We start from the raw sequence: 53,069 nt of genomic DNA, 5'->3' as shown, positions 1-53,069 counted from the left end.
AGTCTTGACCCCAAAGTTGAGGACCAAGAGCCTGGTGCTGGAGGTGTCAGTCTGGATGAAAATCAGGTGGTCAAAATCTGTGGCTCATAGAGCTACGTGGCCTGGAATGCAGTTTCTGCCTCAAGGGTCCAGATGACCTTCTCTTGCTGGCTTCACTTGCTTTGTGAAGGTTGACAGTGGGGCTGTAAGAAGAGGACCAGAGGGGGTAAAACGGCAATAACACCCCATAAACCCTAGGAAGGCAAATAGTTGCGGTCTTGCTAATCAATCATGCATGCAGATCTGTGTCTAAATTGTGTGTATACACAGTTTTATGCATAGTATGGTATTTGTCAATTTTTACCTCCAGCAAAACTTCCACTTCATTCTTGGGTGAAGTTCCATTTCTTCCCTTAAGCACTTTTTTAAACAATTTCTTAATAGCAAAATATAGTTAAGTCACAATACAATCATATAATGCAAAAATATATTACAGGTAGCATTAAGGAGATAAGGGTGTACAGTATGACTGTTCATGTCTGCAACACATTCTCCTTGTTGCGACAGTAGGTGATGGAGGGACAACCCATATAACAGCTCTCAACAAATGGTTTTATTACCAAAAACAGAACACAAAGAGAGAACCAGAAATCAAAGGGACCATGAGAGGTCAAAAACAAAACAGGTAAACTACAATTACTAAGGCAGGGAACAACACAGGAACAACACAGGAACAACAATAGCATACACGGGGAAACGACCACACCTACAAACAACTACAATGACCGACTAAGGAACAGAACAAAGGAAGGCACTTAAATAGAATGATAACAAGAGTAGATGAGGAACAGGTGAGAACCATAACCAATTACTATGGGCTCGGGGCAACAATGAACCCGGTGGAAGCAATCGATCAATAGACAAAGAAAAGGTCCAAACACCAAGGCACGTAAAATGAGGAAAACTGAACAAACAGGGAACAAAAAAAGGAACTGTAACTGAAATACACAAACACATGACAAACCAGGAAAACACAAAATAACACGCTAAATAAAAACTAGGCTATTCTTCTCAAACGCACAACAAAGTGGAGAATCAGGATAATGGCCGACCGCATAGCCCATTAAGCCACGTAGCGGCCCGGGAAGCAGGGAAACTAGGGTAACACCAAATGAGATGGCCGTTGGAAACTGTCGACCAAATGGGGAGAAGACGCATGGGACAAGGTACTGATCCTGATGCCCCAATTGTGCAGTTTGATGTGTGTCATGCGGCCGTTATATGCCCATGGTTCATTGAGGGCATTTATTTAAATTAGTGTTGCCATGCACACACCCTCACATTTAGAATAGAGAGATTTAGCAACGCTAATTTACTTTATATAGCTGTGCATACACACAAGTGATAAATGCCAATTTACTTGTATGTACCAGTGATGCGTACGCGTATGATTTTCAGGAATTATTGTACGCACGCTTCGAAAAATGAGACCCCAAAAAGCTGTAATTTTTTCCCTGTGGTTTCAGGATGCTAGGAGTGCACCTCCTGTAGTCCTAGGTGACACTGTCTGGGATCAGTGTTAAGCCCCGCCTCCCTTACGTCATCCAGCACCCTCGTCAGCCACCAAAGGCGTTCTGCCCAGCACATCGAATGGGCATGGCAGTGATCCAATGTGGCCTCTGGTCTTCAAGCATGAGGTGGTAGAAGGTGGCTGGGGCTCCATGCAGCCCATAGGGGAGGACTGTATACTGTCTGTGCCCACTAGAGGCACTGAGGAGCAGGCTTCGCTTGGGCGACTGGAGTCAGTGGTACTTTCCAAGTGTCTTTGGAGAGATCCCATGTGGAGAGCTTGTTGTTCCTGGCCTTTGGATAGGGATTGATCTGAGATTAACCATGTTCAGTTTTAGAGATCATTACGAAACTGGAGGGTATTGTCAAGTTTGGGGGCCCTAATAACAGGGCTTGAAGGCAGGCTGCTTCCCTCGATTCCTCCCAGCTACAGCATCTGCTGGACCTCCTGCCCAATGGCTTGCTAATGTGCCTCTGGGAGTCTGTAAGGTAGAGTAAAGATGAGTATGATGACCGAAGTTAATCAGCAGAACTCAGGGCTAAAAATCAGAACAGAGTAAAAGTGTAACTGACAAGAATATTTTGAAAATTGTACCTGACAGGGCAGTGAACAGAAACCTGGAGGTGGCTCAGAAATGGGAGACAAAATAATGCATTTATTGGGGGGGGGGGGCATGGACTGGGCAGGAAAATTTATAGCAAAAGATGTAGGGGAAAATAAAAGACCTGTAAGGTTACTGAAATTGAATGTGGCTTTGGAATGTAAAATATTACATGAGAAATATTAGTAAAACATTGCATTGTTCTCTCCATTTTCCACAAAGCAGAGGGCAGAACCCCTGGATGGGTAAATGGTAAAATATTTATGAAATAATTATATTTTTGCTCTTTTCTTAGTTTTTGAAAAGCCCAGAAAGTTAGCATTGCGTAGTTCTGGAGGGTGTGTTTCCTCAAGAGTTATACAAGACTTTCTGAAGGACAACCAATACTTGCCATGCTCATTAAAACAGTAGACAAACGTGTACTGGTCCAGTTCCCTCGCTCTCTCCAATTTGCCTTATAATGGACGGCCGATGTAGAGGTAGCGCAGCTGTAGCCTTCCAGAGAATCACTGACATGCTGCACATTAAATAGTCACTTAAGAATTGTTCTGAAAAGCTGTAGATGAGACCAGATAAGCTCGTTATAGAAACACGACATTGGGCCGCAGGTCAGGATTTGTTAGTCTTTATTTATCGCTATTTTCAGGGGTGGAGTAAATTTATTACTTCTGTATAATGTCGCCGGATTGTAACAGCACAGTGGGCTTCACACTCTGAGGACTGTTGATTATTCTTGTTTCACGCTCTCGCACCCAAGAATTATTAAAGTTACTAATATCAGTATTTGAACAGGATATTGGCTTGTTTATTTAAAGTAGCTAGAAAATCTGTACATGCAGGCCGTAAGGAATCCGTCTCTCTAAGCCACTTGGATAAATTCCTTGCGCTGTGTTTTATGGTTGGGGTGCCACTGGAACGTTACATCATGCATCACGAAGCAGCTGCAGGGGTTCGAAGGGGCACGTTCACACGCCGTGTGAAGCTTGGTTTATGGCACCCATAAGCAATGATGAATGGCTTATTCAAATGTCAGATAGACCGCAAAGCATATCTTTGTAATTACACTCAATGTTTTTCACCGGGGTCATGGAGGGGTATTCATGGACCATGCCCCACCAAATAAGCCATTGTACCCTCCCCTCCCTAAATGTCACCCACCAAGGACACAATCTTTTATTTTAATTTTATTTTTGAATAACATATGCATCCCGAAACAAATAAATTCATACTCCCCCATGGGCATGGCTACAGGTTGTCTGCTTATCCAGCCCCACCCCCACTGACAGCTTAAACTACTGCCACTAACCACCCTCAACCCCCCTCCCCCCCCGACCCAATGTCATCTCCTGTCAGATTTGTTCTGGTGCCAGCACTAGTTTTCACTTGGGATTGTCATCCTGTCTGCAATACATGTAGTTTCCGAGACTATGGTAAAGACTGAACCTGGATCACAATAAAAGTCAGAATTGTCAGAATTTGCCTTGGTGGTGACCCATGATTTTTACTGTAGTTCAGCGTTTTTCACAGTCCAGTCCTTGGGACCTGAGGATTGTCCACATTTTACCTCCCTCCAGGGACCCCTGTTCCCCAAAGACCGGATTGCAAACTGCTGTATTAAAATGAAACAGGACATAGCACCGTCTCCATCCAAAATGTTGCATACTTCCACATAGATGGAATTATCTTGGTTGCTTTCATGAAATAGTTTATTATTTTATGAAAGCAGCCGAGTCTGTTGTCTAATAATGCGAATAATTGCTTTCAGAGATGTCTGAAGTGTGTCTGCAGGGTAAATTAAAAACAAAATACAGGATACATTATTTCATTAACATGTCACAAAATGATTAGTACTGCTTGGCTCAATAATATTCATAAGATGCTGGGTAAGTGCTGAACATGCCAATAAGAGTTCATATTTTATGCAAACGTATTTTATGCAGTATCAAAACTACATGGAAGAACAGAACTGAAGGTTTTTCTGTTTCAGGGATCAGTGCTTCTGTTGTAGTATAGATATTGATATTTTTGGCAAAAATGTGGTCAAACTCATTTATTTGATCGTGCTGCTTTTGCATTCCTGCACAATCTGAGAACATGTACTTGAATTCAGAGGCAATAATACAAATTATGATGTTTTTGTGACCTTACCTAAAGTTTGGCAATTTTATCTGATTATAAGGAAAGGAAAGTGCAGGACTACTGTAAAGACCTGAAAAGTAGACACTGTTCTCAAGGGAAAGGAATCTTATTCTAGATCAATATCCATTTTTGGGAGCCTTTGTTAAAAAGAAAAGAACCTGATTTTCCGTTACAGAACAGCGAAGCTGAATCTCGCATGTTGGCGTGTGTCAAGGTCGTCTCCTTACTGACCTTTTTCTTTTCAACACCAGCAGCTGGGATCGATGGCATCTTGTCTTGCTGCTTTATCTCTTGCCTGGATAGTTGGTTGGTTGTTTGGTTGGGTGGGGTGACTAGTCTTTTACGCTGCATGGGTTAGGATATTCCGGAAAGAAGCCCCACTGGAGAAAGAAAAGACTATAAGGGGAAGCGGTATGGAGGCTGGTCCTGTTCGTTTGCTGTCACTGAGACGCTGAATGCAAGACCCTCTGCCCTAATGCACTCCTGCCGGCACTGTGCTAACACTGAAGTCAGGGGAACTTTATTTTTCTCACATTCACTTTATAATAGTCTTGCTTAATTGGAATCCAAAGAAAGAGGAGTGGAGGAGGATTTCCATTTGAAAATGTGGCAACCCTATTACTGCGAGTAACAAAACACACAAATCCTTTGCAATACCACCTGAATCTTTATTCTACCTCAGCCTGCAGTTGCCTAATTGTAGTTAATGCTTGCATAGATAAATAGGCGTGACAGTTTGGATGCACGAATAGTAACTGCAATATTTAAGCTTACTGACACCATTTTTTGTGATGTAAGGGTTGATGATTTAAATCTAAGATGTCAATGTGAGATGCAACCTTTGTCCTCATTGTGGTTGCTTCGGATTTTATGATGTTATTACTTTAGGGAGAATGTGCAGTTTTACCCTAGTACCCTATCTTTCATTTTTTTGTGTGTTCAAGCTTTATTGATCGATATTGCAAAAAAACAAAAAAAAAACGGACTTTGAACAGCATACGTGATTAGATTAAATAGCAGTTCTTGTGGGTTCCTGCACTCCTTTGTTGAGAGATCTTATTAGGTGTTGGAAGGTGACTTTCCTTTCAGCCAGATGACACATGCAAACATGCGGAGAGCAGCTCTGTCAGGTTGTCGGGGCAACAGAGAAAAGGAGGTATTGATTATCTGAGCCAGCTGCATGCCCTCCCACCGTTGCTTCTGGACAGTGATCATCTCCAGGTCTCTCCTTGGACCCAGACTGATTATTTAATGTCCCTGGACCATCTGACAGCCAGCGGGGGGCCCACCTCGGCCCGAGGCACCTCCAGCTCCACCACTGTTCCCGTCTTTCCATACCTGTTCATCGATGTCGTCTCTCCTCACAACAATTTGCACTCTTTCTCACCAGCATTGTCCAGAATTACTGACAATACCTTGGCAAGACAAAGCGGGAAAACCTGGCAATGACCTTCCTTGAACGTCGCTTTTGTCAAGGTCATCACCTGATGGCAGCGGCTACAGGGAGGAAAAAAGTAGGACAAAACATTTAGAAGATAAATGATTCCTTTGAAGCACAATGTCTTTTTCCTTACCCTCTCCAGAAAATAGTGCTGCAAGTGGTCTATATAACAGGTCTTTTCAGCAATCTACTTTGCATAACATAATAGTATAGTTTAAATCACCTTGCCAATTATCTCATGCATGGAGATGATAATATTATTACAGATAATTATTTTTTAAATTAAACTTATTTTTAGTTACAGCTGTAATCTACCTAATAAATATCCCAATTACTCATTAATGTGGAGTGATGAGTGAGGAATCAAGATACCTGACACCTCCCCTTTAAAACAGTGTGTCAACCAGTGAGGGTCTCTCTGAAAGAACAGCCAGTTGAGTGAAAGCTGTCAGAAGATGTAAAAGGTCATTCTTGCAGTGTGTATTATGCATATTATCAGATCTAGTACCTGTAGATCTGAACTAGATATGAACCCCCTATCTATTGCTTACTGAGTGACAACAGCTCTTCTACGTTTAGGGCTGGATCTAGCTGCAGGCAGAACAGGCAGTTTCCCAGTTGTCCCCAAAATACCTGGGCTATGGAGGACGTGAAATGATCGTCACCTATGAAAAGGTAGAGCCTTTAACGCTACCTGAAGCATGTGAACTTTGAGCTGGTCAAACTACAGAAAAGAAGTGTTTTGCTCAATTGGTTTAATCCCAATTCACATATTTTTAGGCAGTAGTTACTATTCCACTGTGATATACCATCACGTCAACAAACTACTACGATAACTAATAAAGTCAACCCAGATACCAGGTATGATTAAGATATCAGGTAGGTGTGTTGGAATAAGCTTATTAGCAGGAATGAATAATATTATCAAATATTTCAAAATCTGCAGAAGCTGTTATACTAGCAAATACATATATTTTGTGCATGTTTATCTAGTGTGGATGGTTTGCATGTTTGCTTTATTCTGATCCATCATATTGGTTTAATTTGTCATATTATTAGGTAGGTTCCCTATGCACTTAGTAAGCAAATCCAGGGGCCTGTCCAGCATATGGATGTCACTGTAAATGGCACATTCCTGCCACAGTCCAAGAACATGCTTAGGTGAATTAGTGCTGCCAAAATGTCCATAGGTGTGAAAGTGTGCAAATGGGGTGTGTGTGTGTGTGTGTTTGTGCGCACGCCCTGTGATGGGTTGGTGCCACATCCCAGGTTGGCCAGGAATTAAAAATCAGCCCCGAGTTTAAGGGCCCTCTATGGTAAATTTTGCCAAGGGGGGAGATCGATTAATTTTGCGTGCCCACTGGGAAAATGCCCGGTACCCCAGATGACCAGCCCAGCCCTGTAGTCTCCTGGATTGGCGTCGGACCCCCATGACAAGCCGTTACAGAAAACTCATGGATTAAAAATATTAAACAAATCCAAGAACATATGGAAGAAGTGAAAGTCTGCATACACAAGGCCATCTGTAATTATAATGTGCTCTATTGAATAGCTGTAATAGCTTCTGATCAGCAAAAGTATTAGCTAATGCTAACTAGAAGTAATTCTATGGACGCTGGGGCCCTGAGCAAAAAACTGCACGGGGCCCTCCAACGCGCCCCACCCAACATGGTGAAGCTTATGACCATTATTTTAGCATTAAGTCTAAATAATTTATACCAACAAAGATAATTTAATAAACACAATCCCTTTATTTTCATTTTACTGTGTAAAACAGCATGCACAAATAAAGGAGATTTATTGTTGCATTGTACTATGCAACCAGCCCGGGGGAGGGCAGGTAATTGCCTGCCTTGCCTGTCCTGTCCCTGCGCCTCTTTACTCATCGCACCAAAAGAGATCTGTGATTTAGGGGAAAACATAACCTCTGTCCCCTGCCTCATGCCCCAAGCTTCCCTGGATATTCTCCAGGCCTCACCAAGACTTTGTAATGGATAAGCGGTTGATGGATGGAGAATATAAACCTAGAGGCTCTGAATCTCGTTCAGATCGAGCAGTGATCATCGCTCGATGTTCAGTTGCCATTGCTCTTTGAGCACAAGGTTCAGTGCCAGTTTGGTTTCTTTGTGTGTTTCTTCTGGGTTTTGTTCCGATGTGTTGCCATCGTCGCAGGTTTGTGGATCTGTGTGCCAGTCTGGTGTTTCTGGGTTTGTGGTTTTGTCTGAATTGGGTTAGCTGGCATCCTGTTCCTTTGCTGTCCGCTTGCCAGAGTTCTGCAGTCTTCGCTTCAGCTCTATTTCCTGGGTTCCCCTTGCTCGTTTCCCAGTCCGTCCGCAGTTAACTTTTTGTACACCTTGTTCTAGAGCCATCCATCCAATCAGGAGCCCCAAAATCCCGTTGGTCATCAGCTACGACTATGCGGTCCTCCGCTTCCCCGAACGCGTGCCTCCGGATTTTAGTGTCCGCCTGGACCTGTATGCATCGGTCGTGTGACTGCAGCAGGGACATAGAGGTTTCTCACAGTTGTTTTCTTTTCTTTCTTTACTAAAAGTCATGTAGAGAGATCTGTCGCTATCCACGTTTATTACATTGTTATATGGCTATACAATCCAACCATGAAAGAAAACCAGGGCACCCAAATTGGTGGTGCTTATTTACCCAAACATACAAGAAGAAACCATCTGTAAACAGAGGTGTAAGATCCCAAGGAGAACACAGAAAAATACACCGTCTGACCTACAAAGAAGTTGCCATTTCAATTTATATCAGCCAATACTTAAGAGCCAATGACTGGATCATTATTACAGCTCAGCAGAGTTATGCAGCAATGAAGTAAAATCTGCTGAGTACCTGAATCTACTGAATGTCCAGGTTACACCTCCATCCATCATCAATGGATTGTTTTCTTCCCTGTTGGCATGGACATATTCCAGGACAAGGATGCCAAGATTCATTGGGTTCGAATTGTCAAAGAGAGGTTCAGGGAGCATGAGGAATCATTTTCACGCATGACTTGGTCACCACAGAGTTGTGACCTTAACCTCACTGAAGGTCTTTGGGACGTCCTGAAGGAGGCTTTATGGAGGTTCAACTCACTTGTCAATGCAGGATCTCGGTGAGAAATGAATGCAAATCTGGATGAAAATAAAGGGTGAGATGTTGCATAAGCTTGTGGAAACAGTCACATGACAAATGTGCACCTTAATCAAAGCTAAAGGCCGTCCAACGAAAAATTCAAATGGAGACTTTTTTTTTTGGCTGGGTAGTATAATAACTCTCCCCTCAACCGAAAGTCACTTTGGATAAAAGCTTTGTACAAATAAATAAAATGTTAAATGTTAATGGAAGTATTAGCAGGTCTGATACTTCTGCACATGTGAGGCAGCCGTCCGCGTTTATTCAGCCCTGTTTGTAGTAGTAACAGGACTGGAAGCACGTCTGCTGTCCGTAGCTGTGTTTGCAGCTGTGTGTTCATTGCACTTCAAAGTATAAATGGACATTTAGACCGTGAAAGTCAATATTCATGCTTTAACTGAGCAAAATGAATCCTCTTCATGACTGTTAGCTGTAATTATGCATCTTTTCTATGTTCCATGAACATCTAAAAGACTAATAAGTATAATACCGTATCGTCTAAGTAATTACACTTTATTTTTACTTATGATAAAAGATAAATGATTCTTTAACATAATGTTTATAACATATTAGTACTTATAGAATGTAGTTATTCTATATATTAATTGTGACAAAATAAGATGCAGATTACGTGAATTATCATATACTATGTGAAGAAATCTCTAAATGCATTATATGGAGAGAAGTTTTGCGACATATCACATAATCATTCAATCCAAGTGCTTCATTCAGACCCATTGCCACTGGTGTTTAAAACCATGTACCCAGCCATGCAGTCAGGTTTACAAACGTTTGTGAAAGAATGGGCCGTTCTGAAGAGCTCAGTGAATTCAAGTACGGCACTGTCATAGGATGTCACCCTTGCCATAAGTCAGTTAGTGAAATTTATTCCTTGCTAGATATTCCGCAGTCAACTGTAAGTGGTATTATTGCAAAGTGGAAGCATCCAGGAACAACAGAAACTCAGCCAGAAAGTGTCAGACCATGTAAAGTAACAGAGCGGGGTCCCCGAGTGCAGAGGTGCACAGTGCGTAAACGTCACCAATGCTCTGTTGACTTAATAACTGCAGAGTTCTAAGCTTCTTCTGGCATTAACCCCAGCAGAAAAATGGGCACCAAGAGCTTCATAGAATGGGCTTCCATGGCCAAGCAGCTGCAAGCAAGCCTCACATCACCAATCGCAGTGCCAGGCATCGGATACAGTGATGCAAAGCACACTGTCACTGTGCTCTGGAGCAGTGGAAATGTGTTCTGTGCAGTGATGAATAACTTCACAATTGCTTCTCTGTCCGGCAGTCTGATGGATGAGTCTGAATTTGGCAGATGCCAGGAGAACATTACCTGCATGACTGCATTGTGCCAACTGTAAAGTTTGATGGAGGATGGATAATGGAATTGGGTTGTGTTTCAGGGGTTGGGATAGGCCCCTTAGTTCAAGAGAAGGGAAATCTAAATGCTGCAGCATTTTTGACCAATTCTATGCTATCAACTTGGTGGGAGGAGTTTGGGGATTGAAGGCCCTTTTCTGTTCCAGCATGACTGTGTCCCATAAAGACAAGGATGGGAGAGTTTTGTGTGGAAGAACTTGACTGGCCAACACAGAGCCCCTGACCTCAACTTCACTGAACACATTTAGGATGAACCAGAACAAAGATTGTGATCCAGGCCTTCACATCCAACATCTGTGCCCAAACTCACAAATGCTCTTCTGGATGAATGGGCAAGAATTCCCACAGACACACTCCAGAACCTTGTGGAAAGCCTCCTCAGAAGAGTGGCAGCTGTTATAGCTGCAAAGGAGGGATCAACTCTACAGCTATAAAAATTAAGAGACCACTGCACAATTTTTTATTTAACTCACTTCTCAATTTATGGTTGTGCGTCTATGAATAATGTATTTTCTCTTTTTGCCAACCGCAGCCTGGTTCTTCCCTGTTTCTCATTAATGAAGGGCTTCTTCCTTGCTTCATGGGGCTTCAGTCCATCTTCTAGGAACTTGATTTGAACTGTCCTAGCAGTGCACTTCACACCTGCACTTAATGTTTCCATTTCCTTTTGATAGTCAGTTGGTGCCTTCCTCCGATTCTTAGGAAACTGTTGGATAATTTAACGGTTATCTCTGGCATTAGAAAGTGACATCCTCCCTCTACCTGACTGGATTCTGGTCATTCCCAGTGTCTCCTGCTTCACCTTATTCATGTGTGCTGCTGTCTTAGAAATTGTGAGCCCAGAAGCAGCCTGCTGCTCAGCGTAGCTTTATGGCAACAGAACCAGGATTAAATCAGGATTGAAAAATGCTGTGGTCTCTTAACTTTTTCCATGACTATGATGCCTATAGATTTAAAATGGGATGTCATAAAAGATCCTGTTCGTGGAATGGCCAGGTGTCCCAATACTTTTGTCCATATTATGTATATGAAGTCGTGCTGCTGATGAAATAATGAATATTACACTAATGCCCATGGACAATATCGTATGTAATATAAGTAATGGGCACACATGGATTCCATTCAAATGACAAATGTTTTTATAAAGCTTTTAAACTCCAATTTCCAATGTGGGATGTAAATAGTAAAACAAGCGATTTAATTACCACAGCAATTAACGAGCCCTGTGCCCATTGATAAATCAGTAAATGAGCCTGAGAGAGCCCCAGTTGGATTAGTTTCTTTATTTGGTCTTTTACAAGGTGACATGGAGTGATGTCCGGAGAAAGCGCAGAGGAGTATGTCTGCAGAGGTTTGTTTTCCTTTTAATTCTAAGGCTCTGTTTAGCGGTGGCTCGGTGGTGCCGTGGTCAGCTTTGCTGCCTCAGGCCCGTGGGGTCAGGATTCATGTCTTTGCATGTTCTCCCCATGTCATCAGGGGGTTTCCTTCGAATACTCCAGTTTCCCCCGAACAGTCCAAAGACATGCTATGCTGAACTGGAGTTACCAAATCGCCCCTGTGCGTGTCTGTGAGCGTGAGCGTGTGTGTGAGCGTGTCTGTGAGCTGTCGCCTCATCCTGGGTTGTTCCCTGCCTTGTGCTTGTAGATCCCAGAATAGGCTCCAGACCTCCCACAACCTTGTATGGGTGAAGCAGGTACAGAAGATAGATGGATGGATATAGGTTTATTCTTTTTCTTTTCTGGCTTGAAGTGGCCATGACTCTGTCATACATATTTTTCATTTCTTTGCCTTCCAGAGTGTCTAACTAATCATATCTATTTTTACAACCACAAACAGCTCTAAGGAAAATGCCACTCACTGTGCTGGCCTCCTGTGCCAGGGAAATGATAGTTTATTATTTGAGCATTATCTGATCTTTTATACCTTGTGTTATGTACCAAGTGCTAGCACACCTTTTCTACTATTTTAATTTCTGTTGATGAACTGGCTAAAATGAAATTACCTCCAGCACGAAAATGCCACAATATTATTTTGCCTTCAGTGCCCATAGCTGCTTCTGTCCTTAATATCGTAGCTTTAAATTTCTCGGAGGGGGTGGGCAGTGCTCAAGCTACACTGTGATGTGAAATTCCGAGAAGCTCAGGTTAAAACGTCCGCTGAATCTACTGTTAAACCAAGACTTTTTTTTTTCCTTCAGTTTGTTTATTCATACCCTCCTTTCCCCCACGCTCGCTGTCAGCAGTCAAAGTGCTAACGAGATGCAATTATCTGCGAAATGTGCGTAATGTCACCCACTCCCACTGCTTCTCTTCGATCTTCTGCCATATTGTTTGCCGCGTCCCTTGGTAGGTGCAGCTGCAGTGAACGGAGCAAGCTGAGCTCCTCACTCTGGCCGGCTGCCTGCACCCTCCACCTGTGCAGCTCACCATTCCCAAAGAGATCTTGGTGTAAATAACATCAGCTGTGTCCTCTCAGACTTCCTCCATGCTAAACCCACCTCTACGTTGTCCAACTGTGCAATCGAAATTGACTCATAGTTTTGTGAGCAGAATAGTCGCAATGACAATGCTCTGTGCAGTGCTGGCATTTTTAAATCATCTGATAGGTGTTCTGTGTTTAGAGCTCACTGGATTCCTTTGGTGTGCTGTGTGTGTGTGTGTGTGTGTGTGTGTGTATTAAGGTTATACTATGTTGTGGGGACCAAATATTCCTCATGATGTAATAAAAACCTGATATTCTGACATTGGGGGACCATTTTTCTGTGAATGCAATCGAAAAACTAAAAATGTATTTTCTTTGGTTACTTATGATTAGGGTTAGGGGTGGGAATGGGGTTAAGGTCGTCAAATTGTGATTAGAGTTTTCCCCAGAGGAATGAATGGAGAGTCCCCAAAAATAAATAATTACAAACCTGTGTGTTTGTGTTTGCGTGCATGTGCGTGTGAAAGTGTTGGTTACCTGTTAAGAACTCAAACCTTACATTTAATCCTATACTAACACGTTGTCCTTCAGAAGAATCTTTATGTTGCCAAAAAAATATGATTATCTCACAATTTATCCAAATGACATATCCTCGTCTGTTCTTTCAGGAATCAGATTCCATACTTATAAACAGACATTGTGGTCTTTGTGTAATACAGTCACTAATAGCTAAGCCCAATCTGCATCCATCAGCACTTGACAACCTTGCGAAATAACGATCGTGAAAAAGGTATACTCTGTTAACAATTTTCTGCTCCTCTCGCCTTGATCTGCCCAGCAACGATTATAAATCATGCTCTACAGTAAGGATGCCATCCAGTCCCATTGATTAGTGTGGAAGTCAAATATTTTTAACACCATTTGTTTTTTCCTGTGGGGTTGCTGGAACAAATCATACTTGTCACAGATCGGGAGCCTGACAGACCTCCCTCGCTAGGCTCCTGCAGCCTCTATAATGCCATTTTGTGAGCTGCATCATCTTCCAACCCTTTCTTTTTCAGTATGACAGCAGGAACATCCTTTTCGTTAGGGGGTCCTATTGACAGGCTAAACTGTGAGTCATGAGCATCGATGTCTAACACCTGGGCTGTTGACGGAATGCTGATCCAGTGCTAATTTAGTCTGACGGCTTTTTACCAAGAGCTTGATGCCCCTCTAGCGCTCTCAAACACACCATTTTTTGCAGCAAAAGGAGTGTGAGTATGCGCTCAATTATCTGAGTTTGCTAGTGTTAAATATATTTAAATAACCTTGTGTGTTAAACTTGGAATATAATTGGAAAATAGTTGGCTGAGAATATCTTAGGTTCAGTATTAATACTAAGCTAATCAGGAGCAGGTATTGTGGCTGGTCAATGGGCTGAGTAAGACTTGGTCACCTCCGTCCTGAGAGCCTGCAGGTTTAGATAAGGGTCCCACATTTTGGAGGAGGGGCTGAGATGTCAAAACACTGGAAGTCAGATATTTTGGCCATTTCCTGGTGCGACTGACTTGCAGTGACTTTTAAAAGTCATCGGTTCCTTTTATGACATTTTTATTAAAATTCCACTGTGGAACAAGACGAGTGAAGGTCGTGGTACCTGAACTAAAAATGTAGCACATGATAAGATGACAGAGCTGTAGTGGGGGGGGGTATCAGCATGTCATGTCTCACTGACAAAAAATAAACACTAACGGTGTATTTAAGAAACAGTCTCACAGAGCAGTGCAATCTCATGTCAAACAAGGAGAGAAGGTGATTAATTGCTTTGATGTGACATAATCAAGGATTCCTCAGAGCTTAGTGGCTTTTTATATCTGACACTGAGTGTGTGATGTTGGCTGGACCCCATAAGTGGCCCCCAAACTTACCATTTGTTTGACCGACTGTCCCTACTTGTGTCCCGAAAGAGCTGCTTTAAAAGGATCTGTAATCCTCGTTTGTATATAAACAATGTAAACAGTCCATAGAGCTTGTCTAATACCTAAATCCCTTCAAACATGTTGTATTATTCCAGCGTCGTGTGCATTGCGTCGGCCTTGTAGGGACCCTGTCACTGTTTGGTCAAGGAGAATATAAACCAGAATTAAACACTAGACAACTTTAAAAGTATATGAGCAACTTGTTGTACTGACTTATTTTTGGTTTCAAACTGAACATGAGTGAAAATATATAACAAATTGACTTTCATTAATTTCCTACGGAGAAAATTTTACCCTATTAACCTCATGCCAGGCTGCATTGTATTTTACTAGACTGTTTAACTGTGACTCCAGTGTTACTATATACCCTCAGTGTTCAAAGGCCATTTTCTCTCTGGCTTTAGACATTTTTTCCACAGTTATTATAAGTATTGCTTACTGGCCCATAAACACATTTAATTTCTATGATACCAAGACAGGGAATCGTAAGGTCACATGACACTTTTTCCAAGCTCTTTCCATTAACTCGTTTAACTTTGTTTTTAATAGGGGTCAGCATTGCTAGTAAAATTTCCCCTGTAATTGATTGAATAATATTAGATTAACCCCGTCCCCGCCACACACACAGGCGAGAGCATGCATGGAGTAGGGATAGAAATATTTATTTCTTCCCAAACAACAGGTGTACTCATTGTGCAAACGGGTAATATAGAACATTAAACATAACGTGAATGAATTCAGCTGAATTAAATTAGACTGAAGTGGCAGCTTGATAGGATCAGTCCCTGCAATGTCTGTCATTTCCCCATTTGACCAGCAGGTGTCACTGGCCATCCCGTTCCTTTCTGTGGTTGGTTCATTTCCAAGTCCTTAGTGTGTTCCCCTGCTCTCTGGGCCGCCACATGGCTGAATGAGTGGAGCCAGCGGTTAAGAACCGTGCATCCACGCCATCATGAGTTGGACTAGGTTTGACATTTTGTTATCACTGCCCATGTCTAATTTTGTATTTATGTTCTATTTTAGATAGAGTACTGTGCAAAAGACTTAGGCAGTCAACGAAATTGTTTAACGCTATTTATCTGAGTAGTTTAGAAATGGCTAAGCCTTTGACAGATATATCTCCCCCCATCCAACGCCTTCGCCGCTTCATACCCCCAGCGTGAACAGGCGGGTCTGTGACCAGCGCCTCCATGGCTGCAGGACCGGATGGCTGTTTGTCTGTGCTGGACTACCTCCACCTCCCCATTCCCTCACCTGTTGCGAGTCGTGTCTTTTCATGTTGTACAGTGTAGTGATCATGTGCTTATGTTGCTGAGGTGTTTTCTCCTCCTCTCTCCTCATGTCATCCTGTTTCTCTTCTTCTCTCCTCCCCTGTCTCCCGGCCGGTCTACCCCCTACTGTGATGTTGTATATGTAAGGTCGGGCGATGGCCTGCTTTTCGCTGGTACTTGTGACTAGTGACATGGTATATTGCAACAGCAATAAAGGGTTTGAATCAAATCATATTTTTTCACCAACAGGAAGATCATTTGACCTTCATTTTCTTTGACTGCCTACGATTTTTGCACGCTTTGCAACTAGGGCAGAACAATGTTGAAAAAATTCACATTGTGATAAAAATTACAATATTTATAAAACAAAAAAAGATGTGATTGTGAGGTCATCAAACCAGACCCCCTCCGCCCCCTTGGTTACATCTGGACATTCTGTCCATATATGTTATGAACAGAATCAGTGACAAAGGGTAGCTCTAGTGGGGTCCAGCACCCACCAGGAACGAATCTGACTTACTACTAGCGGTGCAAACCAAACTCTCACTCCATTTGTAGAGGCACCTAATGTCCCGCAATAGCAGACCCCATACCCCACACTCCTGAAGCTTCTCCCACAGGACCCCCTAAGGGACACAATCGTATGCCTTTTCCAAGTCCATAAAACACATGTAGACTCCAGTACCTTCAGTATCCTTGTGAGGGTGAAGAGCTAGTCCAGCATTCCGTAATCAGAAATTCGCGAAATTCTTCCTGGATCCGAGGTTCGACCGACGGACGGACCCTCCTCTCCAGTACATAGACCGTCCCAGGGGGGCAGAGGAGTGTGAGCCCCCTATAGTCAGGTCTCATCCTCCGGTCCCCTTTCCTAATGATTAGGACCGCCACCCCAGTCTGCCGATCCAAAGGCACTGTCCCCGACAATGCTGAAGAGGCAGGTCGACGAAGACAGCCCAACAACATCAAGCGCTTTCAGGAACTCATGATGAATTTCATCAAACCCCCCTGGTTTGCCAGAATCATTTTGAGGCTGATCAAAAGTCCTTTTCCATGGTCTCACCAAACTCTTTCAGAACCCAACTTTTTGCGTCATTCTGTTTGGCCTGCTGGTATCTGTCAGCTGCTTCAGGAGTCCCACAAGCTAACCAAGCTCAGAATGCCTCCTTCTTCAGCCTGACAGGCTCCTTTACCACTGGTTTCCACCACCAGGGTCTCTAGTCTGAACTGGTGGTTGGTGCATACACACAGGCAACAGTCAGAACCCATTACCCAAATATGAAATTAAAGCTGAACACAGCTCAGAACATCTGTGCTGTGTTAACAGTTGGGGAAAAGTACATTAATAAAAACACATGCATTTTTGTTTTCTTTTATAAATGTAAACGCTGTGATTGCTATAATAATAACTTTTGTCATAATATGTGAACCTGTCTGGTTATGTTGCTTTAAGTGCTCATTTGAATTAGAATTTATGACACACCACAGCACACAACAATGAAATGCATTCTCCGCATTTAACCCCGACGTGACATAGCAGGAGGCAGCTACAGTAATTCAGCACCCGGGGAGCAGTGCTTGGGGGTGGTACCTTGCTGGTCAGGGATTCAAACCTGCACTTTTTCAATTTCAAGTACACGCCCCTAACCATTAAACCAGCACTGCCCACAATTAGAGCAGTTATATATTATTATTGTGTCTTACTTTATTTATTTGTATTAATATGGAATGAACATTATTAGATAAGGTCATCATTCTGAATATTTTAGGACAATGAAGAAACTGTTTGCTGGTCTCTGCGGATCCTAAGAATAGGATTGAATAAGATTCCAAGTCTCCAATTAACCAGACTTGGTCTTTACATTTACAGACATTGACGGTCTTGTCAATTTCCTAAGTACATAACAATTGTCTCCACTTGGTTCTCTTGGTTTTCTTGTGTTTAATATGACCTCTCATCATGTGAACAGGCATAAGGTCTGACTGCATGGCTTCAGTGGCGGACTTTGTATTCTCTATCACCTTCCTTATAGCGGAGTATTAAATTTTACGAGGCGACAGGGTGCATACTGTTCTGTGCGGTATCATGCACTCAAACAAGAATATTATTTCCCGCTCCATATTAATGATGTTGCTTAATTGAAATGCACTGGTGGTGAACGGCATAGAGGAAAGTAAAGTGAGAAAAGAAAGTTAGCAAAAGGAATGCGAGAAGGGCCACAAAAATGGTTAGCGTGATGTCCTACTACATTAGAGCAACCCCATCTTCTGCTCTGAACATGTACAGTACCGTGCATGTCTTAGGCAGTCCAAGAAAATTTATGTTTAAATGAACTTCTGGTACATGGAGAACTATAAAGATTATGTCTATCAAAGTGTGTTTTTTGACTTGACCACCAGAAAACGTGTTTGGCTAATCAATGTCAAGTCATTTAAATAATTAATTCATTTAATTGATTGGTGAAATTTAAGAAATACATGGAATGACTGGGGCCATGAGGCGGTACGGTGTGGCAGTGGTGCTCTGGGATCTGGGTTCAAGTCTCCATCAAGGTTTTCCATGTGCGGAGTTTGCATGGTACTCCCAGGGTTGTGGGGTTTTCTCCAGGTATTCTGGAAGTTTCCTCTGGCTGTCCAAGAACATGCTGAGGTAATTGCCCGTAGGTGTACATGTATGAATGAATGTTGTGTTTTATATAAAATATAAAAAGCATGCAAAGGAACCATATGCTCAAAAGGAAATGTGCTACATGTATATAAAAAAAGTATATATAAAATGTTTTCAAATCTCTTTCTTAATCTTTTAAAAAGAACTGTCAGTACCTTCACATGCAGAATTATAGCTGTGGTTTGCGTCGTTAAAATGTTTATCGGAGAAGGAATAAAAGTTTTCTTGTACATTGTGCATCTTTGAAGTTGCAGCCTGACTGTAACACCTTCGGGAGTGATTTGGACGATAGTTTGTCACAGTTTGAAAGTGTAGCAGCTGCTTTCAATAAACTGATTAGCAGTTGACATGTATTGTGAAGGTAATGTACCTGGCCTTGGAGTCACCCTGTTGTAAGTGGAAAAAGTGAACGATTTCAGTGTGCGTTCGGCAAATAAATTGCAGTTCCACTATAGTGGTGGATGCAGAGGAACGTGCGTGGTATATGTTCTCAACATACATATTGTGAGGCACAGAAATAAACGTGTCACTTACAGAGGTCTGCGTTATAAATTAGCATGGCTGACGGTGGGTAATTCAGTCAGAGTAAACAAGGTGTTGCAGTTCATGCTCAAATGGCCAGCGAGGCATTTTTAAAAGGCTAACATGCCTTAAGAAAATACCCTATACATCAAATACGAGGTTAGCTTGGGGAAAACAGCAACAGCCATTGTCATTGCCAGTAATGGAATTGACAAAGGGAGGTGAAGTAAAACTGTGACTCAGTGGCATGAGCCTGAATGGTAGGTAGAATAAAGCAATACAGCAGACAGTCTGTGAATCTCGGCCTGAATTATACACATTCTGTATCCATAAAGGAGAACCACAGGACATTAGCTAACAGAACTGGGTGTCTGGTTCCAACAGTGAAAGCTTAATGGTGTGGGATGAATTGTCCCGATTCCCGATGTACTCTCCATCAATTATTATGAGGACTAAATGAGATACTTAAAGTCGCGCCTAAAAGACTTCTGAGATCCAACACTGAGCCTTCTGTGAGATTTCCTTAAAAGAAATAAACTGGAAATGGAACTCATACTAACCTTGCCATGACTTTATAATTTATTTGGGTGGGGGGGGGCACAGTGTGTGGCTCAGCGGGCTCAGCCTCTGTGCCAGTGATTGGATGGTCACCAGTTCAAGCCCAGCCTTGGCACATCTGTGCGTCCTTCAGCAAGCCCTTTGGCCCTCAGGTGCCACAGGTAGCGGTCCTTCTCTTCCAGGCGTATCTTCACCTGAGAGGCAGGAGGCAAAGGGAGAATTTCCCCACAGGGATCAATAAAAGCGATAATCATTATTACATAGAACAGAAAACACAGAAGTTTCACTCTTTTCCTTTTCATTTTTTTGCTGAATTAATTTTTTGCATGTGAAACTCGATGGTATGAGGAGGACCAGGTCAATAATAGTCATTTGGCACAGGGTGACATGGAAGCCCAGAATGGACAAGAATTTGGGAATCCCTTCCCCCAAGAGCAGGGAGGAAATGCGGCAAAACCCCTTCTGAATAATCTAATTTAAAACTCCCTTTCCGTCGAGGTAGAAAAAAGGAACCACTCGACATATCCACACGTCTAAGCACAGCAGCCCGGGTCTTGCTTAAGGTTGGGCTCTGGTCCAAGGTTGCAGTCAAAACAAAAGCACAATGCACTAAAGCATAAGGACTCAAAGAAATGAGAAACAGATGGAAAGAAAGGGATGGAACTGTAATGAAAAAGTTCCATGATCCAAGTGCACAGCAAGCAAGTTTAACAACTCAGGAGGAGGAGCGACCGACACCAAAACGTAATTCAAGAATCAGGGTGAAAACACGGGGTGAGCCCAGAATCCGGACTGAGGTGATGACATGTACTGGGTCCGAATTGTATTCGACTGATAGGATCCAAAAAGAAAGCAAGACTTCAGAAGCCAATAGAAGTCAACAATAAGCACAGCATGTCAACAATTCAGCATGAGGGCCTTGTTTACCTTTGGTTTAATAAGGGGATGTGCTTGTGTCCTGCTGAGGTGGGATGTGGTCTGCTTGGGTGTGGCTGTAAGGCCTGCTGAGGAGCCCTTCACTAATCTTTTAATTACCTTCTGAAGTGCCTTTGTTGAAGCAGGAGGTCATAACCGGGGTGGTGTGTGGTTCAGTAGGGTTGCATTTTAGCGTCAGCGGAATACTGGAATTTCTGTTAGACCCTTGAGCAGTGGTTAGCACTGTTACCTCACACCTCTGGGACCCAGGTTTGAGTGTCCGCCTGGGTCACATGTGTGTGGAGAATTGCTAAATTGCCCGTAGGTGTGCATGTGTGAGTGACTGGTGTGTGAATGTGCCCTGCGATGGGCTGGCCCCCCATCCTGAGTTGTTCCCTGCCTCTTGCCCATAGCTTCCAGGATAGGCTACGGACCCCCCGTGACCCAGTAGGATAAGCGGTTTGGAAAATGGATGGATGGATATTATATGAGTGTGTGTGTGTGTCTGGACAAATGGAATATATGAAAAGAAACATTTAAATATACCTGTGAAAATGGAACATAAATTCCATTTTGAACCTTATAGATTGTCTACATTTGTTTTTCAGAAAGTTCTGGAGAACACAGATATGAGCCGCTGACTTATAGTGTGTGATCTGCAGCAGTAAGTTTAGGAGGCAGAAAAGGGAGAAAAAAATCTCATATCATCCTGGTGTAATTAGGAAACAGCTGGCTTCAGCGGTGATGTACTAAGAAAACAGAAAAAATGTCTTAATAAGCATTTTGATGAGGAAAAAAATTCGACATGAAAACATTCTGCGTGAACTTATGTCGCGTCACGAACGCGGCCGATTCAGACAGACGCAGAAAATCTCCGGAAGCAGAAGGGCAGCGTCTTTCATCTCGAGATGTGAATCGGCATGCATTAAACCTGAAAGTGCATAATGCATAACAATCCATGGGTCCGCACACCCCGGGCGCACGAGGCTGAAGTGTAAAGCCGCTATTGGTTACACAGCACAAGCCCCTGGATACAGGGGCGACCGATTCATTGGCTTCTCATTTTCCATGCAGGGAACTAGGGGGGATAGTTCCCTGCCGCCTCCCCACCCCCCAGCCTTCCCAGGGCCGTCAGTGAGCTCAGGCCTTTGCCAATCAATTAGACAGAGTAACACCCAGTAGCAGGCGAAGGGTGTCTCATGCATATTTATACGCTGATTATGGGTGTTGATTTATCTGTCTACGACAGTGAAGGATGATGGGCCGTTTGGAGCTAAATCTCACACACCGGACCCGACGTGTGCAGGGTCAGCGGCGACAGGACCAGCAAGGGAGGGGCTGTCAGACCGCTGTGGGTCCAAGGGGATTAAAAATAGAATGTCCTGTTGACCTTTAATAGACGTACCCAGTAGGATTCCGCTAGTCTTGTACCTCTAGGGATGTCCGTAGAAATAATTGCTCTGGGTATATAGATACCAGGGTCTTCAAGAGTATTCAGAGTCAAAGCGTCCACTGATTACACGCTAATCCAGAGCTATTGCTATTCTGTGTCACATCTAAACTACCTCAATCATTTGAGCATATTTATTCGGGTTTAATAGTTGCTGCACAAAAAAATGTTAAAGGGATGGTTTTGTTGATGTGAGCCGGCCTGCACTGACATTGATGAGAATAAAATGAGCCCCCAGTCTTAGGAGAAAAGGGAGGGGCCCACTCTTCTGAATAGCGTAAGACCTGTCTCTTCAACTCTGCCCGATCTGCAGCTTTTAATACCGGCTAATACTTCCCCCTTCACAGAACGGCAATAAGTTTTACAGCTCCTTTTGTTTAACGTACGGCTATATTGTAATGGGGAGCAGTCTAGTGCTGCTTAAGGCTGGGTGTCGTTTTTCAATTCTGTTTCGGTGACATTGATTTCATTCATGGGTGACCGCTTAGAAACTGCATCCCTGCGAACCCTGATTGGACTGACCACGATGTCAGGGTATAAGCAGGGTCAGCCGAGCGACTTTGGGGGGGGGGGGGGGGGGGGGTACTTTGTATACTAGATTAAAGGCTGCCTGGGTCATTTCTGCGAGTTTTAGGCATTTTTTTCTTACTTTTCAGAAGTGATCTGTGTTGTTCTTTAAAGGCACATTATCTCTTTTGTTATTTCTTTAATAACACTCCATTGATTTGACACGCCCTTCGGGTACTCCTGCTCTGCATTTACGGCAGGCCTCCACCCGTTTCCAATAACAAATATCTATATATGGTTGAAGATATCTTAAATAAACACTTTCAGTTGTTGGGTGAATGTTTTCATGGCCTAAATCATCATGCTTTTCCTTGAGAGATAGCAGTACAAAGGCACTGGTTTTTAAAATGGCAGTTTCTCAGTAGACATATTGTATGAGCTGTATTGCTGGCTGAAGTAATTTGAAACAGATTGCTTTTATTAAATGTGCCGTTAACGGCTTTGTTTAAAACCAAGAACGCTGAGGATTATTCATCGAATGACTTTCCTGGCAGACTGATAAAATATATAGTGCATCCCAGTATTACTGTAACTGCTTCAGTCCAAACCTTTAACTCAGCCTGAAACGTGGGGGTGGGATCCTGGGATCCATGAAGATAATATGTGCTGTGTAGGGGGCGTGCTAGGAGGGGTTATTTCATGTATTTGGCCCAGAGAATAAAAGGGAAAAAATGTGCTTCATATTGCTTCAAAATGGGAAATAGCATTTTATTTTTCAATATGGGATGATCCCGAAAAATACGGAAGAGTTGGCTACTTTAGTTTTGAAATTTTATTAAACAAGGTATGCGGCTCCCTGGGCCTCAGCTCGGCTATACTGTGTGTGAAAGCCTCCCTGCTTGTATGTCGCCTTGCCCAAAAGCGTCTGCTAAGTAAAATAAATGTAAATAACGCTAAAGTGACTGTTGGCATTTTCCCAGCATCTCACACCCAGAGCCCTCATTGCAGTCCTATAATTCTCAACCTTTACCTTTACTACGGATAGCGCAGTTAGCCCTTGTTTGCACTGCCAGCCCTGAATACTAATAGATATTTCAAACTACTGTGGTCGTCCCTGTTCAGAGTATAAATATTTATTGAAGCCGAGGCCTATGGCCACAGGGATACAGACATATGGGTAAGTGTTACCTTGCTGTTGTCTTTGAGTATCTCAGCACTCTGTCGTGTTTGACTCCCCTTTCCACACTCTGCCCACACCTGTGCCCACACCGGCTGGTATTCCACAGAAGCTTGGAAAACGCAGATCAAGCGTGGTGAGTCGCCCCAGCCGACGCACAGGAATCAACGTCTTTGTGATGATGGCCTTTTCGGCGCTCGCGGACTCCCAGAACCACAAAGCTTTGTTTTGTTTTGTTTTCTTTTATTTTTGCCCTAAAGTCGAGCATTTTCAGTAAAGCAGCACAGGAACAGCACTTCGGAATTCTAAGTCTGTGGTTTGCTGGTTTTCTGTTGTTGTGAATTCTTACAGTATGTAAATCCACGTGCCTTGCAGTGCAGTTTACCCTGAGTGATGGCGGCTGTTTAACACTGGTTGTCATTAACCGCGTTGCTTTTCTGACGTCATACTGATGCTCCAACCATTCCTCCAGTATTAGTCTGCTTTCTTCTGTCGATTCTCCTAAATTACTCCAGCGTTTGAGCACATGTTCCATTGCTAAAAGCTGGCATATATTAAAAGAACAAACTTCATCATTGTAATTATTTGTAGGGGTGACCAAGGATCTCATGAGCCTGGCAGGGAAAAGCAGATGGAAGATGTATTGATCAATGGATAGATTGAAATATAGGAATTAGGAATCGAAATAGTTTTACACTAAATTCATGAAACATCACATTTCCACTCAAATAAAAAAAAAAAACCCACCAGCAATAGCAAAATAGTTGTAGTTATATAATAAACACTAAAATCATGTATTATTCAGTGAATGCAGGCAATTGTTACTAACGACCACAGATTAATTCTGCCGTGCTCCTTGTTAGCTCTCCTCAACTGGCAGCTGAGATACAGTCCCTTGTGAACCAGAGCTGGTTATTAAAGAAAGAATATCGGAGCCTTGCTGAGTCAGGAGGAGTTTCATCAGGTGACCCTAAATTGAATGAATTCAGAGGTAGTGGGTAGCCCTGCGGAGTGGTCTCCAAAGCATTATACTGGAGTAATGAAAGCTTAGCGAAATATATGAAGTCGAATGTTTATTCTTATTTAATCTTCAAATGCAATTATAGGCAGCGGCTTACGCTCTGGATGGACCGGCAAAGAATAAGCAGAATACAGAAAAGCGTTTTTTTCCCCCTCCCCCGCAAGGGACACGGAATGTAATTTGGAGGCAAAATCAAAATTGCGGGCAGCCGTTTAATAAATAATGTCGCAAAATAAAGTCGCCGTCTCAGATCAAAGAGAAAAAAAAACGCCATGACAGTCAGTGAGGCAGCGTGACGAAAACTGAAGGAGTAATTAGCGTGCGTCGTTAGGGGATACTTATGTTGTTATAACCAGAGGAGAATCATTTCCGTTTATCGGCCTTATATCCAACCTTTGTTGTTCTTTTCAGCCATCCTCGGCGACTGAGCCAAGGTTGTGTTAAAATAAACATATACATGCATGATATGCGGCTTTGTGGCAGGACACCCAGAGAGAAAACTGTTCTATAAATTATAGTAAATCATATGTATGGTGTTGATATGTATGGCCACATAATTTTCTATAGAACTGTAATTTACCATTCAGCAGTATGCAGTGGCTCTCCCAGTATTTATTTATGCCAGTAGAATACAGTGACACTAATAAAATGTAACAATATGCAGTTTCATTTGAGTCTCTGCAGATCAAATATTTTAATTCCATGCATGAACATTAATGTTTGCTGCAGACGTGTCGCAGAGCACAGCTTTCAGGTACATGTAACTGATTATAAATACTTTTTGGACTTTATTTGTATTACACCTGTCATAAAAACGCCCGGGGAAGCAGGAGCAGGGAGACAGAGAATCGGGAAGCAGGATTTATTGAGGGGAAACCAGCGAGGAAGACGAGGCAGCACAGGTAACAACTTACTGACTTCAATGACAGGATTGGGGAAACACACTTGAACACGGACTTAAAATACAGAGACTTAATTACACAGGATGGAAAACAGCTGGTAAACGCGGGGATTCCACACGAGGTTAACGAGGGGGCGTGGCACACAGGAGGATCAGATGCTCGGGCGTGACAACACCTATTATTGTTATTATTTCAAAATAATTTATTCATAGCCATATGAACTGGAATCTAAAGAGAAATTAAATGGAATTTCGAAAGAGCTAAACATATGTCACTGGTCTTATGTTTGTCCGTCACAAGTCCAGTGCGTACTGGCCAATTGATTTCCATTTAGCGCTGTGTAACAAGGTTGGCTTCCCCCAGCCTTGCCACCCCAGTCGGCATATGGACAGGCACCCTGAGCCGTGCCAGCGAACAGGTGGCGCTCTGTGAGCGAGCGAGCGAGCCGTCTCCAGTCTGCCTTCCAGCGCATGCTACGTCGAGGACTTACGGGCAATTTCTATGGGCTTCGCTCAAGGCTTGTTCTCCAAGTTTCTCTCCAAATTGTCACCAACACAAGTATGTGATGCTCCCCACTGTCAATAAACTTCACTATGTGAACTGTATTTAAATATCCATAGTGCAGGCTAGAATCTTTCAGTGCGCATGTTACCTCCCTGTTAATCACACACACACACACACACACACACACACACACACACACGCAATACCTGGAACCTTCTAAAGACGTTATTTTTTTTTAAAGCTAAGTTCTTCACTCTTTTCTATTTCATGCCACTCCAACTAAGTCAATGTATGGGCCTTTTTGAGTTTGCTGGATGACAAAGGCTCCTTACAAGGGGAAAATAAAAGCATTAGGAGAGAAAACCCACCTGCCAGTGAAAGGCACTCATTTCGAATTTAAGCAGGAGACTCGCTCTTTGTTCATGTAGTCATTAATGCACTTTCATACATCTCAAATCCACGAGGGGTTTTTCTTGGCAGTCACCCCAACCTTTCCCAAACTATTGTGTGATCGTCAAGGCCTTCCCATGGGCATTTTAAGAGAATTCCTCCCTTCTCTCTGAAGGACCCTGAACAAATTTTGGACGTGTCCTTCAAGACCCCCTAGACACCTATGACAGAACGGCTGGCACAGTGGTTGCTAAGATGACAGACTTGGAAAAAAAATGTTTCCTTACCTTACTCTCAAGTATGTCCAAAAAGAAATGGTAAGCTAAGGACTGCCTGTTGTTACTGAAAGTGGTGTATTCTGAGTATGTCGGCATAGCCTGCTCTGACAGAATTCAGAACTTTATACAGACTTTATACTAAGCTTTAATACACAGATCATGGTGCCACAAGTATACAGAAAAGAGTAAAGCGGAATTATGCGCATCCTTCAGCTGAGAGAGCAAGCTAAGGACTCGGAGCATTTGTTGCAAATCTGTGGGGAAAATGCTAGATTTATGACTGTGATTTTTTCCCTTTTGCTCCAGTCGATTTCTCAATGCTCTTTGTGCGTTTTCTGGAGGGACTGCAAAACAAAACAAAAATCAAACCTGCATCAATGCAGGCAAAAAAACGGAAAAATACTCACAGACAATTTCTTATCAGGTGGATATATACAACGGGAAATTAATATTTGTCATGGCAACGCTATGCAGTCAAATCAAGTGAATCTTGCAACATCATCCTTTTTTCATAGTGCGATGGAGGAGAAAGAGAAATAATAAGTACAGAAGGCCATGTTTACCCATGTTGGTGTTAAATTGAAAGACGTCCCAGTATTGTGTTGCGCTCGCAATATTTAAGCATGCAGGCATGGTACCCCAGTGCATGCATACGTGTGTGTGTGCGTGGCGTCCAGATATACCTTACCTTGTGGGGACCAAATGTTCCCACAAAGTGATGAATACTCTTTTTTTTTTACCTTACGGGGACAAGTTACCGGTCCCCATGAGGGAAAACTCAGTTTTCTAAAACTCCATGACCACAATCAAAAAAGTAAAAATGCAAAAAACGATCGCATTTTGTTTGATGGTTATGGTTAGGGCTGGGTAGGGGTTAAGGCTATCATAGTTAGCGTTAGCATTTTTCCCATAGAAATGAATGAGCGGTCCCTGCAAATATAGGATTCCATGTATGTGTGTGCATGTGTGTGTGTAGTGTGTGTAATGTTGAGCTCCTGCTGAGAAAATCTATAGTTGTAGTGATGGAAGGCATTGTGCTATAACCCTCCAGAAATATCAGTGTGAATTGTCACATTGAGGGTTGCTGGTTCGAGGACGGTGGCACAGAAGCATTCCTTCCATGCTGGGAACTGGAACTCTTTAACATGGGAGAGCGTTACAGTACGGAGGCGTCCTTTATAACGTGGGAATACATGTGATCTGAAGCAAGGAAATCAGCTCCATTGATTACAAGGAAGCTGAAGCAACCGAATAGTCAGCTACCAGAGAAGTGGCCTGCAACTGTGGCTATTCATTGTTGAGACAATTCTCTTTGGAACACAGCAAAGAATAACAATGAATAGGGTAATAAAACTGTATTGCCCAATATGATCACAATATATCTACACAATTAAACCACATGTATAAAATATATGCACATGATGATATAAAAGCTGACTTGCTAGATATCCAAAGCAATAGCCTCAAAGGATGTCAGGTCATTCTGCGTTCGTGGCTCCTCTTCCGAATCAGATTTTTGAGAGGGAAACTCAGACAGGAGGGCTTCTATTGGAAAGTTAAACTGAGCTGTCGCCTAGCAACCACAGAGTATAGCAACCAAAATGACATTTTGAAACTGATCAGGTCAGCAGACGGCCAGCCATACGCAGTACTGATAATATTCTACGTGTTAGTCAGGACATAGCTTTAACATTCTGTTAGGCATTTGACAAACGAAGTGGTGGATATGAATAATAAAAAATGGTGTTATAACAAAGTAAAATAACAGGATTTGCACACGACAATACTTGCACCATTACAATGATTAATGCAATGGAGGGTAGAATCCCTGGATGGCATGGTGGTGCAGTGGTGCATGGTGGTGCAGTGGTACATGGTGCTGCAGTGGTTAGCACTGTTGCCTCACACCTCTGGGACCATGGTTCAAGGTTCCGCCATGGCTCCATGTGTGTGGAGTTTGCATGTTTTCCCCATGTCATCGGGGGGTTTCCTCCAGGTACTCCAGTTTTCCCCCCGCAGTCCAAAATCACAGTTACCTGTAGGTGTGCATGTGTGTGTGAATGGTGTGTGAGTGTGCCCATCCTGGGTTGTTCCCTGCCTTGCACCCACAAGCTACAGACTCCCGTGTCCCTGAATAGGACATGCACTTACAGGAAATGGATGGGTGGAAGAATACCTGTGTGCGTTCTTCTTCACAGGCAAGAAAATATCGAATATTTACTGAAATTATTCGCTAATGTAACTAGCTTAACCTCTACTTTAATGTAATACTAATTATATTAATATTGTTTCATGTTTTTTTTCTCAAAAAATACCACTGATGTTCTATGCAGATAGATAGATAGATAGATAGATAGATAGATAGATAGGTACTGTAGATAGATAGATAGATACTGTAGATAGATAGATAGATTGATTGATTTCAGGCAGGATCTATATTAGTTCATGATTTGTTCATGAGTAGTAACTGAGTAACTAAGTTATTTGTACCCACTCAAGTGAAATGTTATTTTGGTATCTTGGTTGTTGCCTACTGTTCATGTAACTTGGGCAGCAGACTTATCTGTAGGCTACCAAAAGCATGTTTACCACATCAATGAGCACCTCAAGAAACATGCCAAGTCAATAATACTGGCTTGTTTTCCTATTGTAGACATAGTGCCACGTGACTGGAACAATCTCCGCAGAATTGGGCAACGGCAAACACTCACGCTCAGTTTATGTCAGAAGTGCTCGCATATTAAAGTAACGAATCACAGCCATTTGCACATATTTCCGCCTCTGTCAGTCATCACTCTTCTGGCCTCTGTCTTTGTACCCATCTGTTCTCATCCTTGCTCCAGACGCCATGTGTGCATGTGATAATGCACGTTAACGAGGACGCTGGAACATTATTCCGCTAGTCTGGAGCAGAGAGCAAAAGCAACACTGACATCTGTTTATATCGAGCGTCCTTGGAAGCTGTATCCCTGTAAAAAAACAGAAACTGTGGTCAAAATACCTATCAAAATTTTTAAGTTAAAGCTGCAGAAATGTCTATCGAATGAGCATGAAAACTAAGCAGGGATCTCCGTTATCTCTCCCATGGTGGTAGTCATGGAAAATGAGCCTCATGTAGTCAAGCGGCAAAGATGCTGGTCCATGTATGTTGGTCATGAATGGAGTTTAAAGGGGCATGTGAGGTGATGATGTCATCACATCTGCTCTAAGCTGCCATTGGGTGTTTCTCAAAATGTGTACTTGACTGTATTTGTGTGCTCGCATACTCACTTTATGTCATCTTCCATTGCCAAAGACCAGTTCCAATACTAAGGATAGAAGTACAGTAAAAATCTCCGGATGTTGATTTTGCCCTGCCCCAATTATCAAAGTTGCATGCTCGCTAAATGAGAACAATCCCACGATTCATTGCATCTGAAGATTGTTCTTGAAAGGCAAGCTGGTGAGACTGCTCTTGGCTAGAACACAAGTACGATCTTTGCGTTCTCGGTACTGAGGAACACACATGGTGACAGCCTAGACTGGCAACACAGCTGGAAAGGTCAGCATCTGTTCCTATGTTTATTGAGTCTCCTAGCTTCCATTTTTAAAAATAAAGATTGCATATTTATAGTATCGCAACATTGTACAAATTATGCAGTACTTGAAGTGTTCGATTGTACAAATTTTTATCTTATATTTTGTTGAAAAATCTATCCATTTTTTTCCCGATACTCTGATTGAACATTTTCCCTGCTTAAATGTGATGTGTGATCTTTGATGGTGATTTTGGATAGTGATGGTGATAGTGATGAAAAGGCATATCGCATACTCATAATGTTGCAACATTGTACAACTTACAATGAAGTGTTCGATTATAAGATAAAAATCTGTACAGTTTGTCGAAAAATCTATTACGTTACTTCCTTCTGCTTGACCAGCTTTAACCTGAACACCTTCCCTGAGTTTCCTTATTCAGGACACCTTTAAAATGTTTTAAACGTGGCGTGTAATTTGCCTTTCACAGGAATCTTTGATGGTGAATGTCTCTTTATACATTTTTGCATGATTGCAGACACATTGTCCGGCCTTGATAGATTTCACACTGGATATGCGTAACCTAGAACGTTATCACCCTTTACAAAGACTTTTGCTTCAGATTTCAACATGAAAAAAGGCGAAAAACCCTACCCTTCTGAAGTGATCACTGGTCATGCGAACAGTATGTGATATAAAACTGACACTCTGTGAAATGTTCTGTTTGCACCATCCATGTGACAAGACAGAAGTGTGCGCAGATTAAAAGCTCACTTTGAATAGTCTACAATAGGTCATAAGAATGGTTGGAATCTCCTTTTTGCAGGAACCTGACATAAAGATGATGCTAATATCTTTTCCAACTTGTCACTTAGTTATCTATAAAACATTCTAGCCTGAAATGTCGGACCCTGCCACAATATCATTCTTTTCACCACCAACGTTAAGACTGGAGCCGATTGGCAAATGAAATAGCAAATTCTTCTTTTTGTTAGATATTTTCTGTCATGCAAACTGCACATACATTCAGTGCTACTTTATTAGACACACCTAGCTAGTACTGGGTCGGACCCACTTTTGCCTCCTGAATCACTATCTGTCCACAGCAGCCTTGTTGTATACCGTTATTGAGCAAACTTTTATAACTCAAATAAAACATTACAATGGATACTAGGCTCAGCCCAATTAAAAAGCAAACACTGACTGTGGCGGGAAAACTTCTCCATTGTAAGGTGACTCTACCTGTTATTGTCAATTACATGCAGCATTAATCATTTCTACAACCAGCTGATTTACATAATACACTCAGCAATTACACAGAGGTCCAACAGTACAGAGGGTAAATACCATTACTAGCCACTACTGAAAAGCAGAATAGTCCTCTGACTATGAGAACAACTGTAGTAATATCACCCAACATGAGAGTATATGTTATTGGCAATAATGTGATGAAAAATTTGTATTTTTTTTTTGACATTTAATTTACATTTGCTTTTAAGTATTCATTTGCAATTATAATATATGTAAACACGCTTTACACAGCATAATTTTCACCCCAACACCTTGTGGAAGTAAATCTTGAATGATTTCATGAAAATACAGGTAATGATAGAACAAATAAAAATGGTTTTTAAAGTAAGCTGCAGTGAGATATGCTTGGACTGCAGTAATGTCACTGAGGATGCAGTCGATTTTTTCAGATTTTCTGAATCGATACTGAAGCCATCATAACTGAAAAAAGTGAGCAATCCCTCAAATAATATAGAATAATTATACAAATATGAAATCGGGTCATTAGATAATTTTGAAAATGAAGGATGAATCAAGACAAAGATTTGGTTTTAAAATTTCATAAATATAGAAATATTGATGAAGAATGATGTAGATGTACAGATGCACAGGAAATAATTAAATGTATCTGCATTGGCACACATTTCTTGGTTTTACATAAAAATGTAATTGGTACTGGAATGAAGACTCATGGATTCGGAGACTAGGTTCTGCAAGAAGCTGTACTGTACTGTATGTGTCTTACTGAATGTTGACTTAACACACCATCCAATGCTGACAGTCAGGGGACTAGCTAGACATTCTGGGCTCTGTGACAAAATTACACCTTGGGGGCCCCCATCCCCTTTATATTATATAATTTTACATATTTAAGGGCCCCTCTGACGCCCCTTCTGACACTTACATGATACATACATAATAATATGTTTTAAATCCACCCACTACACCCCTTCTAGAACCTTCTCTCTGTAATCTGAGCTGCTGGGCCTGAAGATAATAATACATGGAAAACAAAGGGTAAGACTTACATATGAACTCATTAGTAATTACGGCGTCTTAATTTTTAATTACCTGGTGCACAGGTGGTGTAATGATAATCAACGCCTCGGAGTGAAGGTCACGGGCAAGTGGTTTTTGGAGAGATGGATGGCGACGTGCCACTTATGACATCCGCCGAAACAATGCTGGTGTCAGAGGCGTAACAAAGGTGCCCAACTGGGAGAGAGGGACCAAGGAAATGGGAGCACTGGGAAAGGTCATCAGGAATGATAAAGAGTAGCTATACAAAAGTTAAATAAACATTTAGAAGACACACGACAGCAGCAACAGGAGTAATAATAGAAATTATATATTTGTAAGAAGTTGTTGTATGACTCTTGCTCTTCTATCACTTACGTTGTTACTGAGTGTTCATCGGGAGTGCAGCCTAGCTGCACTTGTGCCTAGCTGCACTTGTGCCTAGCTGACTGCTTGATAGCTGTATTTGTCGAACTTGTACATTGCTTTGGAGAAAAACATCTGCTAAATAAAAAATGTAAAGTATAAATATAAGACACAAAAGTACTGTATATAATGTACAATAATACTGTATAGCAAAACTGTATTTTTCTTTACACATACTATGATAATGTACTATACTTGACCCACTTTGGGTAGTTCTCAGTTTTATTTTATAGCTTGCCTGCGTTAGCTAGATAATTTTATCATGTCAACAGATTATCTGAGAAGGCCAGCAGAGAGCATTGTGACCTCGCATCTTTACCTGACCTCGCACCTCCTGCTTTGGCTGTTTACACCCTGTCTTTAGTGTGTGTACAGACTTTGCACAGCTCCTCCCTGACACAGTATTGACTTCCTTCCCCGTCCCATTGCGATTCTGTCACTAGCATTTAAGCATTTATGAATAATGGATCTTCTTCACTCGTGTTATTTTTCAACATCCATCCATTTTCCAAACCGCTTATCCTACTGGGTCTCGGGGGTCCGGAGCCTATCCCGGAGGCAATGGGCACGAGGAAGGGAACAACCCAGGATGGGGGGCCAGCCCATCGCAGGGCACACTCACACACCATTTACTCAAACATGCATTCCTACGGCCAATTTCACTACTCCAATTAGCCTCAGCATGTTTTTGGACTGTGGGGGGAAACCGGAGTACCCGGAGGAAACCCCACGACGACATGGGGAGAACATGCAAACTCCACACACATGTGACCCAGGCGGAGACTTGAACCCGGGTCCCAGAGGTGTGAGGCAACAGTGCTAACCACTGCACCACCATGCCACATTTTCAACATACTACATACATTTTCAACTGTGCTTGTGTGATGTGAAATGCGTTTTCCACAAGCTTCCTGGAATCTATTGCATGTCATGCTACTATAATACTAAGAAAAATAACATTAAAAATAAATAAATAAAAATATGTTAAAAATAACAATAGGAAGAATTTTAGAAACACACAAAATATATATATAATTATTATGATTAATAATAATAATAATAATAATAATAATAATAATTATCAGTAAATGTAGGGAAGATGTACAACGAGAAGACAGGAGTAGCTAAAGGGCTTAAAAGGGGCGTATTTGCTGTTTGAGACCCTCGTTTAATATTCAAAAAGCCTGAGGGTAGAAACTTGTTCTGAATTAGTGAATGACAATACTTAATAGCTTTTAGTTGTTCATTATGCTGATTTACTGTTGACCCTGTACTCCAAATGGACAGACATTGGTTTATAACAGGTTCATAAGTTTATTGCAAGCATTGGGGAAGAAACTCTAATGCTAAATCTTAGTTTATGAATGTGAATAGTACAGACTGCAGAAATCACCAGAACTCAAGCACTCCGCTTAAACTGAACTCCACTGTCTCCCCCTGTTCATTCAAAAGACAATTAACCATTAATTAAAAACAAAATGCAATGCAAATTCTTGGTTCATTCCTCAACTCATAAACATGCTGAAATACAAATGCACTTATCATAACTTTCATAAAGTAGACCGTACGCTTATGTAAATCCTCATCCTGCAACAGCATAGCGGTCCTTCGCTGGGCCGTATTCCTGTCACCCATCAGTAGCAATGGCATATAACTGTTTTATATTCAGCATTTCCTGTGAAGGTTTCAGGGCTGGTTTATTTTTGCTGTCTGGCAACCATGTTCAATACATCAACTGCAATGTCAATAAATTCAGCGTCTAATATGTGGGTACAGTAGTATATGTTAACCATATAACTCCCATATTTAATGCTTTGAGCTTAAACATTGCATTTGGGTAAAATACCTTTATCCTCAAACTATTGTAAAGGGATCAAACTGTGACATAAATTTCTTGTTTTTTTGACTATATTTATGGTATATTTATGGTATATTTATGGTATATTTATCGTTACCGAGTGTATTGCAACTATATCATTATTGCTTTTAAATAAATCTACCAATTCCACTTAGATGACTCTATCCAGCAAAGAAATACCCAAAATAGATGCAACAAATGTGGGTGGGCGGCTCTTTCCAAACAAATGATGCTGCTGTTTCACCCAGCATGTGGCTAACAAATCAGGTAAATTTGGAAAGAAGCTTTTTGGCTGCAGATGTTCAGTCAGATTGCACCTGAACCGACGCTCACACTTGGATAAAGATGCTGCTCTGAGTCTGAGCATCAAAGACTTGGAGATACCATGCTCCCTCAAGCCGTGGAGCTAGATATTAAGGAGGGGGGAAAGCATCACGACTGTGATTCACTTCTCTGAGCCTCAGGGGATCGAAATGGGGAAGAACCACAAATAGCAAAGCAGTGAAATAGCACATGGTCTTTCTATGAAGCTCACTGTCCTCACTTGCTTTAAAAGCACCACAATTACCCCAGTTCCAAAGGAGAACAATATCGGTTTCCTCGATGACTATCACCCGTTGACACTCACTCCCATCATAATGAAGTGCTTTGAGAAGCTGTTAGAAGAGTGCATGAAGAGCATCTTCTCAGACAGCTCGGATCCCGTTCAATTTGCATACTATAAAAACATGAAGGACGTCATGTCATATACACGCCACGCCAGACCAGACTACTTGAGCCATGAATACTGCCATACAGGGCTCAGATCAGTAGACTTTAGCTCTGAATTTAATACGCATCCCCAAGTATATCTGGAGCTTGAAGCTTCCTCACCTCTTCCACCTTGATTCTCAAAACGGACACCCTACAGGGCAGTGTACTGAGCCCCCTGCCGTACTCACCGTTCACTCACAATCTGTGTGGCCGGACACTGGTTCAAAACCATCACCAGCTTCTCATATGAGCACCATCACCATAATCACCAGTGAGAATGAGATGGCCTACTTGGATGAGATTCGGCTTCCGACAGAGTGGTGCCAGGAAAACGATTTCTCCCTAAATGTCAGCAAGATTAAGGAGCTGGTCATTGACTTCAGAGAGCAAAAGACGACTCAAACTCCCACCCGTATTGGTGGGAATGCAGTCATCCTGCTCAGGCATGTCCCTCCCTCCTCCCTTCTGGCAGATGGTACAGGACATTAAGCACTCAGACCACAAGGTGCAATTAGGCTCCTCAACAAATGCTAATTACAAAGCAAATGCATAGTATCTGTGTTTTCCCCATATTCTACCTACTGTCTTTCTTGTTCAGGCAAAGCCTGTTTGTTTTTGCATGCAGCCAGTATTTGCCCATGTTCGTCTTGTGTACTTTTTGTGTACTTATTGGCTGCTATTCTTATTGCTTCATATTTTGTTTCGTATTCACTGTCTGGCATTTATCTCGCACCATAGATTGCTGGAAGGCTGCAAGTGAACAGAATTTAAACATGTAAACAATGCAATAAAATACCTTGAACCTTAATCACCCAACATGTGATGTCAACCGGGAACAGAAGTGCAATTGAGTATTGGGTGATGGGTGTGAACATTGTGCTTAATCCAGTTAGAATGAAGGACTGATTCCAAGCTCCTGTCTAATCTCCCAAACTCATCTTGCATCATATTGTATTGCATTGCAAGTAATGTATTGCATTGAAGTGAGTATTTAGAACTGTGTTTATTTAAAAGAGTATTTGTGGATATGGCTCAGAAAAATACACTAGAAAACAAATAAGCATTAAGTAGTATTTATAGTAATGGTACCCTCTGTCACATCCTGTTTACCTGTCCCTCCCGTTTCTCCCTAGCTGGGCTCTAACGAGCCACACCTGTTCTGTGTTTGATTCCCTCCCCCCCTTAACTCACTCCAGCTGCCTCCTGTTTATCTCCTCGTTAACCCAGTGTATAAAGTGCCTCCCAGTCCTCTCTTCCTTAGTTCTGTCAGTGGTGTTGCGCCCTGCTTTGGCTAGGTTTGGACCCGGTCACCGGTGTTAGTTTTAGATCCATGTGTGATCCCTTTGTTTCTTGCCCGGGTTCTTTTTGATTTCAGTAAAGACCTCTGCAATGTGACACCCTGTCATTACATAATACCGTAACTGGCAATCCTGTATATTAAGACTACATACTATAACAACATGTTAACTATCTCAAATAGAAGACTAATCATGTGATAGTCGTACTGTATCATCTTGTAGCCAGACCATGCTACTGCCCTTATATACAGTGACAGCAAGCAGTTAGAAGGTAAGCTGCAGGTTTACATCATGAATGACTGTCACCTATCAACATTCACTAGTTGAAATAATGATTTTTTTTTTAACAAGAATATTCGGCGTGCGCAAACAATTTTTAGCAAGTGAGCTGTCCCTGCCCTTCAGTATGTACAGTAGCTACTGCTGCTGGTGATTGACACATGGTAATGGCCAAAACACAGCTCAGGAAAACAGATCACAGGAGTGCATGCAGTACTTCAAATTTCGGAAAATAAAGGTTATAGTGCCATTTATGAAAATTATATTAATTTATATTTATATAGTAATATGATAGTAATGCATCACCTTGTAATGTGCTGAGCCTAACACTGATGACTGCACTTTCACAGCATAACAGATGTAAGCAGTAGCAGCTCCCGATTCTTTTCATGGCATGTGGGGGTGACTTTAAAATGCGGGGGGGGGGGGGGGGGGGGCATCTAAACAGGAAAACTGAAGGCTGTCACCGAGTTCTTTCTTTTGAAATAAAAAGCACTACATTTTCTTACATTCCACAATAAATATGCCTATAATTTGTGTATGTTCAAGCAATTCTGGAAGCCACTAAGATTATAGTAAACTATTTTCCACATTATGTAATCGACATCACTCATTTCGTACCCAGGCAGCCAAACCAATTTCAGGGGGAAGCATGCCACCTAGGCAGGCTGCAAAGCGCTGCATGTCAGCAGAGGGGAGAAGAGGGGAACAAAAAGAGAGATGCAGACAACATGCCGTGTTGTCAGATATAATGGCAGCAAAACAGTGGGAAAAGGGCAGTAGGTCAGTATGGGGTTCACACCATGCTCACTTGCACGCCAAGAAAGACACACCTATTCTGCACAGGCAGGGGAAGAGTTGATAGCTTTTAATACAATATAAACATACTTTTTGCCATTTCAAGCCGAGTGAATCGTGACTGTTTCTTACAATACTAGCATCATTATTGTATGTATTGTCCATCCATCCATCCATCCATCCATCCATCCATCCATTTTCTGCCACTTTTCTGGAGTCGGGTCATAAGGGCAGCAGTCCACCTGGGGATGCCCAGACCTCCTTCTCCCCAGTCACACCCTCCAGTTTCTCCAGGGTAATTCCAAGACGTTTCCAGGTCAGCTGAGAGATATAATCTCTCCAGTGTGTCAGTTGCCAGTTGGACATTCCCAAAACAACTCCCCAGGGAGGTGTCCAGGAGGCATCCTGGATAGATGCTCAAACCACCTCAACTGGCTCCTTTTGATGCAAAGGAACAGCAACTCTACTTTGAGCTCCTCCTCCGAGCTCCTCACCCTATCTCTAAGGCTGAGCCCAGACACATTGTAAAGGAAACTCATGTCTGCCACTTGTATCCACAGTCTTATTCTTTCGTCACTACCCAAAGCTTGTGACCATCAGTGAGGGAAGGAGCATAGATTGACCTGTACATCAATAGCTTTGCTGTCTGGCTTAGCTCTCTCTCTTTACCACAACAGAACAGTACAGCGCCCACATAACTGTTGATACTGCACTAATACACCTGTCGATCTCCAGCTCCCATCTTTTCTCAATTGTGAGCAAGACCCTGAGATACTTAAACTCCTCCGCTTGAGGCAATCCACCCTTTTCCGGTTGAGATCCATGAATTGGAAGTGCCGATCCACATTTCAGTCGCCTCACACTCAGCTCCATACTCCCCCAGTGCATGCTGCAGCCCAATGAAGCCGACAGGACCACACCATCTGCAAAAAAACTCTTGGCTTTGCTTAGAAATTCTGTCCATAAAGTTGATGAACACAATCTTTGACAAAGGGCAGCCATGGCCAACACCCCAAGGAACAAGTCTGAATAACTGAAGGGCAATGTGAACCGAACTCTCACTTCGATTATACAGGAATCTAATGGCCTGTTTCAAACGACCCCTAACCCCTAAAGCACCCCTCACAGTTTCCCCCAAGGGACACGTTCATATGCCTTTTCCAAGTCCACAAAGCGCATGTAGACTGGTTGGACAAACTCCAAGGAACCTTCCAGTATCCTCGTGAGGGTAATGAGCTGGTCCAGCGTTCCACAACCAGGATGGAATCCACATAAAGATTAGGACCACCATTCCAGCCTGGCAATCCAAAGGCACTGTCCCCAACCTCCATGTAGGATTGAAGAGGCGTATCAGCTAAGGTAGCCCAACAGCATCAAGAGCTTTCTCAAGCTCATGGCAAATCTCATCCATCCCGGGAGCCTTGTCATCAAAGCCTTTTTTTGCCTACATCAGTGACCTCAGCCTAATAAAGGGTAAATCCTCCTCTGAGTCTTGCTGCTCTACTTCTTCCAAGGAAGGCATGTCAGCAGGATACAGGATATCCTTTAAATATTCCTTCCACTGCCTGACTATATCCCCATTTCAGGTCGACAGCACTCCATCCCTGCTGTAAACAGCATAGGTAAACCCCATTTTCTCCCTCTGGAATCGCCCGACGGTTTGCCGGAATCTTTTCAAGGCCGACCGAAAGTCATTTTCCATGGCCTCACTAAACTCCTCCCGCGCTCAAGTTTTTGTGTCAGCAACTGCCGAAGCGACATTCTGCTTAGCCTGCTGGTACTCGTCTTGTCAGCTGCTTCCAGAGTCCCACAAGTTAGCTAAGCTCAGAAGACTTCCTCCTTCAGCCTCACAGCTCCCTATACTGCTGGTGTCCACCGTGATGTTCAGGGATTGCTTCCGCAACAGGCATTATCAACCTTATGGTCTCAGCTCCGCACAGCTTGCCTATCACCCATATCGCCCATTCTGGCTCAATGTCTCCAGCCAGAGAAGTTCTACTGGGGCTGCAAGTTAAAGATCTTCCAGACTGGGGCCTCTGCCAGATGTTCCCAGCACACCCTCATTATGTATTTGGGTCGACCAGGTCTGTCCGGGATTTTCCTGAACATGCAAATAGAGATCTGACAATACATTTGCAAAATTGATCATCATGCTGCAGCTTTGGCTGTTCTGGTACCAGGTGCACTTATGAATACCCATATATTCAAACACGGTGTTTGTTATGAACAGATTGTGGTTAGCAAAGAAGTCCAATAACGGAGCACCACTCGGGTTCAGATCAGACATCCCATTCCTCATATTCACATCCAATCACACCCTTCTAGAGTTCACTGTTGTTACCCATGTGAGCATTAAAGTCCCCCGGTAGAACAAAGGGGTACATTCAAGCACCCCATCCAAGGTCTCCAAGTAGACCAAAGTCTCTGAACTGGGAGGGCTGAACAAAGCGGGCTATGAGTAGACCCACTGGTACAGGCCCAGCCAACAGGGTCTTGCCTACGAGCTCCTGCCCAGGCCTGACTTCAGGGTGGGATCCTGGTCTTCCTTATCTAGGTGGGGCCTCATGACCCTTTGTGTTAATTGTCATAGGGGTCTATGTGAAGTGCACTTAATCCGGCTGCCCATCTAGGACTAATTTGCCTTTGGAGATTCTATCAGGGGCAATTTCCCCAACAGCATAGCTCCTAGGATCACAGAGACATCTCCTCCTGCCACGACTTGGTGGCCAATCATAGAAGGCTGTATATATTGTGTATCTTTTAATTTTATAGGTGGCAGCGTGCCCTGGTGAGTTGCCCTTGCCTACCACCTTCGAGGTTGGAGGTTTTAATCCTGGCTACTCTCTTCGGCTTTGGACTTTGCATGTCTTCCCTGTATATCATGGATTTCCTCCAGCTTCTCTGGTTTCCTTCCAAAGTCTAAACTCATGCAGTTAGGAGAATCAACATCTGTACATGGGCCCGTAGTGTGTTCATAGTGTGAGGCATTCCGTCTGGGGTGCTTTGCTCGTGAATCTCTCACTTGAAATAGCAACTTCGATATCGGCAAACATTGTCTCAGGTTCATGGAATGCAAACAAATAAATAGAATTTAAAATGAATAAACTGTTTACCCTCATGGTCTTATTATCCGACACATCTTTCACAACAGAAGTTAGAGGAGTATGGAAATTACAGGAGTCAAAATCGAAAGGTCAAAATAGGAAAAAGAGTAAGTACAGATTCATGGACATAGACAATAATTTTTGCTTCTTTTGACCTTTAGAATCATGTCTTACAGACTGTGTTCTTCCTCTTTGAAGAAATTTAAATCACAGTGTGCATTGGAATTTTCAACTTATGTTAGATCAGGTCAATATTGAGATGAACTGAAATAAAATTAAATGAAATGCCAGGTTCAGCGATAGTTTCTTTCCTGGGGCTGTCAGGACATAAAATACCCACCTTACCCCCACCCACTCCTAAGGTAGCAACCCCGCCCCACACACGTGCATTGGTCACGTTAACTTCTTAACTATTTAGTGTTTGTTTTTAGCCATTGTGTTTATTTCATCGCTTTGTGCTGCTGCTGTCCTGCTTCTTCTTCACAAACATACACATTGCACTAGGTGTATAAACCCTTGCATCCTGTATCAGTTTTTGCACTTTAAGTCCTGTGAAAACCCTCCCCTGACAATTTTGTATGTTTCACCGTGGTTTTGGGGGAACACTATTTTGTGGCATCTTATACCTGTATACGGATGATATGACAATAAAGGCCACTTGACTTGAAATGAGATTTAGATGGAATTCATCTTAAGTGAGTGACTCTGGTGCCCCTCATTAGGTCCAGCCTTTAGTGTCATTTGAAAATTTTGACACCAAATCGAAATCTATTTCTGTTTAATTGAAAATCATGAGCCTGTAAGCACTCCTCTGTACAGAATTCTTCAGTCTGCTTCTTCTTTTCCAGGTGAGACTGTAAATTAAAAAAATACCTGCAACCCCCAACCCTTCTTTCAAGTGTAACCTGAATTCAGTGTTAGCAGATGAAGCTCAAGAAGACCAAGTTAATCCACTTGTATATCTAAATGGGAACAAAGCAGTATTTCAACACGTCGGTATTGTAGGATCAAGAAAATACAACAGTTGTGATTCTGTTAGAAAAGCTTTAGAAGAACATTTTAGGCAAACATCTGCCCATCAGGTAGGAACATACCATGTTATAAATGGCTAAGGGAATACAAAAGCTACGCAAATGTATATAATGCATCAATACCATTACTCTTTTACCAGTATACAAGTTGCATAAATTTAGACGAGTAAGACACTGATAAGGAATACAGAGCAATTTACCCAGAAGCGTAGCTACAGAATTAAATTGACATATTCTGCAGCAGAGGGCCAACAGAAGACTTAGGAACCCAACGAGCATATGCCTTGATGACCATCATTCTGAAATCCAATTACAACATCAGGATTTTCACAGACTCCACGTAATTAAGGAAACTTCTCCGCAGAGACGGACATGTTTTCACGGTAGTGGAGAAGACATTGGCGCAGCAGGAGTGGCAGTTGTCTAAATTTGATGTAACACCTGGTTTCTGGCAGATTCCGCTATGCAGGGACTAGGCAGAACCGACAACATTCATCACGGTCTTCAGCTGATATTCCTTTCAGTTCCTTTGGGATTTTATCTGCACCTGACCATTTTCAGGTGGGCATTCTCTGGGATTACAATCTGGTGTCTGGAAAAGTCTGAGGGGAGCAAAAAAAAATAAAAAATACGCTGCAGATTTGCCAAATGCAACATTATCATTACACAGAATTGAAGAAAACCCAGGTAATGTTATTTTCAGAGATATATTGAGATGGAAAATCAGCCTATGGTGGTAACAGCTGCTACAGTAGAACGGCTGGCATCAATTTTTCGCAAGACACTATTGAAAGACCCATGATACACATCAACTTTAGATGGGTAGCCTAAAATACCCTTGGTAAGACAAGAATCGTGCTGTATGCAGCCAAATGTTTCTTGGAACAAGACTTGGGATCCTCTGAGGAAACTTTGTGCAGAACAGGGCACAATACTTACTGATCCTGGAACAGCTCAGATGACAGTAACAGTTGTAGAACCTTAGCAGTTCGGATATCCCGCAATGTAAAAACAGAAATCGAGAAACTGAGAACAACCCAGTTCCAAAGCTAACTAGACCACACCTGAGATACATTATAGCCAAGTTTGTGGGTTTTCTGACGTGGGAATAAATGTAACCTATGCCAGCAGAATTAGCTGACGGGCTTCTAAGCGGGATGTAAACATTCTGTTTGTATTCACAAGTGCAAATACAACCCTGATTCCCAGATATTCTCAACAGACTTGCATTAAAAGTCACCCTTGCCTTGAATTCTAGAGACAAAACAAAATGCTGCAACTGGTAATTAATTTGTTTGGGGAAAATACATGTTAAAAACAGAGTAACAGCTATGTTTTAGAGAAATGTAATATTAAAAAATGAAAAACAATATGACTGTTTAGCAACATTTTACTTGAGGCAGCACAAATAATGTACATGCTTGCTTAATGTATTAATTAGTCAGTAACTAAGTAACATACTCCCATGTTCATTCATTGGCAATAAATCGTACTTCATGCAGAAACTAAATTAGTTCATGACTTGTTCTTAACTAAATAACTAAGTTATTTGTGCCTCCTCAAATTATTTTTAATTGTGATACCAGAATACCAGAATTAAGGGGTTTCACATGACATCATAGCAACTACTGTAGCTATGACATCATAAGCTACTAAGCAGTGCCGGGTGCAAAATACCTTTTATGGATTTGTTCATTATGATATAAAATTATGTGTTAACCTATGAGCAGTGTTGCCAGCTTTGGTCAGCTGGCTGGCGTGAGATTTTCAATTCGAGGTACACTCATTTACATGTATATAACGGTTTTATTGCCTTGTAAATAGTCTGTAGGGTTTGTAAACTACCCCAACGCTTGATGTAGCTAATCTGAGGTTTATAATGGAATAATATAGATCTGCCGTAAGATTTCTTGCATGAGCATGAGAGTCTGAAAGTGTCACGCCGGATGATTTGGCAACCCTGTTAAGGGTCACAGCACTGCCCCAGTGTGCAGCTTTACCAATGCTATTTGAGTTGCCAGATTAGGAGCCCAGTCTGATTCAGTGGAGAATTTTCAAAGGGATGTTTGGTCATAGTGTCCTCATCTGTTTACGCAGCAGTGGAGGACCATCACTGGTGCTGTACTGGATAGTGTGGCCTTTAGCCTAGTGCTACAGGCAGCCAGAGCGACGACTGAAAGACAACAGTGCTCAGTGCGCAAATCCGAAGCCATGTGGACCTTTATTGTGTTACTTCTTTTGAGGTTTTGTGAGGATCTCTCATGGCTGGCCGTTCTGGGACGTGAGGCGGCCGAGGCAGAGCGACTGCCAGAGCTCAGAGTGTCCTCTGAGACGGCAGCTCACACTGGAAAGGGACGGGACGCGATGCTGGAGCCTGCCATTCATGGGCAGCTCCACGAGGAAGTCGCGGCTGCTTAGCTGCTTGTTTTTGGAACAATCTCCCGCGTCCTTGATGGGGCCTGAGAAACCTTCTAGGTGCTTCTTTCACAGGACATATGCTCACCCTATAACTGGACTGAGACTTGGAGCATGATTACTTATCTGTCGGTCAATTTAGCTTCTCCAATTTGTTCTTGGTTTCATCAAGCCGGATTTCGCCTCAGATCTCCTGTCCCCCGCCCACAGCACAGATGCCCAAGTACAGCTACAAATAGAAGCATTTCTCGTATTTCTAGAATGCTTAGGAAACATCAACTAGTGTCGTTCGACAGATTTTAAAGGTCTTTTGCTCATGTGTCCCATTCCATGGAAAAAGGCACTCAGTGGCTTTCACTTCTCCAGCCACTGAGAAAATATATCAGCAATGGACAAAAGGAAGTTGTATAACAGTAGCCATGGAATATAATCACCTTTATTTTCAAAGAGAGTACTTTAATGAGCTGACAAGATTATTAGCAATTTGTCAATACGATGTCCAATTGAACGACTGTCTGGTAGGGTTCATTCAACTCATTTTAAACCACTTAGCGATAACTGAGAAGTCGTAGGTAGAATTAAATTGAATGCTGCGGAATTACTAGCGAGAAAATCTCAATGAGAATGTCATAGTCTCATAGTTTCATTTTACAAAGTAGGTTGTACTTAAAGGTACTCCGGGATGGAAATGTATTCTGTTGAAGGCTCATGGGAAATATGTTTGAAGTGTCCAAAATAATAATGAAAATAAATAAATAAATAAATAGATAGATGAATGAATGAATGAATGAATGAATGAATGAATGAATGAATGAATGAATGAATGAAGCTGTCTGCATGTTCCGAATTAAAAGTAAGACTGTTTTGGTGTATGTCAGCCAAGGAGATGCAAATGTCAGGTAACAAAGGAAGGACAAGCCCAGAATAGGTTTCTAATCACATGACGCATGCTTTGTTTTTGGAGATAGTGGCAGCATTTGGCTCCGTCTGCTAGACAGTAGCCCAGCTGAGCCTTGGCTGGGTGGGTGGAGTTTGCCTGTGAAGTCCTTTTTTCAGTCTCACACCCTTTTTTTGGTTATATATTTGGATTAATATAAGACTGCAGTGGTATGCTTCCATTGTTTGTGCTATATGCAGGTGTTAGCCTGTCAGCAGCAGGGACTAAATGTGTTATTGTCAACTTCCGCGTGTGGGCTAGTGCAAGATGATGTACTTGTACCAGTTTCTTTCATTCCTGAGTGATGTTTCTGACGCATTGCAATGAATGTTGTGGAAATATATTTGCAACAACAACGATATATATTTTTTTGTAATCCTGTAGGGGGTGCTCTGTAGCTGATTCCTATTGGTCAGCGTCTACATATTTGAATTCCAGAACAAATGCCTTCTATGGCTTCTTCATATAAAATAAGTTCTTGCACATATTATAAACCTATGATTTCTTTCTCCTCTCATTTATCTTGTTTTTATCTAGCCATTCCCTCCTTTATTTACTTTCGTTGAATAGTTTATATATCCATTTCGTTTTGTTGGTTATATAAAGATATTGTTCATGGGACTGTAAAAATGTATTAATGTAACTTACTTTCGCTTAGTTGTCAGACAGCAATAATAATTTGAGAATAAAGCTTTTTGTCTTGGATTTGTGATGCTTTGATTAAATGTATTTGCATTTAATCCTGAAGCATAATTATTTTGGGATTTGAAATGAATAATGTCTTCAAGGTATCAGCAACTTTGATGTCAGCGTACTAATATTAGCAAACACGTTGCATCAGGTGCTGCATTATTTCACCGTTTCGTTGTCATTTTGCCGGAGAAATGAGCAGCTACATATATATTTACATTGATCGTATATTTAAATTCTGTCTTTTGGATCACTTTGCAACTATGTACATAATAATGCAGTGTGGAGTTTCATTTTTATTTTTGAACAGGAAGAATGTTATAAAACTACCCACAGCACCCTTTGGTTGCCCCTTCTTGGGATTCACTTAAGATAAACGAGAAAAGTGTGGAAGCATAGGAAAGAATCTTTAGCTGCAAACCATTGCTGGGAATTCTGGGATATTAAAGGATTTTTAACATTTAGGCTACTATCACCCAAACAGCACAGTGTATAGGATAAGGACTGTGGTAGATATAATGACCCATTCTGACCACATGCATTCTTTACTCCTCAAGCGGTGAACAGAAGTGTAGCACATCTTCAGTAATGTCTGTGATATGTAGCACTTTAGACAATGATAAAATGTTCCTATCAGATTACAGCAAGAGCATCTCAATGGCTTTTAAGCAATGGAAACAGGATAAGAAGCCAGGGCACAATATAAGAAGACGGGCAATCAAAATTCATGGGAGGACAGAGAGAGAGAGAGAGAGAGAGAGAGAGAGAGACAGAGAGCAAGTGCAGTGACTTTATGTGAAGAATGTCTTATATTAATGTCACCTCATCATATGACATAATATGCATGTATAAAATAATACATTTTCTGTGCACATCTGAAGGATGAAATACCTTATTTGGCCCATTTTCATACTTTCCAAACACCTAAGAGGTGTTTAATCCCCATGTACACCTGCCAAACTCCTGAGATGCGCTCAAAACCAGTCAGCTGCTAGCCTAGTGCCTATATTCTCCACCATCACCAGAGAGGGACACAATTACTTCTGGGCGCAGTAGTTTGGCAGTGGGCTGCCTTTTCACCACTAAGTAGCCTTTTCTTAAACAGCTATTTGTTTTCCTGTTGTGTTCTGGGTTCTGTCCGCACTGAGCGAACTGGCATGCAGCCATGCCCTTGACATGTGACCTCCAGCTGAAAGGGATCCTGGGAAATGGCAGTTGTGGATTGTTTATCTGCACTCAGCCTGGTGATACAGCTGGTTTTATTGGGATTAAGGAACTGCAGAGCAAGTCCCTGGGGCGTGAGTTGGGTCAGGCTGGAGATTTTTTAACTTGTTTGCTGCACGAAGAAGACGTGTCTGTCGCTCACTCTCTTTTTTGTCTTTATCCTCTCAAATACCAAGGCAGCTTTCGTACTTTCATCATATTTCAGGAATGTTGAGAATTTAAATAAATATATAAATAAATATCTCACAAGTCACAAGCACATCTTTCATGAACATTAACAAAATTCATCTATCCATTCATCCATCCATCCATCCAACGCATATCTAGTACAGCATCATGGTGATCAGGAAAATCCAAGAAAGGGAATCTGAGGGTAAATTTTTGTGTAATGTACTTTGTATTTTGTACATTTTTCACCGAAACCAGGACACATCGTTAAAGTTTTGCTCCTGACAGCCGTGGTACTTACATTTTATTTATATAGTGCATCTTTTTTTAAAAAATAATAATAAAAAAAAGCCTATTAAGACATAACGACTCCCATTTTCCATAAAAATGAAAGGTGGGGTAAAGCCATTTAAGAAAAGATATGTATCTGCTGAGGCCCTGATTGTCCCTGATTGATTGTATTGATTGCCCTTCTCTCTCACCCCAGAGTGCAGTTAATTTCTATGAGTGATCGCTTTATTTTGGTGAAAGGCCACCCAATCATTTAAACGCTTACGGGGGCTACAGAGCCCCTGTCCTCAGAGCTATGAGAATGGGTTAGTGCTGCTCCTCCTCGATGTGACGGATACTCTCGCTTCATCTGAAGGGAAAAGAACATTTTGCTGGGTGCAACGACCAAGCGTGAGTCTGACACACGGCATGCAATGGATTATGGCAACTGGGATATTATCTGGTTTCCCAGATTTGTTCTTTATCTGTGAATGCTTGCACATGGAAATTAGGGTGAGATTCATTCTTACTACATGATGCTTTTTAATGGCTTTTTGTTTTTTTGATCTCAATGGTTCATGCCAGTGATCTCTACAATGTAGATATATATAACGTCATGCTAATCTATGACTTGTTTTCTACATAAGCTGTCCACCTTTAGTTATCCAATGTTATGGCCCCCTTATCTCAAGCCCTGCAAACCCAGATAGTTTTAGTTTCACTCGTGTCATGTAAGGACCGGATAAAAATGAATGAATGTTACATTAATACAGCGCTTTTCAAGACATCCAAAGCACTTTGCAGAACCAATGGGGAGCGACTTGAACCTCAACTGCTGTGTAACACCCACCTAGGTGGTGCAACATCATTCTGCACCAGTACTCTAACCATACAGTGGTATGACCATGGTTAACCATAAGGTGGTAAAGGGGCAGGAGAGAATTCACCAATTAGATTTAAGGGGTGATTGAAAGCAGATCTGAAAGGGCCACAGAGGCAATTTTCACCAGGACATCAGAGTATGACGCATACCCTTTCAAAAGTTGCCCAGGGATCTTTTCTGACCTCAAAGAGTCAAAGAGACCTCAGTATTATGTCTCATCTAAAGGACGGCACCGTCGTTATAGCAGTGTCCTGTTGATGCTTCTTCTCATTCACGTTCGATTTTTGTTTAGGGACAAATGTAGGAAGCAAGTACCGAATGTTGCTGACAGATATAATAACTATGGCTTGGCTGATTTGAATCAGAAGACTTTCATCCAAAGTAACTGCACAGACACCGGGACAAAGCCTTTGCGCCAAATTAGTCCACATGAGGAGTACAACTGAGTGCTTATTTGTAAAGAAAAGCTAACTTTCACACTCCATATTCCCCCACTGTGGGAAAGGCCTAATCCTATCGTTGGTTGTAATCAGGCGGGCTTCTAGGAGGCAGCATTGCCAATGTTCTCAATGGTCCCATCACAGTATGCGGCAGAGCGCCTGACCCTCCGGACCTCCAGTCCTGCTTCCCAGGCCCAGCTGGCCCTGCAGGCGTCATCGTGTGAAGTCCGCCGTTTGACTTCCCCGGGGAGGAGCCAGCCTTTGGCAGGCCCTGTCCCTCCTGGTCCTGTCGCGGCGCATCGCGGAGTCTGTTATTTGGAGCATGCCGCTTCTCAAACGGAAGCTCAGAACCCAAGGGACAACTGGTGTGAAAGTTTGTGCAAAGTGCGTGCAAAGCCATTCTCAATTCAAACAGGAGGAAAATATATTTAAAAAAAAATAAAAATGCATAAAAAATATACAGGGTTTTTGTTTGTACCTGAAACATTTTTGTTTCACTAACTCTTAATTGCTGCAATACGTTATGCCATAGATGAGTTGAATTACATAAAAGTGCCACTTTAATTTATTATAGCAACTTGCTTTCACATGACGAATATGAAAAGCTGGTGCACTGTCCAATTCTTTGTAGCTGAGTACAGCAGCAGCCCAGAGGAGAGAAAGGGAACAGCTGTTAGGGTTAGCGGACAAAATCTAGGACTCTTGGGGGTCTTGGGCTTCTGGGGGTCGTGGGACGCAAGCAAGTCACCCCCCCAGAGCAGCATTCCATGACTGCCCCGATAAATATCGAGCTATATGCAGAACGTGTGAGAAGTAAAGCAAAGTCGCCCCAAGGGACAATGCCTCAGAGCCGAATAATGCAACGAAAGCTCTAATAAGCACTGTGTGCGTGCTGTCGTCAGCCAGTCATGGGCTCCACTGTCGCTAACAGTTTGCATGTTTTCTGTATGCCCGCTATAGCTAACTCAACGGTACTGGCACACAGTCTATTTAATCCATCGTTTTTAGGGCTGGAAGTGGAACTGCATGGTGGCAGGTTGGCTCAGTGGATACTGCTGCAGATTCAAACCTACAGGGAAGGTGGGACTGAGTCTGTGTGGCATTTCAATTCTCTCTCTCTCCCTCTCTCTCTCTCTCTCTCTCGCTCACAAGGACAGCTTCCTCTGGGTACTACGGCCTACTCACGGAGTCCCGAAAGATGCAGTTAGGCATATCGGTGACTGCAAATTTCCCATGGTGCACTGTGATTCCTGGGATGGGACACAGAGTGCTGCGTCTGATATATCTAATATGGTTTTGTTCATTAATTGTTCAGTGTTAGTGTAATGGGGGACCAATGAAACTCTCCGAGTCTGTTCCTGCTTCAGGGTTGCTAAAGTTCAGCCTACGATGCAGAATATAAATGGTGGGTGAACTGGATCTCTACCAGAATGCCACAGGATTAGTGGGACAGGAGAACAATATATCTAAGTCCTTCATAGAGAATGAGGATAGTAAGATGGCAGATACCGAGATGTGTGTGCAAAGGCCTCACAGCCAAACAGCAGAGCTCTGGCCATTTCCAAGGATGGGATAGGATGTGTACAGTCCGCATGAGAGCGCTTACCTCCAGTCATTTCCCACACAACAAAACAAAGTTCTTTCATATAAGCCAGAATCCCTTTGAGTACATCTTAAGTTATTGTGGGAATAATTAATTCTTTTCTGGCCTGTGCTATACACAAAAAGATTAATTAACCATCACACTGGTTTGTGCTGTTGTGACATTTTATGAAAAATATGTCATGCCTTTAATAATAGTCCTAGTGATTGCCTGTTTAATACTGTCAATATAGATTAATATATTATTAATTTTATTCATTTTCCATAACCGGTTATCCAGCCCCAGCCTGGAGCCAATGACAGGAAGCATAGATGCTCAAGTCAGGGGACACACTGAAATTTATTGGATAATAATAATTTATGCATTCTGATTATTTAAGTAATGCTGAAAAGTGTCTAAATTTTAAAATGTACAAAATTAACCTGCAATAAAAATACTACGTGTCCAGAAATGAGTCTGTTGTCATATTTATGTTGAATATTGAATTCAAATCTGGCTTTTAAAATACCATTTGTAAAATATATTTCTTTTACATGTGGAAGAACAGGTAATTAGCTGAGGAATGTATTCCTGGACGATGGTGAGGACATCTGTTGTTATTTTTAAGACTACTTTTTAGTTTTAATAATTAGCTTGTCTTCCTATTGTTCTTAGTAAGTTTAATAAGGTTGAACTCAGTTTAAAAGCTTTATTGCTTGGACAGAAGTATGGCCCATAACATTTTGTTTATAGGGGTGGAGGAAGGTAGTGATAGGAGAGAGTGTCCGGTGATCTGTGTTGGTTTCGTAAGTGTCACGATCGGGGTGCAGCGAGCGCGGCGATCGTGCGTGTAAGGAGCAATGAGCAGGCAGACAGGCGAATACGGGGCAAAACGGGAGTTTACTGGGGAAACAGGGACCAGGACACAGCTCACGCTTACAAACATAAGAAAACATCAATGACGGACAACGCTAACAGGTAAGACCAGGACTTAAAACCAGACAAGACTAATCAAAGTAATCAGATACAGCGGGGTACAATCAGGGAAATACACGTGGGAAGGCAGGGGGCGTGGCACACACGAGGAGCGGACGAGCCGGGCATGACAGAGCCCCCCCCCAAAGGCGCGCTTCACCGGGCGCGCCCAGGAGGAGGCGACGAACGGGACGAGGGGACCAAGACCTGAAAAAACAAAACCCAAAACCAAGAACAAGAGACCGGGAATTAAACAGAGAGACAGAACAGGCACAAAGACAGGACCAGGGACAAAACCTGACAGAGGACGGGGAACACGGACCGACAGAGAAAGAGAGGGGACACAGAAGGAACCGGCGGGACACAAGGGCCAGGAGTGAACAGAGGGCACAGAGGAGGACGGGTAGCAAAGACAGGAGGAATACGAGGAGCAGAGACGGGCGGAACGAAGGGACGAGCAGAAAACGAAGGGACAGAGACAGGCGGGACAAAGGCAGGGGCATAGGGAGACAAGGAGGGGGAACCAAGGGGAGCCCGAGGGAGACCCAGCGGGCGACGGGCGGCAGCCGGAGGGGCCGCAGGCGGCCGGGAGGCCGGAGCCGGAGGGGACCTCGGAGGGGCCGAGGAGGCAGGGCGAGGGACCCGCGGAGGGGCCAGGGAGGGAGCAGGAGGGAGCACCGGGGAAGGGGACGAGGGAGCTGGAGGGGCCCACGGCGAAGGCCCGGAGGAGGGGGGAGCTGCAGCAGGCGACGACGTCCGGGGGAGGGCCGGAGGTAGGGGCCCCGCAGGCGACCGAGGAGCCGCCGTCGGGGAGTCCGCAGGCGACCGACCAGGCTCTGGAGAGGGGAGCGAGGCGGGGCGACGAGGCACTGGAGAGGGACCCGCAGGCGACAGCCGACCCGGAGGGCCAGGACCCGCAGGCGCCAGCCGAGCCAGAGCGCAGGCGAGGGAGGGCGAGCCAGGGGGCAGGGCGGGCGGGACCCCAGCCCTGCGTCTGTGTCCCCTTCCCCTGCGGGACACAGACAGGCCGACCCTAGTTCGGGGTCGAAGTCGCCGGGGCGAGGGACAAGGGGTTACAAGTTCTGTCCCCGAGGGGTCCCATTCCAGCTCCTCCACCTCCGAAGAGGGAGGAGCCAAGATGGAGTTGTCCGGGACCACCTCGGGGACTAGGACAGGGACTGGAGCTGCTGCAGTCGGAGGGGGCGCCTCTGGAGCTGCTGCAGTCGGAGGGGGCGCCTCTGGAGCTGCTGCAGTCGGAGGGGGCGCCTCGACAGGAACACGGTCAGGCTGCCGTGGCGCCGGGACAGGAACACGGTCAGG

At 42.8% G+C, this 53,069-nt stretch overlaps 1 long non-coding RNA gene across 1 annotated transcript; it reads left to right on the top strand.

Annotated features, from left to right (window-relative positions):
- The first annotated feature begins 5,677 nt into the window (after positions 1-5,677).
- On the top strand, positions 5,678-33,145 carry LOC125748404 (uncharacterized). Its single transcript, XR_007399542.1, has 3 exons — positions 5,678-5,803; positions 6,310-6,405; positions 32,684-33,145. It is a non-coding gene; the product is annotated as an uncharacterized LOC125748404 (long non-coding RNA).
- The last annotated feature ends 19,924 nt before the right edge of the window (positions 33,146-53,069 follow it).

This window comes from Brienomyrus brachyistius, chromosome 9 (genome assembly GCF_023856365.1).
Source record: "Brienomyrus brachyistius isolate T26 chromosome 9, BBRACH_0.4, whole genome shotgun sequence".
NCBI lineage: Eukaryota > Metazoa > Chordata > Actinopteri > Osteoglossiformes > Mormyridae > Brienomyrus > Brienomyrus brachyistius.
The sequence above is the reverse complement of the archived record's forward strand: the minus strand, read 5'-3'. Positions and strand labels throughout refer to the sequence as shown.